This window comes from Helianthus annuus, chromosome 16 (genome assembly GCF_002127325.2).
Source record: "Helianthus annuus cultivar XRQ/B chromosome 16, HanXRQr2.0-SUNRISE, whole genome shotgun sequence".
NCBI lineage: Eukaryota > Viridiplantae > Streptophyta > Magnoliopsida > Asterales > Asteraceae > Helianthus > Helianthus annuus.
In genome coordinates this window covers 76,946,777-77,018,865 of record NC_035448.2, presented here as the reverse complement: position 1 = coordinate 77,018,865, position 72,089 = coordinate 76,946,777, and the positions used below count along the sequence as shown (strand labels likewise).

Sequence of the window (72,089 nt, the reverse complement as noted above, 5' to 3'; positions counted from 1 at the left end):
AAGGATTAAGGATCCTTATTTGTTTAACTTCGAGAACCTGAAAAATGGAACATATCTTGGGACTAAGCCAATGTAAAAGATAAATTAGTAGCTGGGGACATGCCCAAAGGATAACTGAGGATGATCCCGGAGGATCACTGGGGACAAGCCCAAAGGATAACTGGGGACAAGCCCAAAGGATCGTATGTAAACTGGAGTATGGCCCTTACTGGCGACTATCCAAACTTAGTGACATGAAAATGTCAAAACCTTAGCTAACGTGAAAATGTTAGAAACCTTATGAACGGATGTATGGTACGTCTACCATTATACGTAGGATCCTGGGTATAGCCAGTACGATGAGGTTGTCAGCCCCGGAAGTGGGTACTGGTCCCAAAGACGTGAACTATATCAGGATCATCGTGCGCTGCTGGCGGAAACTGGGGATAATCCCAAGGATAACTGGGGTTAGACCCAAGGATCTGCGTTGCTTTTAAAGATCCTTGACGATATGCCGTAGATACCTGAACTATCATAACTCAAATGGTTCGTGAGAAGAGGATGAAGGATACAGGATCCTTATCCTTTGGTAAAAAGTAAGAAAATGTAATAGGTCTAGGATAAGCAGATTACCAGAGTAAGGATCACTGATATCACCGGGATCCTTTAAGGATAATATAAGGATCACATGCTTGAAGGATCATGTTTACATGAAATATTTCTTCAAGTGAACAGCATTCCAGGCTCTTGGTAACAAATTTCCTTCCATGGTTAGCAACCTGTATGCCCCCTTTCCTGCTTCAGCTTCAATTAAGTAAGGGCCTTCCCATTTTGGTGCTAACTTCCCGTCAGCAGGATTAATAGTGTTTTGGAATGTTTTTCTCAACACCATATCTCCGACTTGGAACTTCCTTATCCTAACGTTTTTGTTGTAAGCACCAGCCATTCTTTGTTGGTAGCTTGCCATCCTTATCCTAGCCAGATCCCTGATTTCCTCAACAGTATCCAAGTCCTGAGCCAGGATTGTAGCATTTTCTTCATGATCACGTGCACTTGTTCTAGCAGTTGGGATCACCATTTCTGTTGGGATCACTGCTTATGCCCCAAATACTAAAGAGAAAGGTGTTTGACCAGTGGCATTCTTGGGAGTTGTCCTATCAGCCCATAGCACATAAGGTAACTCTTCTGCCCATTTTCCCTTCTTGGATCCTAGCTTCTTCTTAAGATTGTTGATGATGATCTTGTTGGATGATTCTGCTTGGCCATTGGCCTGTGGGTGAACTGGTGTTGATGTTATCATCTTGATTCCCCAACTGTCACAAAAGTTAGTAGTTCTGCTTCCAATGAATTGGGAACCATTATCACATACAATTTCAGAGGGAATGCCAAATCTAGTTATAATGTTTCTTTTGATAAAGGATATAACTTCTTTTTCTCTGACTTGAGCAAAAGCTTCAGCTTCTATCCATTTAGAGAAGTAGTCAGTCATAGCAAGCATAAATACTTTTCCACCAGGTGCTTTAGGGAGCTTGCCAACTATATCCATCCCCCATCTCATGAATGGCCAAGAGGATGGTATAGGGTGTAGCAGTTTAGCTGGTTGATGAAGGATATTGCTGTGTCTTTGACAAGGATCACATTTCCTAGCATATTCTACAGCATCCCTTTTCATGGTTGGCCAGTAGTATCCTGTTCTAAGGATCCTTGAGAATAATGCCCTGCCCCAGTGTGGTTTCCACAATCTCCTTCATGGAAGTCTCTCAACACTTCTTCAATTTCAGGATCCCCAATACATCTTAAGTATGGTCCTGCAAGGGATCGTTTATATAGCACATTATTTAAGATTGTAAATTGAGATACCTTGATCCGGAAAGCTCTAGGATTTTCTCCCATTGGAATCTCTCCGTTTTGCAAGTATTTTATGATTGGTGAGACCCATGATCCTGAATAAGATTGAGCTTCTTCACTAGGGATTATTGCAGTATCCTCTTCTATTTCCATGGCCACTTGATTTTCAATAGCAGGAGTCAGGATATGGATGATAGGGATACTTATGTCTTCTGGAATTTTTAAGGATGATCCTAAGTTGGCCAATGCATCAGCTTCCGTGTTATCCTCCCTTGGTACCTGTGTTAAGCTGAAAGAAACAAAAGAGAGTGCCAATTCTTTGACTATCTCTAAATATTTGGTTAGTTTTTCACCTTTAACAGCATAGGATCCATTAAAGTGATTGGTGATCAATAATGAGTCTACATATACTTTAAGATATTTTACCCCCATATCCTTAGCAATTTGCAAGCCAGCAATTAAGGCTTCATACTCAGCCTCATTGTTAGTTGCTTGGAACTCACAGGCTATGGAGTGGGGTATTATGTCCCCCTGTGGGGATTTTAGTAGTATCCCGAGCCCTGTGCCCTTGACATTTGAGGATCCATCAGTGTGTAGTATCCAAGGATCCTTGGTCTCATCCAGCTGTTGGACCTCCAATTTTGCTTCTCTTTGTAGATCACTACTGAAATCAGCCACAAAGTCAGCTAGTGCTTGGGATTTAATGGCTGTTCTTGGTTCATATCTTATATCATGGGCACTAAGCTTTACTGCCCACTTAGCCATTCTTCCTGACATCTCTGGTTTCCTGAGGACATTCTTAATTGGAAAGTTAGTTCTAACAACAATAGTATGGGTTTCAAAATAATGCCTTAACTTAGTTGATGCCATGATTAATGCAAGAATAAGTTTTTCGAGGTGTGAGTACCTAGATTCGGCATCAAGTAAACTCTTACTTACATAGTAGATAGGATATTGTGTACCTTCATGATCCTTCACAAGGACAGCACTTACAGCGGTTGAGGATACCGCCAAATATAAGGATAACACATCTCCTTTTTCGGGCTTTGACAATGCTGGTGCTGAGGACATATATTCTTTAAGGGCTTGTAAAGCATTCTCATGTTTCTCAGTCCATTCAAATTTCTTGTTCTTCCTTAGGATATCGTAAAATTCTTTGCATTTTTCCGAGGATTTTGATATGAACCTGTTCAGAGCTGCTATCCTGCCTGTTAGCCTTTGCACATCCTTAGCATTGGCAGGGGACTTGATGTTTACTAATGCTTTAATTTGCTCCGGACTTGCCTCAATGCCCCTCTGAGTCACCATATATCCTAGGAATTTTCCTGCCTTAACACCAAAGTGGCACTTTGAAGGATTAAGCTTCATGTTATAATTATCAAGGATATCAAATGCTTCCTCCAAATCCCTTAGGTGATCCTCAGCTTTCTTCGATTTGACTACCATATCATCTATGTATACTTCCATAGTTTGTCCAATTTGATCTTTGAACATCATATTCACCAGCCTTTGATATGTTGCACCTGCATTTCTTAATCCAAAAGGCATGGCAATATAACAATACAAACCTGTTGGGGTCATGAAGGCTGTATCCTCTTGGTCAGATGGTTCCATCTGAATTTGTTGGAATCCAGATGATGCATCCATGAAGGTTAACAGTTCATGCCCCGCTGTTGCATCCACCATGGAGTCAATGTGGGGTAATGGGAAAGGATCCTTGGGACATGCCTTATTTAAATCAGTGAAATCGACACATACCCTCCACTTTCCGTTTTTCTTTTGGACAACAACCACATTGGCTAACCATTTTGGATACTTTACCTCTCTGATCATACCTGCTCGAAGTAGTCTCTCTACTTCTTCTTGGATAATGGCATTCCTTTCTGGTGCAAACTTCCTCCTTTTTTGATGGATTGGTTTGATAGACCTGTCAATGCCAAGTTTGTGAGTAATAATATCCTTAGATATACCTGTCATATCTTCATGTTTCCAAGCAAAGGTAGATTTTCTTCTTTTGAGGAAGGATATTAAGTCTTCTTTCATCTTGCCAAGGATCCCTGATCCGATATAGATTTTTGATTTAGGATCATTAGGATCCAAGAGGATTTCGTCCACATCTTGTTCCCTTGCCTCCAAGACATTCCTCGGAGGATACTGTAATCGCTATTGCTCCCTTGGCTTCGAAGTTGGCTTCATGGATGAGGTATAACAATCCTTAGCCTCCTGCTGATCACTGTCGATCTTGATTATTCCCCATGGGCTAGGGAGCTTCACACATTGATGGTAGGTGGATGGGACTGCTTTCATATCGTGTATCCAAGGTCTGCCAAGGATAACATTGCAACAAGATAAACAGTCAATAACACAAAATTTCTGATAATTATGTAATCCTTCCACGTAGATTGGGAGTTTGATGTCCCCCAGAGTTTTCTTCGTTTCCCCACTGAATCCTACAAGCACGGAGGATCTTGGTGTGATGTCTGATTCTGGGATTCCCATCTTCTTCAGAACATCAAGCTGGATAATGTTCACTGAGCTTCCTCCATCAATAAGGATCCTGCGGACAAAATGGTTAGAGATAAAGAGAGTGATAACTAAACTATCATGGTGAGGATCCTGAATGTTAATACGATCATCCTCATCAAACGTTATCATCTTCCCTTCTGAGACACTTGATGTTCTAATAGGCCTTTCTCCATTATCCATCTTCGACTCCTTCGCATGTCTTTTGGCCGCCGAGAAGGATGTACCACAGATATCTGATCCTCCGGAAATAAAGTTGATCACTTGTGCATTTGCCGGAGGTGCTGGAGCCTTTTCAGGGATCCTTTCAGGATCCTGAATCCTTTGCTTTTTTCTTCCCAACAGCTCTTTTAGGTGCCCCTTGCTTAGCAGATATCCAATCTCTTTTCTTAAAGCTATGCATTCTTCAGTTAGATGCCCGAAATCCTCATGGTATGCACACCATTTTGACTTGTCTTTAGTCCCGGATGGTTTATCGTTCTTCCTGGGCCATCTAGCCTTTTCACCTAGATTCTGCATTGCAAGGATCAGTTCATGATTATCAACGGAAAAATAGTATTCTGAGATTGGAGGATAATCTTCATCATCCTCTTCTTGGTCAACAGCATGCACATTCTGATTATCGTTTCTATGGTAGGATTTGAACTTATTGCTCTTGAAGGAGGATCCATGCTTCTCCTGTTTTGAGGATCCTACTTGTCTCTCCTGGATCCTCTTGTCATCCTCTAGCCGGATGAACCTGAGTGCTCGAGTTCTTACTTCATCTAGATTCCTGCATGGTGTCATAACAAGATCATCATAGAATAATGAATCCTTAAGCAGTCCCATTTTGAAGGCTTCAACAGCCGTAGCCATATCCAAGTTGGGGATGTCCAAGGATTCCTTACTAAATTTAGTTATATAATCCCTTAATGATTCATTATGATTTTGAGTTATCCTGTACAAATCACTAGTTAATCTTTCAAATTTTCTACTACAAGAGAATTGATTATTGAATAAATTAACTAAATTAGCAAATGAAGTAATAGAGTAAGGGGGAAGACTTAGCAGCCACTTAAGAGCTGATCCAGTAAGAGTGGATCCAAATCCTTTACATAGGCATGCTTCCTTCAACTTTTCTGGGATAGGATTGATCTCCATCCTTTCCCTGTATTGTGCTATGTGTTCCTCTGGATCCGTTGTACCATCATACAGCTTCATAGTAGGGATATGGAACCTTTTGGGTACCTCTGCATCACAAATTGGTGGTGCAAAGCGAGATACCTTGTGGCTTCCATCTGCAATCTCTGGGATAGGCTTGACTATCCCTGGAACACTTGAGATCATCTCTTTTAGCTTCTGCAACTCCCTGGCCATAGCATGATTGGTACCTGTATCCTGCATGGATCCATGGTTAGTGGTAGGATAATTATTTAAAATGTTACCTCCCATTGGGTTCAAGTTAGGGAATCCATGTTGCTGGGATTCTGGAACGACGGAGGGACCAGTGGAAGCAATGGTCTGCATTGGAATGAAGTCCCCTTGATGGACATCTAGACTTCCTGTTTGCAAACTGTTTAGGGATCCTGGCATCTGGAAGGATCCTGGTGTCTGGGACGATCCTAGAACGAAGGAGGATCCTTGAACCTGGGACGATCCTGGAACAAAGGAGGATCCTTGGCCCGGGAATGATCCTGGAACAAAGTAGGATCCTTGAAACTGCTGTGCCCCCAGATAGGCTCCCGGATTCATGAAGGATCCCAAATGCTGGGGGTAGGATCCTGCCGGCTGGAAGTGTGAGCCTAATGCCTGAGTCATTGCTGTCGATCCGTGGTGCAATCCTCTTGATTCTCCCATGATTTGCACGTCTGGCATTCCTGATGGCTGAGAAGTAATCATTGGAGTATCAAAGCTCAAGGATTTGGGCATCAATGGAGAATGATCCTCTGCCGTTTTCTTCTGTCTTTTGAGATCTCCAATTTCCCTGAGGATCCTTTCATTAGTTTCATCCTGCCGCTGCATACGATCCTTCATCTGCAAAATCAAAGTAAATACATCACTAGTACTGGGAACATAAGAATTCATAGCAGAAGAAGATGGAGGTTTAGAGTTAGTAGGAGTTTGTCTCTTCTCAGCATTCTTCTGGGATCCTGCCGGTGGAGGAGGTAGAGTGCTTTGAGACGAGGTGACTGCAGACATCGCCGTGGACATGTTTTTCAATGATGAAGCCATGTAATGATTTCGAACAGAAAGTTTTCTTATGAATGAAGCACCAATTGCCCCACGGTGGGCGCCAAACTGTTTTGGTCAAAAATCACACAAGGATAGTGTAACCAAACTTTATGTAAACGGGGTATGATGCTTGGTTAATTATAAAAGTAAAGGATCACTTTCGTGATAGAGATGCAAAGACACAATGATTTATACGAGGAAAAAGCCCTTGATCAATATATGATCTCCGGCATAAAAAACCTCGGGTGATGGCAACTACCGATCACCAAACTTCAATATAAGAACAAAATGGTTACAACTTCGGATGATAATGAGCTGAGTACAAGGATCACTATTGTTTCGAGTGTCTAAGTGTGTGAGAGTTGTGTTGTATGTCGTATATGTTCTCCCAAATAAGGAAGAGTGGTATTTATACAAGTGTAGGTGACCTATTTTAGGTAAAAAGACTAATAATCAGCTCATTACCCCTTTAGAAATAAAAGACAATCTAGCCTAAATTGCCGCCCTTAAATCAAGCTAAGTTTCCATATCCTTTGCAACGTCTATCTTTGATTAAGCTCGTGCTATAATTGTGAAGACGCGTCCCTTGATTATGATGCTAAGAGCGTATCCTGCTAGATATTCCTGCAAAATAATGTTGTATTACACGAAGATAACTATTAGCATGAGGATCCTTCCAATGGTCCATGATCCTGATCCTGAAGTCCTGCTGAGGATCACTGTCTGCCAAAGAAACAAGGATCACTGGTTAGGATCACGTGTAAGGATCACATATGATAAAAATCCAGCCCTAACATATATGTTTATTATCTTGAACCCAATACTGACTTAGGCATCGGAGGGGTGTTAGCTAAGCTAACACCCACCTTAGTTTACGATTGTTTTGCAGCATATGCTCCAGGATATGGCTCCAGGATGTGTACTCAGGATAACTCAGAAGATTAGAGGATTGGCCCCCTCTCTCACGTTTAAGGGATACTAATCCCTTCACAGGTTTAAAGGTATTCACCTTTCTCCACAATTGGGTTTAAACACCCCGCCTGGAGCGCAAGTTATTCAGGGATAGTTCAAGGTGGCGGGACCAGTCCATGTAAAAGTGGCTGACAATTTCGTTACTGTTGGCTATATCCTGAATTCTAAAGGTATATGAGGATTGATCACCCTCTCTCACGAAAGGGTATTTTCATACTCTCTAAGGTTTAAAGGTTTTCACCTTTCTAAGTCTTGGAGTTTATACACTCCCGCCTGTAGCGCATGAAACTCAGGGTTTATCCCCAGTATACTAAGGGTTCGTTTCAAGATATCAAGGGTTTTGCCCTGGGGTATATGGAATTCATTCGAGTCAAAAACATGAATACAGTTGTGTTTCTATGTTAAGTACAGGGGACATACATCATACTATTCTGAGGATGGATTCGAGTTTATAAGTATGCACTGGGGACAAGCTTATAATGAAGAATTGAAATTGATTCACTAAGAATCTCTGGTATGATCTTTCCTTTTTATTTAGACAACTAATAGGTTGTATTTTAATCAGAATATTTTTCAGGATATTTACCGGGATACATTTATAATATGTTCTGAAAAACGTTCAAACAAAACAATTTTCACAAGTGAAATTTATATCAACAACAACAATGGTAAAACCAAAAAAGGGTTATATTATTAACATAGCAAAAGATTGTGCTCTTGGCTTCGTCTCAAACCGAGACCCATCCACCAAAAGCATAATTAGTTTCCTAACATATTTACTTAACAAATGAAGGCTTCGTCTTGGAACCCAAGATACCTCCACCTTCACTTGTTAAAAAGCGTTCAAAATAAACCATACTAACTGATGACCAAGGGCTTCGTCCTAAAACTCAGGATCCCTCCACCTTTGGCCATCATATTGTCTACATGCAGGAAATTAAAATTGTTTAACAGACAAGAAAAGTAAATTGTTCAAGACATCAACCATTAAACCTAAAAAAGTGGGCTCCGGCCTAGGCATCAATATCCATCATCGCCCACTCAGCTGCCCTCACACAGCGGCATCCTCTCCTGCTTTCCCCGGCTTCTCAGCACCAGCGTCCTCACCAGCATCCTGTCCAGCATCCTCACCAGCATCCGCTCCGGCATCCTTCTTGTCTCCAGCCTGATCTGCCACCTCCGCTGACTTGGAAGATTCACCGGCTTCAGATGGGAGTGGCACAGCTTTGCCTCCAAGCTCCTTCAACTTGGCCACCCAGGATTCAATTGGCCAGGATGGACAAACAAGACCTGTCTCCTTGGCCTCATAAGCCATCTTGATGCGTGCTTGTAACAGGGAGACAATAGCAGAAGTCTTGATTCCTTCCCGGAAATTGATCATGGCCTGATCATGATCCATTTGCATGGTGGCCAATTTGAGCTCGGCATCCTGAGTGACCTTTTTCAGCTTATCCTCATAGTGCCGACTCTTCGCTTCAGCAATGGCACCTTGGTCGGCAACAGTAGTTTCAAGCTGCTTGATCCTGGCTTCATGAAGTGCGACGGTACCACATGCATCATTGTACAAGTGGAGCAAATGCTGGAGGCCCTGTGCACCAATAACAGGTACGAGTTAGAATATGTCACACCCCGGCCGCGTATAACATGCAACCGCGGCGGAAACGCCGGGGAGTGTTGTGGACAGAATTAATTGTTATACAACCATGGAAATTAAAGTTACATTTTATTTATTGACAAGAGTGTTCCATTGTTTCAAAACAGGAAAATACAAAGTTTATAGCATGATTAAACTAGTCTAGCTTCGTTTTTAGTCTCTAAGGCACAGGTCCGCCCTAGTGTCGTGTTCATCGTCCTATGGAACAGCTCCTGAAAACACATGTGAAAGTAGGTACGTCAGCATAAAAATGCCTGTGAGATACATAGGTTTTGTGAAAATGGGATTCATGACTTGTGTTTAAAGAAATGTTTAATAACAGTCAGTCATGAACCTTGTAATTTGTTTTGCTTTGTAAACCATTTGAAAAACGATAACATCAAACGATATGTATAGATAAGTGCAAGGTTAAACGAATAACCAAGTAAAATGAGTTGAATAAGATAAGTTGTTTGTGAAAATAATGTCTTGTGAAGAATATGTTATTTATGTAAAATGTAATGTGTCTAAACTGAAATGACTTAGATAACGCCACGATATGTAACATTATACAAACATTTATATATAGGAAGTACCAGCGGCGTATCCACCATGTTTGTATCATATTACATACGCCACGTTACTTAAATCATTTACCCAAACCAATCCACCATGTAAATTGTTCATGTGTAAACCAAATGTCAAGTGTTATTGTAAGCCATGTCAAATGTTTATGTTCAAATGTAAACCACCAAATGTGTATGTCAATGTCGACGTGTTTATGTTCAATGTAAATCATGTAATGTGCGTCCCAAAATGTATCATGTATGGTAAGCGAAATGTATCAACTTAAACCATATGCACAAAACAAGTCGTTGAAGTAAAACGTGGTTTAAATCAACGTTATGTTCTGCGGAAAATGCATGCTCTATTGATATTAACATTTATGCGGTATTGTAAACTATGCATACATCCAAGCCTTGAGACTGCGGCGATAAACCCTTAAACAAATTAAAGGTTTATCTAAGTTATGTATATCGAATTCGGTCATTCCTTCCAGTCCTATCAAACCCAGGACTTCAGAAACGGGAGTTGTCAATTCCTATGGTACCACTACCTACTAACGAACGGCGTAGCTAATGTTAATGAATGTATTGTCCCATGTTAAACAAACCAAATGTCATAACAAAATGAAGGCATGTGCCCATATGCTGAGTAAACATATGCAGCAGAAATGTTCATGTAAATCAATGTGTCCATATGCTGAGTAAACATATGCAACAGAAATGTTTATGTAAATCAATGTGTCCATATGCTGAGTAAACATATGCAACAGAAATGTTTATGTAAATCAATGTGTCCATATGCTGAGTAAACATATGCAACAGAAATGTTTATGTAAATCAATGTACTAAGTACGCACACAATGGGCATACATAGCATAAAATGTAATGAAATCGTGTACTATAATGTACTAACAACATAGCAGGCATATGATGTGAAAACATGGAAAGCATGAATGTAACAGGTAGGCACATGTGTTTCACCCCAAAACAGTTGGAAAACAGTAAACGAGGGGTTCTATGTACTCACCTGAGATTGCTTTGAGTTCCTTGTATAATAACCAGATAATGCTAAAGATCACGGAATATCAACGGCACCTAATAGGTAGCTTATGTTAATATACCGGACCAAATCGGAAGGATCGGACAGTACGCGGGTTCGAAAACCAAACGAGTATGGAGACTCGTGTAATATGGTTTAACAAAGGCTACATACTAAAATGAAACTTAACCTAAGTGCTTACGGTCCATCACGACCCGTTTAGGTAGCTTATGCCACCTTACGCGTCTTTCGCGTAGAACGCGTCTGGAACGCCTAACATCGTGACCACAAGGTATAACCTCGGAAGGTTATAGCTATGGTCACCTAATGTGTTTGGTCAGGTCCTAATGACCGACCAAATGGGTCGGGTTCGAAAGTATAAGCGATGGTTTAGATCGCTTACCTTACGACCCTATATAAGCACTAAACTAAAAGTGAGGAGCTAAGCATGTTAGAACATGCTTAACTAAGTTTGAAAACAGGTTTGGCATCAAAACAAACGGCTTTGATGCCCACGAGTAGTTTGGTTACAAAACATGCAAGAATGCACATTTTGGCCGAAACTACGACTCGTCACTGAGCCTAGATAACGTGGTGATCAGTAGGTATGGTCACTATGGACCATAACCATCGTGATCACGCTCACGTTATGAAGTTCCATGAACTTCGCATCGACCATAAGCTGGTCAATGCAGAAAGTCAACAAAACGTTGACTTTCGGACTCGAAAAGCGAATAAAAGAGCGAAAGAAGACTTACGGAGGGTCCCCGAGTGCTAATCAAGATCCAATAGCTCAGGTATGAAGCAAAGGCATCAACTTAGAGCATTTAGATCTGATTTGTGGGTTTTTACACAAAAGGGGGGGGTATTTATAGGAAAAGTGGAACCGTTAGGATCGTTTTATCGAATATCGTGCCTTGATCTCGTGCGTACATGTGTCCAGGGGTTAGATTCAGTGAACTTGACCCTTGGCCCTTCATTTGGGTGAAAAGGCATCGCCCTTTGATCGAACGAAAGGCCAGATTCTGCATTAAATGCAAAATCTTCTGTCAGACATGTTCACGCGGCCCGCCTCATGTTTTGGGCAATCTTCACGCGGGCCGCCTGGCCCCTCTGATCTGCACCACTTGCAGAATTTACATATTCAGCCCCTGTTGCGTTTTTAAGCTATTTCCAGCCCCTTTAAGACCTGTAAAGTCATCTTTAAGGCCCTAAAATGATGCCTAAACATTGTGGACATGAAACATGCCCAAAAATATGTCGGATGTCGGTTCGTTTGGCCGTACGATCGCGATGTTCGCTTAATTACGACGGAATGCGCATAAGCGTGAAAGACGATCCAAATGACGCGACGAATGGATTTTTCTCATGCCAAACACTAAGGCATAATATAAGGATGCTTACATAAATTTTTGGATGTCCGGATGTATTCAGAACATAAGTTATGTGCGAAAGTGCAAACTTATGCACTTTTTGACACTTTTAGTCCCTGAATGATCCAAAAGTTTGTTTTAGCATACCAAACCTCTCAAAGCCTATTTCTAAGCTATGTAAAGGATATTTATGGTATGTTTAACTTATGGACATGTTCCGGAATGTTCGTTACAGTTCAAATTGGCATACTTTCGCAGTTTGTCAAGTTTAGTCCCTGTAAGCGAATTAACTTGTTTTTGCTATACCAAAGCCTTCAAAACTTATTTCTAAGTTATGTAAAGGTTATTTAAGGTATGTTGAGTATATGTTGATGTTCCGGAGTATTTGTCGCATTAAAATGAGTACGTTTACGCACCAGTTTGCGTATAATGCTCCAGAAAGCGATGTAGAGTTTGAAATTGAACGAAAGTCAAAACATGAAAAATGTAAAACATAATCAAACAATCATTGGGATAAAATAACATTGTTTTATTGATAATTGAACTGTTCACAATGATTACAAGCACAAATGTTACAGTCTCCCCTAATTGTGGAAATTTCGTCCCGAAATTTATTTAGAGGAAACTGATTGAAAAAGATGCGGATATTTTGCCTTCATTTGATCTTCACGTTCCCAAGTAAACTCGGGTCCACGCTTAGATTCCCAACGAACCTTGACCAAAGGAATGCGCTTGCGTTTAAGCCACTTGACTTCACGTTCCATGATTTCTACCGGTTTCTCAACAAACTTCAGTGTTTTATTAACACGAATTTCGTCAAGCGGTATGTGGAGGTTTTCATCAGCTAAACACCTCTTGAGATTGGACACGTGAAAGGTTGGATGAACATTTCCAAGTTCAGGAGGTAACTCAAGTCTGTAGGCTACCTTACCGATTCTTTCGACGATCTTGAATGGTCCAACATATCTAGGTGCAAGTTTTCCTTTCTTTCCGAATCTGATCACACCTTTCCAAGGTGAGACCTTAAGTAATACACGATCACCGACTTGAAAATCCAAGGGCTTGCGTTTTAAGTCCGCGTAGTTCTTCTGACGGCTTCTAGCTGTCTGAAGGTTATCACGAACTTTCTTTACCTTATCTGTAGTCTCTAAAATGAGGGCAGGTCCAGTAAGCTGAGCCTCGCCAATCTCATTCCAGCAGACTGGTGAACGACATTTCCGACCATAGAGAGCCTCGAAAGGAGCCATGTTGATGCTGGAGTGATAACTGTTGTTGTAGGAGAATTCAATCAATGGAAGATGTGAATCCCAACTACCACCAAAATCGATCACACAAGCTCTAAGCATATCCTCCAGTGTCTGGATTGTTCTTTCAGATTGACCATCCGTTTGCGGATGATAAGCTGTGCTCAAATTGAGTTGAGACCCCATAGCAGATTGCATGGTTCTCCAAAAATGAGAAGTGAAACGAGCATCTCTGTCAGAAATGATGTTCAAAGGAACACCATGTCGAGCTACGATTTCATCCACGTAGATTTGAGCAAGTCTGTCAGCTGAATAATCCTCACGGATTGGCAAGAAATGTGCTGACTTGGTAAGACGATCCACGACTACCCAGATGGCATCGTGACCTTTCTTTGTGCGCGGAAGTTTAGTAATGAGATCCATAGTAATGTTTTCCCATTTCCAAACTGGGATCTCCGGTTGCTCTAATAATCCGGAAGGACGCTGATGTTCAGCCTTAACCTTAAGACAAGTAAGGCATTTGGATACGTATAAGGCAATGTCTTTCTTCATACCAGGCCACCAATACTGAATACGAAGATCCTTATACATCTTATCCGAGCCAGGATGAATGGAATAACGAGACTTATGGGCTTCATCCATAAGCAAGGTACGAAGATCATCTTGGCTTGGGACCCACAAACGGTCCATGAAATAGTACGATCCATTGTCTTTCAGTTCAAGAGCAGGTGTTATGTGATAAGGAAATTCCTTATCCATCAAGCCTTGTGAAACACAAGCTTGTTGAGCCTGAGAAATACGGGCTTGGATATCGGTTTGGATAACAGATTGGACACGTACACAATGAAGCTTAGTACGTTCCTTGCGACTCAATGCATCGGCTACGACATTCGCCTTACCAGGATGGTAGCGAATCTCGCAGTCGTAGTCGTTTAGAAGTTCAACCCAACGTCGTTGTCTCATGTTGAGCTCTTTTTGATTGAAGATATGTTGAAGACTTTTGTGGTCAGTGAAAACCACACACTTTGTACCGTACAAATAGTGTCTCCAAATTTTGAGAGCGAAGACAACTGCACCCAACTCAAGATCATGAGTGGTGTAGTTTTTCTCATGTATCTTCAATTGCCTTGATGCGTATGCTATGACTTTGTTTCTTTGCATCAGGACGCAGCCAAGTCCTAATTTAGATGCGTCGCAATAAACGACGAAATCATCGTTGCCCTCAGGCAATGTTAGGACAGGCGCGTCGCAAAGCTTTTGTTTCAAAGTCTGAAACGCTTCCTCTTGTTTGACTCCCCAATCAAATGGCTTGTTCTTCTGAGTTAGAGCAGTCAGAGGAACTGCAATCTTCGAGAAATTTTCTATGAAGCGGCGGTAATAACCCGCTAGACCAAGAAAAGAACGAACTTCAGTAGGGGTAGTAGGTGTATCCCAATCCTTGATCGCACTGATCTTGGAGGGATCTACATGAATACCTTGTTCGTTGACAATATGTCCTAAGAATTGAACCTCTTTAAGCCAGAATTCACACTTGGAGAATTTGGCGAAAAGTTGTTCTTTCTTTAGGAGTTCCAAAGTAAGACGGAGATGTTGCTCATGATCAGCTCGCGTCTTAGAATATATCAAAATGTCGTCAATGAAAACAATGATGAACTTATCCAAGTAAGGTTTGCAGACCCTATTCATTAAGTCCATGAAAACAGCAGGAGCATTAGTCAAACCGAATGGCATGACTGTGAACTCATAATGTCCATAACGAGTACGGAACGAGCGTTCTTGGGAATGTCTTCTTCATGTACACGAAGCTGATGATATCCAGATCGTAGATCAATCTTTGAAAAGTAAGATGCGCCTTGTAATTGATCGAAGAGATCATCAATGCGAGGTAGGGGATATCGATTTTTGATGGTAAGCTTGTTAAGCTCACGATAATCGATACACATCCTAAAAGATCCATCCTTCTTCTTTACAAAGAGAACGGGAGCACCCCAAGGTGAAAAGCTAGGACGGATAAAACCTTTGTCGGAGAGTTCCTGCAGCTGTTTAGATAACTCTTGCATCTCGGACGGTGCAAGACGATATGGAGCTCTGGCAACGGGATTTGCACCAGGTACGAGATCAATACGGAACTCGACTTGGCGTGCTGGAGGTAGACCAGGTAAGTCTTCAGGGAATACTTCGGAATAATTCCGAACGACAGGAATATCTGAAATAGACTTACCCTTGCCTTTATCTGCTGTAACATGTGCTAAGAAAGCCACATAGTGCTTTCGCAGATACTTCCGTGCTTTAAAACAAGACATGAGTTTGAGACCACCGGCAGGCTTCTCACCATGGACCTGTAGGATCTCACCTGTCGATAGCGGTACACGAACAATCTTCTCAGAACAAACTATCTCTGCGCGATGCTTGGATAATCAATCCATTCCCACAATAACGTCGAAGCTTCCAAGTTGCATTGGCGTGAGGTCAATAGGAAAAATATGGTCATTAAGATTCAACTGGCAGTTGCGTAGAACAGAATTAAGAACAATGGGTTCACCACTGGCAACCTCTACTGTCAAAGGTTTACCTAGTTTTGTTCTAGACACGCGAAGCATTGTCTCAAAAGACAATGACACAAAGCTCTTGTCGGCACCCGAATCAAAAAGAACAGATGCTGGCTGATTATTAATAAAGAACGTACCGTTCACCACCTCGTTGTCTGCTTGTGCTTCTTGTGCATTCATGTTAAAGACTCGACCTCGAGCCGGTGCCGGATTCTGGTTTGCATTCTGGTTCTGGTTGACTAGTCTTGGACACTGATTTCTGTAGTGGGTCAGATCCCCACAATTATAACATGCACCTGGTGGGTAGTTTGGTCGTGCAGCCTGACCCTGTTGTTGAGCAACTTGTGGAGCAGGGTTCTGGACTGCGTGATTCTGAGCAAACCGACAAACATTGGCAAGGTGACCTGACTTCCCACAGTTAGTATAGAAACGGCACTGATATTGTGGCTGGTGGTGACTGTTGCATCGATTGCACAAAGGTGCACTTCCTGAGTAGGGTTTCTTTGCTGGAGGCTGGTTGGGAGCTGCCTGGTTTGCTTGGGCAGTGACAGCAAAATTTTGGGAAGCCTTACGCTTCCTTGACCCCCTTGAGGAACCAGAGTCCTTTCCTTTCTTGTTCTGACCTTTCTTACTATCCTCCTTGTCAGCCGACTGCTTCTTGCCCTTGTCACCCTTCCTGTGTAGTTTATTCTTTCGGATCTGCGACTCAGTCAGTGTCGCTGATAACTCGATTGCCTGACGGAGTGTGGTAGGGTTGCTACCAGTGAGAATGTCTTGTACTGAGTCAGGTAGGCCGTCGATGTACCTTTCGATGGCCTTATCGAGTGGGGTAACCATAGTTGGGCAAAGAAGACTCAGCTCCTCAAATCTATCTGTATAAGCCCTGTGCTCGCCACTATCTTGCTTCAACACATCAAATTCTTTCTCCAACGCTCGTTGCTCATGACGAGGACAAAACTCCCTCATCATAAGAGCTCTCAGTTCAGCCCATGTTTGGGCTAGAGCAACTTCTGCACCTTGATCTCTCATAACCCCATTCCACCATGTAAGAGCCCTCTTCTGAAACACGCTTGAAGAAAACTCGACTTTGCGATTGTCAGGACACTGCACATGACGGAAAGTGTTCTCGATGCTCTCGAACCACTGAAGAAGCCCAGTTGCTCCCTCAGAACCACTAAACTTGAGTGGCTTAGCTGAGCTAAAATCCTTGTATTTGCATGTACCATTGTTGTTGTTGGCCTGGTTCCATTGAGCAAAGAGATTCGGAAATTGAGCAGCCATCTGCTGCGCAATAATCTCCGCCAGCTCGGCAGTAGCTATCTCGTTGTCGCGTCGAGGAGGCATTCTAGAAGAGAAAAACATGAAATGAAACGAGTGAGATGATTGGATGAAGAGAATGAGATGAAGCAAAAGCAATCAAAAGCAAAGATGGCGGTTATGCATCGCAAAGCAAATAAGCGACGTGAAATGTCTAGTCAAAGTAAATGGGTTAGAATTAGTGTATCGCGAAGACATGCTCGCCTATAAGTGAACACTCACCCCAAGAGTTCCCAGGTAAGAGTGACTGGTCCGATTATGTGGATTTGTACGAACACTCTAGCCTTAGACAGAAAACTCAGGGTACAGGCATTCACCCTTCCAGTTCGCACGTGTTCACACTATTAACCCAACACTTTGACGGGATTTTTGAAAATCCAAAGGGGTTCAAAACCTTATAACAAAGGGTTCAAAACCTAGTAATCAATCATCCTAGAACAGATGATTAATTTTCAAAGCGGATTCGGAACCGAAGTTCCGTTGTGGTTATCACCTAAGGATAGGTGATGTGCATGTTTTAAACTCTAAACACAAGATAACTTGTGTTAGGGTCCTAGAAAGTTATAGTCTAGGTCAAAGTATTACTAATAACCTAATTCCCTATAACCAATGGCTCTGATACCAACTCTTCTGTCACACCCCGGCCGCGTATAACATGCAACCGCGGCGGAAACGCCGGGGAGTGTTGTGGACAGAATTAATTGTTATACAACCATGGAAATTAAAGTTACATTTTATTTATTGACAAGAGTGTTCCATTGTTTCAAAACAGGAAAATACAAAGTTTATAGCATGATTAAACTAGTCTAGCTTCGTTTTTAGTCTCTAAGGCACAGGTCCGCCCTAGTGTCGTGTTCATCGTCCTATGGAACAGCTCCTGAAAACACATGTGAAAGTAGGTACGTCAGCATAAAAATGCCTGTGAGATACATAGGTTTTGTGAAAATGGGATTCATGACTTGTGTTTAAAGAAATGTTTAATAACAGTCAGTCATGAACCTTGTAATTTGTTTTGCTTTGTAAACCATTTGAAAAACGATAACATCAAACGATATGTATAGATAAGTGCAAGGTTAAACGAATAACCAAGTAAAATGAGTTGAATAAGATAAGTTGTTTGTGAAAATAATGTCTTGTGAAGAATATGTTATTTATGTAAAATGTAATGTGTCTAAACTGAAATGACTTAGATAACGCCACGATATGTAACATTATACAAACATTTATATATAGGAAGTACCAGCGGCGTAACCACCATGTTTGTATCATATTACATACGCCACGTTACTTAAATCATTTACCCAAACCAATCCACCATGTAAATTGTTCATGTGTAAACCAAATGTCAAGTGTTATTGTAAGCCATGTCAAATGTTTATGTTCAAATGTAAACCACCAAATGTGTATGTCAATGTCGACGTGTTTATGTTCAATGTAAATCATGTAATGTGCGTCCCAAAATGTATCATGTATGGTAAGCGAAATGTATCAACTTAAACCATATGCACAAAACAAGTCGTTGAAGTAAAACGTGGTTTAAATCAACGTTATGTTCTGCGGAAAATGCATGCTCTATTGAGATTAACATTTATGCGGTATTGTAAACTATGCATACATCCAAGCCTTGAGACTGCGGCGATAAACCCTTAAACAAATTAAAGGTTTATCTAAGTTATGTATATCGAATTCGGTCATTCCTTCCAGTCCTATCAAACCCAGGACTTCAGAAACGGGAGTTGTCAATTCCTATGGTACCACTACCTACTAACGAACGGCGTAGCTAATGTTAATGAATGTATTGTCCCATGTTAAACAAACCAAATGTCATAACAAAATGAAGGCATGTGCCCATATGCTGAGTAAACATATGCAGCAGAAATGTTCATGTAAATCAATGTGTCCATATGCTGAGTAAACATATGCAACAGAAATGTTTATGTAAATCAATGTGTCCATATGCTGAGTAAACATATGCAACAGAAATGTTTATGTAAATCAATGTGTCCATATGCTGAGTAAACATATGCAACAGAAATGTTTATGTAAATCAATGTACTAAGTACGCACACAATGGGCATACATAGCATAAAATGTAATGAAATCGTGTACTATAATGTACTAACAACATAGCAGGCATATGATGTGAAAACATGGAAAGCATGAATGTAACAGGTAGGCACATGTGTTTCACCCCAAAACAGTTGGAAAACAGTAAACGAGGGGTTCTATGTACTCACCTGAGATTGCTTTGAGTTCCTTGTATAATAACCAGATAATGCTAAAGATCACGGAATATCAACGACACCTAATAGGTAGCTTATGTTAATATACCGGACCAAATCGGAAGGATCGGACAGTACGCGGGTTCGAAAACCAAACGAGTATGGAGACTCGTGTAATATGGTTTAACAAAGCCTACATACTAAAATGAAACTTAACCTAAGTGCTTACGGTCCATCACGACCCGTTTAGGTAGCTTATGCCACCTTACGCGTCTTTCGCGTAGAACGCGTCTGGAACGCCTAACATCGTGACCACAAGGTATAACCTCGGAAGGTTATAGCTATGGTCACCTAATGTGTTTGGTCAGGTCCTAATGACCGACCAAATGGGTCGGGTTCGAAAGTATAAGCGATGGTTTAGATCGCTTACCTTACGACCCTATATAAGCACTAAACTAAAAGTGACGAGCTAAGCATGTTAGAACATGCTTAACTAAGTTTGAAAACAGGTTTGGCATCAAAACAAACGGCTTTGATGCCCACGAGTAGTTTGGTTACAAAACATGCAAGAATGCACATTTTGGCCGAAACTACGACTCGTCACTGAGCCTAGATAACATGGTGATCAGTAGGTATGGTCACTATGGACCATAACCATCGTGATCACGCTCACGTTATGAAGTTCCATGAACTTCGCATCGACCATAAGCTGGTCAATGCAGAAAGTCAACAAAACGTTGACTTTCGGACTCGAAAAGCGAATAAAAGAGCGAAAGAAGACTTACGGAGGGTCCCCGAGTGCTAATCAAGATCCAATAGCTCAGGTATGAAGCAAAGGCATCAACTTAGAGCATTTAGATCTGATTTGTGGGTTTTTACACAAAAGGGGGGGGGGTATTTATAGGAAAAGTGGAACCGTTAGGATCGTTTTATCGAATATCGTGCCTTGATCTCGTGCGTACATGTGTCCAGGGGTTAGATTCAGTGAACTTGACCCTTGGCCCTTCATTTGGGTGAAAAGGCATCGCCCTTTGATCGAACGAAAGGCCAGATTCTGCATTAAATGCAAAATCTTCTGTCAGACATGTTCACGCGGCCCGCCTCATGTTTTGGGCAATCTTCACGCGGGCCGCCTGGCCCCTCTGATCTGCACCACTTGCAGAATTTACATATTCAGCCCCTGTTGCGTTTTTAAGCTATTTCCAGCCCCTTTAAGACCTGTAAAGTCATCTTTAAGGCCCTAAAATGATGCCTAAACATTGTGGACATGAAACATGCCCAAAAATATGTCGGATGTCAGTTCGTTTGGCCGTACGATCGCGATGTTCGCTTAATTACGACGGAATGCGCATAAGCGTGAAAGACGATCCAAATGACGCGACGAATGGATTTTTCTCATGCCAAACACTAAGGCATAATATAAGGATGCTTACATAAATTTTTGGATGTCCGGATGTATTCAGAACATAAGTTATGTGCGAAAGTGCAAACTTATGCACTTTTTGACACTTTTAGTCCCTGAATGATCCAAAAGTTTGTTTTAGCATACCAAACCTCTCAAAGCCTATTTCTAAGCTATGTAAAGGATATTTATGGTATGTTTAACTTATGGACATGTTCCGGAATGTTCGTTACAGTTCAAATTGGCATACTTTCGCAGTTTGTCAAGTTTAGTCCCTGTAAGCGAATTAACTTGTTTTTGCTATACCAAAGCCTTCAAAACTTATTTCTAAGTTATGTAAAGGTTATTTAAGGTATGTTGAGTATATGTTGATGTTCCGGAGTATTTGTCGCATTAAACTGAGTACGTTTACGCACCAGTTTGCGTATAATGCTCCAGAAAGCGATGTAGAGTTTGAAATTGAACGAAAGTCAAAACATGAAAAATGTAAAACATAATCAAACAATCATTGGGATAAAATAACATTGTTTTATTGATAATTGAACTGTTCACAATGATTACAAGCACAAATGTTACAGAATATATATATATAATGACCAAGATATCCTATCAGGATATCCTGTTAGGATATCCGTGCAGGATATATGTGCAGGATATATATGCAGAGTATGCGTCAGGATATTACCTTGTTAAGGAAGGATGTCATTGGCTCTAAGGAATCGGTAAAGCTGAGATCGTCATAGGAGAACCCTCCTGAGCTTGGAGCACTGACCTCAAGGCCCTTCCTCTTTTTCGCTGTGGAAGCACGAGTCCTTGGGTTGGCCTTGGGAGCTGGGAGTGGCTTGGAGCTGGTGGCAGCAGGAGCCTCCTTCTTGACTATGGTTGGAGTTGGATAGCTGTCGAGTTCGTCGAGGTCTAGATAGACTGGAACTTTGCTGGAATCTGCACACAGGGAGTAAAATTCTAAACCTCTCCTAATAATATCAAATAAAAACATGTATGTACAGGATATTTTGCAGGATCCTTACCAGACATGTTTGCGCTTGAAAGAGGGCTTGGAGTTGGTGGAGATGGGTTGAAACTTCTCTCTGCCTCTGGAAGGAGTCTAATGGCGTCTATTCTTCTTTGAGAATCAGCGAGGGGAGGTGCAACTTTCCTGAAATCAGCTGCATACACAACAGAGAAAGTTGGTCAGTTCAGGATATAAAGCAGGATAAGAGGCAGGATTATCTTTAAACCCTAAATCCTACCCTTCTTCAACCATCTCATCGGATAATCCGTTCCCCCAGGGATTGAATCCCTTTTTACAAAGAAATATTTGGATTGCCAACCATCCTCGTTCCTGGTGGCACGAAGTATCAGTGGGTCACCAGAAGTAGAGTAAAACAAGAATCGACAAGAGCCGTGGCATCTAAGTCGGTATGCTAGGGGGAGGTCATGGACAGAAAGATCAGGAATGTGGTTTCTCTTGATTTGGTCAAGAACGGATAAAACACGCCAGAGCATTGGCATGGTTTGGCTGAAAGAGATTTTTGTGATATTGAAGAACTCGGTGATGAAATCTGGAAAGGGGAATTGTAGCCCTAGGGTAAAGGGGAAAGCACTAAAGCATATCCACTCGTTGGAGACCATGTCCGACCGGATTTCCCGGTCAAACGGTCTAAATACGGTCCCTTCCAGGAAGATGCCGGAGGATTTCAAGGCCGACAGATGGGCACTATCGAAGGTACATGCTTCCTTCTCCGGCTCTTGGAGAAGGTTCTGTTGGATGAATGTGGGAGCCGAGTCGCCTGAACTGGACCTCGTTTGCCTAGGCATTTGGTCGCCTGAATTCTTGCCGGAGTAAGATAAAAGATGAATACGAAGATGAGGGAGAGAATATTACCTTTTTCCTTGTCGATTGTGGTTAAAAGAGAGATAAGGACGAGAAGATATAGGGCATGATGAGTAAATATAGGCCGGGTGGTTGAAAGCTGTCACATCAATGGTATTATCTTTTAATTACCTCGGCCACCGTGAAAAATGTAACCGTTAGTGCAGGATGTCAAACGGTAACATTTTTGGGGACAATTGTTATGGGTGAAATTCTGAGCCCATATCCTGGAAAATATCTTGATATATATCTTGTTTATATTGTATCTGTTTACATCCGGGATGCTGACTCAGGATATTGGTAACATCCTGAATGGTATCCTCAGGATCACTAACGGATTGAATGCAGGTACGTGGGTTAGAAGCTAGCAACGTTCATGAAGACCTTTTCTACTGAAGACTCGGTCCAAGTCGTTCACAAGAAGCCGTTGAAGCCGCATTACTCGGTCTACAACGTTCACATTGGAATGTTCGGAGCATCCCATGTTTATAGGAATTTTAGTTTGTAATTCGTTACTATAAATAGTGGGTATATCAGATCAACTAGGACATCACAATCACACTCTCTACACTCTTAACACTTGCTCTCTCGCAACTTTCACAAAATTCATTGTAACACTTAGCGATCTGATCTATATCCTGCACTGTATCCTGAAGTTTAAAGCAATAAGAAGAACTAGGCAGCTGCGATTGTCAGCTCCCGAGGTTTTATGCCGGCGATCTAGATTGATCAAGGGCTTTCCTCGTACATCTCGTGTCATTTACTTTACCTTTTTGCTCATTGTTTGATCGTAGATACAGCTCAATATCCTGAGCCGTATCCTGAACACTGTTTTTCCAAAGAACATAACCAGCATATTTTCAACACACTTTTTAGCACACTACCTCACTTAACTAATTTGATCACTTAATTGTTTCGGTAATTTTTGACCAAAACACCTATATATACGGATTTAGTTATTTATTGACTTGCTTTAAATCCGTTCCGTTCAACACGATTAAAACGATCTCAACATAGTTGCGTGTCAAAACAATGGTACATAGATTCATTTCATATCATAATGTACCTCGAACGATTCTTTCGTTATAAATTGAACCCCCTGCGGTATTTATTGTTTTCCCACCTTCAATCAAAAACAGTGGCTCTTTGATGTTCCATATCCAACTGAAAACACTATGACATTGTGTAAAATCAAAACTTCAGGCTTGCTCGGTGCACTTTTATTTGATTTCCAACACGGTGAATTTGTTCGGTCACCGCTATACTTGGATTATGTCATTACGACACCTCGTGGTGTCATTACAAACTTGTAGCTTGTGCTAATCATGGTCAACCGTTTCACGCAAAACTACGTTACTTTCGTTTGACTTATCATCTAAACATTTCTGATGCAACTACGAATCACGACAATAATACACCAGATTCGCTTGTATTTCATTTGGTGTACCTTCGAAATTTAAGAATGTCAACACACTAAACCTTACCATTCATTTCTTCGGAAGTTGACAGATCCTTTTTCACGTTGCTATCACATTTGGGTTGTTGACTTTGAATCCATATAGCGGATGCTATGTTTTGTGAAAACTCGTTGCATATTACGATTGATCATTTGAGAATCTTACTAGTCAAAACTCCTCCTTTGTGGAACCCCTGTTAGCTGGATTACACTAGACGATACGACAAATACGTCTTGCACTGTTGACATCAGATGCCAAAAGCACACACCTTTTAACCTTAGGATTCGGGTTGCTATATATTCTTGGACTTACCTGTTGTGAGTAAGGTTTGATTTGATTTAGTGATTATTTACCTCGGTATTATTCATATACATACACGTGTGACGTAACCATAAAGAGTTAAGGTAGTACAAATTTCGAGGACGAAATTTTCTTAACAGGGGGAGAATGTGACAACCCTCACATTTACAGGTACCTGTACAATTAATTAATATTTAATTGGTGCTTAATGACTGTGCTTAATTTCAACTGTGATTAAACTGCTTTCTGTTTTCTGTTACACACATACATATGCATCACATTTCATACTGTCACTACATTCATTACATACAAAATTTAGTGACATATTTGATGCACAAAGCACAATTAGCACAGTGAGCGGATAACCCAGAGACATGCTGACAATGCCAGCACATAGACATACAATATTTTGAGGCCAGTATGAGTCAGAAATAAAGTATCACACTAGGGTAGTGTGTAGGGAAGTGAGGACCATAAAACTGCGTCGCTAGGTGATAGTTAAAGTGCCGGGAAGTGCCTAAAACACACTTTAAATGCAGAATTCTGCACTTAATACCCAAAATTCAACATTTAATAATGCTAGTAAAGTGCAAAAAAACTTGACAAAATAGTCCTAGATATTTTCCAAAGTGTTGGGAATTAAATGTGTCACTAAAAGTAATATAAAAGACACTTTATGGATTAATTTAGCACTTTAACGGAACAACACCAAACCGAACAACCGGACTTTACCCGGAACATAAAAATATTGTTAAACACATTGTTTTTACTTTTCTGAGCTAGTTAGGGTCCCCGAACACCCTAACACACCTTATATTATATAACACACACTAATACACTAACTTAACACTTCAAACTTAACTAGATTAGTTACATTATCATTACAACCCAACCCTCTTACCCCCCCCCCCTTTTTGACGGTCACAAGAGGGTGGGACACCCCCCACATTCTTTTTATTATTTTATTTAAGTTGTTGTTGGATCGTGAAACATATTACATGTTGGATTAATGGTGGACTTGGTTCTTATAAGTAACCTCTAGATCTCTACCTTCTCACTTCACAAATTCAACATCAACACAAACTTCTCTTCCTCTCTTCCCTTGTTTCGGCCGCAACCTATCACCACTATACCACCACCACCAAGCCTTCTTTCAAGCAATTTCCATACACTCAAAGGTGCAAGAGGTCCAACAAGTAAGCTTGGTGCACTCGGAAGCTCAAGAACCGCTCTTGTTTTCTTTTATCCACCACTTTTACGCTTTGAAACTCCCCTAGCCTTGTGCTAGTAGTAAGTGCTTTAAATCTTCATCTTGTTCTTATTTTTGGTGGTTAATAGTTGAATGAATGATAAAATGTTAAGAAACTCTAAAGAACTTAAACTAGTCTTGAACATAAAGGATGAAGAATGGATAAAGAGATGAAGTAGTGTTAAATGATGTTGAAATCATGTTGATCTTGTGTTGTTATGCTTAATACATGTTGTTTGTTAGTAGAAGTAAGATGGTTCATCACCTAGACTTGCTAGATCATGTTAAAGAATATGAACTAGCATGATGTAAAGGTTAAAGATATAAAGGATGATGAAACCATCCACACATGAGCTTTGAACTTGAATAAATATAAGTTTTCTTGAAAAATAAAGTTATAAACTTGTAGATCTAAAGATCTATGAGTGGTTTTTCGAAAGAAGCAAGTGAAAGGAACGAGTTTTGTTAAAACTTGGATATTACATGAAATAAACATATTTTTAGTGGGTAAACAAGTGTAGGAACACTTGTGTAGAAAGAAAATTTAACAAAGAAATATTTTTAGAAAATATGACTAGAAGTTGTAAAAATACACATTCTTTAAAAATAATGTTTTTAAGAAACTAATCATATTTTTAAAGATAACAAGACCTACTAAGCATGTTAGTAATTTACTACATGTGTTTACAAACTTTCAAGTTCACAAGTTTATGGTTTATGTTTATTTTTGTCAAGGTTGGTGATCAAAAAATTGTATATTGTTGATTGATGATTGTTTGAATGATTTTACAAAAGAAAATGATATGCTAAAAATCATGGACACCTCCATTTACAAAAGAAACTCTGGCGAAATTTTTCTAGAATTTCAACACTTAGAAAATATTTTTCTAGTAAATGTTTACAACTATATTTCTAACCTTGTTTTCAAAAATAAACTTCGCCATGATTTTATTTCAAAAATTTCCAAGTATCGGAGGTTGATTTTCGTAAATAAAATTTGTTAAATATATATTTAGAACATATATTTTATACTAAAACGCTTGTGTGATTATTTGATTATTTTGTGAACTAGGTATATATTATTTTTAGGGCAAAAATAATATAACTTACAAAATACCATGGAAATTACAACTCAAAAATAATACCAAAAATTACAAGGAATAAAATATTTAAGTTACACACGTAATATTGAGAAGCCGAACAAGAAAACTTAACTTATGAAAAATTCCGGGATATACCATTACAATATATTTTTGATAAATATTATTTTGGAAATGAAAGCAGTGAAAATAAGATTTCGTAAATATTACTAAGTATATTATATTTTTGACAACGAGAAAATATATTATTTTTGGGAGATAAATATATATTTTCCTAGTATATTTAGAAGATATATAATTTTTGAGAAAAATATATATTTTCTGGGACAATACATGCTTAAACAAAATAAGGTTTATTTATACATTTTTAAGTAAGACTTGAAATATATGGTTTTGAAAATATATATTGGGAATATATTAACATATTTTCATTTAGAACAATACACCGAAATATGGCGCCATTACTTGGCGAGTTATACAAATACAAAAAACGAAAATACATGTATAAGATACCCCCATCCTTGGGAAGGAAATACGAAGTTAAAATACTTAAGAAGTATTAATACAGAGATACTGCATAAACAAATATTCCAAACTAAATATAATTATTATAACTTGGAATAATAACAGAAACGTAACCCAAAGACACAAATACTAAGACAAGGCACGACCCGTTCGTCTAATAGACGTTAGTACACTGTAGGTAGTCGTGTTGGCTGAAGGGACAATACATGCTTAAACAAAATAAGGTTTATTTATACATTTTTAAGTGAGACTTGAAATATATGGTTTTGAAAATATATATTGGGAATATATTAACATATTTTCATTTAGAACAATACACCGAAATATGACGCCATTACTTGGCGAGTTATACAAATACAAAAAAACGAAAATACATGTATAAGATACCCTCATCCTTGGGAAGGAAATACGAAGTTAAAATACTTAAGAAGTATTAATACAGAGATACTGCATAAACAATTATTCCAAACTAAATATAATTATTATAACTTGGAATAATAACAGAAACGTAACCCAAAGACACAAATACTAAGACAAGGCACGACCCGTTCGTCTAATAGACATTAGTACACTGTAGGTAGTCGTGTTGGCTGAAGGGACTTGGGTTACACATACTGAAGACGCAATACTGTGAGTTCATGTCCCCCTTTTCTCTTTACTGTTTTCAGTTTTCTACTTCGGGGGTGAAATACATGTTACAATTATTACAGACATTACTTACATGGTATGATTAGCTTAAGGAGGGTTTATACTACTTAGATCATGTGAGTGGGTAGGTAGAACTTAAGGCCATTAATCCTCGTTGTAGGACCGAGGGACATGAGTGACAGATCTATTCGGGTGTAGCGAGCCCCACTCCTGAGTCCGCCGAGTGGACCATGTGGTGACTATGTGCCCGACGCACAAATCTGCTAGGTTTGAGTCTTCCTGCATCACTTCACACATATCATTGACTTTGCAACCCAATGGTGATCTCTTTTTCCTTAATTGCTACATACCAGGGATTTTTCATACATACAAACACATTATAAAGGTTTATACATACTCACTTACACATGAACTCGCTCAACTTTTGTTGATTTTTCAACTTACATATATTTTAGGAAAACTAAGGGATCTGGCAAGTGTCTGCATTTGTGTCAAGCTGTGTACTAAATAAAGACGTCATCCAGGGTAGTAGGTTCAGGAGGTGTAACCCTTACCTGGACGGGTTACATGTCATTACACCATGTTTTTATTCAAGTCTTTTAATGTGTCATATGAACACGTTTTAAATTATGTTATGGTTGTATCTTGTTTTATGAGTCGACATTTTAAAAATGATGTTGTATTGTTATTTCTAAACCTTATTAATGGATGAACATCTCTTGTTTTTATCATATAGCATTGTTATGATTGATTGCTATGTATTAAGAAGTCACACCAAATAAACCCACGCTTCCGCAAAAGTCAGGGTGTGATAATAAATCTGGTAACAAGAATAAATCCCAAGAAATATTTAAAAGATCACCTACAGGTTTCTCTATGTATAAAACTCTTTTCGAAAAACTGTTTTCCAAAGAGTAGTTAATTGTGTTTACCAGCTTTGGCTAACGTATTTTCAAAAGATTGAACCACAGGTACCAAACCTTATTATAGGCTGGGAATACGGGTCAGTTATAAGGAATTTGCAACTCCCGATGCTTAAGGCCTATGATGTCTAAAGCTCTGTTTATTAGATCCTGCCTATGGGCTTGTATCGAATGCTTGTAATACATTTATATATTCAAGCTTTATTTAATAATTTTACTCCAATACTTCCGCTGCATATTATTATATTGTGATAACTGTTATCCAACCGTCACGATTATACCCATTCGGGCCCACCGGGAATCGGGGTGTGACATATTGGTTTGGCATATGACCGTTGCGCTATCCGTTGGCCAACGACTATTTAAAAAAATTCTTTTATTTATAATCTATATGTATCAAATAGTACTTACCATTTTTACTATCAAAAAATTCAAAAACCACTATCAACCTCCAATGGATTCTTCAAGTTCAAGCGATTCGTATGATAGATTTGTTTTGTCATCCTCATCCGACGACGGAGCGGAAATATTATTATCAACAGTGGCGACGGTCGTGAAAGCTATTGTTGAAGATTCAGATGAGGGGACTTCCCAACCCCAACCCAAACCCAAACGGAGGAAGTACATAGTTCGTGAACGCGAAACCACAAACGATTTGCTGGTAAGAGATTATTTCTCACCCGAACCAACGTATGATGAAAACATGTTTAAGCGTCGTTTTCGTATGAGTAAAAATTTATTTTTAAGAATATCAAAGGATTTAGAGGATAATTATCCTTATTTCCAACAAAGACCCGATGCGCATGGTAAGATTGGATTTACCACGTGGCAAAAGGTCACAGCCGCCCTAAGACAATTGGCTTACGACAATAGTTCTGACATAATGGACGACTATGTAAAAATGTCGGCACGAGTGGCTAGGGAAAGTCTTCACAATTTTTGTGCGTATATCATTGAACTATATATGAAAAGATACTTGAGAAAACCGACGTTTAGTGATATGCAACAACTTTTGGAACATCACGCTGAATATCATGGTCTCCCCGGGATGATAGGTAATTTAGATTGTATGAAATGGAAGTGGGAACTTTGTTCGACTACATGGCAGGCTCTCTCACAAGCGGATATCATGGAATGCCGACTATGATGCTTGAAGCTGTTGCATCACAAGATCTTTGGATCTGGCATTCATTCTTTGGTATGCCAAGTTTACATAACTATATAAACATTATACATCACTCGCCCCTTTTCAATGATCTAGTAAATGGTGTTGGACCAAAAGGAACATTTATTGTAAATGGTGAATACAAGTATGGGTACTATCTTGTTGATAGAATTTACCCTGAGTGGGCTGTTTTTGTGAAATCATTTTCAAGAGAGGGAACCCTAGATCCTAAAAGAATAAAGTTTAACAAAGTTCAGATGGCGGCACACAAAAACGTTGAGCGAGCATTTGGTGTTTTGCAGAAAAAGTGGCGCATTTTGAGCATGCCTTGTAGATTGTATGAAAAAGATCAAATAAGAAACGTGATGTACGCGTGCATCATTCTACACAACATGATTTTAGAGGATGAAGGGCGTGCAATAGTTGAATATTATGGCGAGGAGACCGCATCAAATAACGAAGACATTAGTAACGAATAGAGAACGCAAAACCAAAATCTAATCGAGTCAAGACAAATAAGTTCAAACCTTCGAGCTGATTTGGTACAACATGTTTTGATACTTCCTAGATTCGACTCAATGGAAGATGAAGATGATTGATTGATTTTTTTTTTTTTGTTGTAATGTATTATTTTATTGTAGTTTTTTAAAATTACTTTATTTAAATTTTATGATTAACATAAAAAAAAAATTAAAACTCTATCCACATGGCACCCTACGCCCCTTCCACACCCAACTTTTTGGGTGTGAAATGGTGAAGCCCACAAATACCATGTGTCATACAAAGCCTCCAACTCACATAAGAGTGTGCCATGTCAAAGTGGTAATCTATGCTCAAAAGTAAAAAATCAACCAATGAGAGTGTGCCATGTCAAAGTGGTAAACTATGCTCAAAAGTATTGACAATGGTTAAACACTTGGTGAAGTGGTAAACTATTTAAAAAAATGTGTGATTGGTTGAGATTGGAATGACCCCACCCACACTACCTTCTCTCTCTCACACTACCCCCTCTCTCTCATGATTCCCGCACGGCAAACGGTCACCGCATGACTAACCAAACCGACCCGGCAAAGGGGTTGGCGGCGGTGTTGCCGCGCGGCAAACCAGTTTGCCACTTCCCTTTGCCGGTCCACACAGTATACCCTAATGTCCAATAATGTATTCTTATCGGGTTAAATAAGAATCGCATATAAATAAATAGAAAGTAGTAATAAAAGTTTATCTTGAACCCTTGGAGTTGAATTTACGTGCAGATTAAGCAAACTTTGTGCATCTTCGTCTTGTGTATATATTTAGCTTAAAGCCTGTATGTATATGTATGTATGTATCAGCAGTATCACAGATTATAAGTAACACGTACATACATACATACATACTCCCCAATTTCCTAATTTGAGGGTCAGTTTCATCAGTGAAAGTGAGTAATGGGGTTTATAGTTTTGGTTTGGTTTATTATGTTCATCATGTGTGGGCCGTGTTTGGGTAGATTTGTGGTGGAAAAGAACAGCTTGAGGGTGTCATCACCTGATAATTTGAAAGGAACATATGAATGTGCAATTGGGAATTTTGGTGTCCCTCAATATGGTGGAACATTATCTGGTTATGTTGGGTACCCAAAATCCAACCAGAAGGCGTGTGAAACCTTTGATTCATCTTTGAAATCGGAGCCTGCTGGTGGTCTTCCCCTTTTTCTTCTACTTGATCGTGGCGGTAATGCTTCTTTTTTCTTCAATCAAATGGCTTTTCATTATTATTGTAATTTGCTAGTTTCAGTTTGTAGTTATTGGGGTTTCCTTCTGTTTGGCTATTATAAGGTTTCTTGTATGCAGGGATACCTTTTTTTTTAGAACAATCTAAAGATGATGGTTAAAGACTTCAAAAAGTGAACTGAAATTGCCCTACTTGTGTGTTAGGGGGTGTTTGGATGTGCCTATAAACTGGCTATTTTGGGTAACCCAAAAAAATTGTGGTTTTAGAAAGCTCGGATGCGTTTTGATCCCAAAAGCCCATATGTGATGCACATCCAACATGTATGTGAAGTGTTTGTTATTAAAAAAAAAAAATTAACTTTTGTAAACAATATTCTAAATTGTTAACTTTTAAACAGTATAATATAAGATATTCTCATTATCTGTGTTCCATCAAGGGTCTAATTTGTTCAAATACTCAAAACTCACTGCTCAATTGTTGCTCAAATTTGTTCAGAAAGTTCTGAAAATCTCAGGCCCATTGTAACCGATGGTCTACCACATCACATGTGCATCATGAAAAACTTATATATGCACATCCAAAGTTCCAAACAACTTTTGTTTTGAAAACTTTTGTTGTACTTTACTTGGGATCAGTTGAGCATGTTCATAAAGAGCCTTGACTTTTCGTTCATAGTCAAGTTTGTTCCTTTGATTCAATTAAGTGCTTTCTCTGGTAAATATAGCATACCCGTCTCGTATGTTAAATTGTGTAGCTAAAGTAGTCGGTTTTCTTAAGGGAATGTAAATATAACTATAGTTACTTTGATGTGGCAGATTGTTTCTTTACATTAAAGGCATGGAATGCACAAAAAGGTGGTGCTGCAGCCGTTCTTGTTGTAGACAACAGACCCGAGCCATTGATCACCATGGATATGCCTGAAGAAGAAAACGTGCATGCAGATTACGTACAGAACATAACAATCCCATCTGCTCTCATTAGCATGTCACTCGGAAATTCAATAAAGAAAGCTTTAAACAAGGGCGATATGGTAAATATAAAACTCGATTGGACAGAAGCTCTCCCTCACCCTGATGAGCGCGTAGAGTATGAGTTTTGGACAAATAGTAATGACGAGTGTGGGACCAAGTGTGACAGCCAAATAAATTTTGTGAAAAATTTTAAAGGGGCGGCTCAAATACTTGAGAAAAAAGGGTACACTCAGTTTACACCGTATTATATCACTTGGTATTGCCCTGAGGTGTTCACGTTTAGCAAACAGTGCAAATCTCAATGTATTAATCATGGAAGATATTGTGCTCCGGATCCCGAGCAAGATTTTAGTAAAGGGTACGATGGGAAAGATGTGGTGGTTCAAAATTTAAGGCAGGCCTGCTTTTACAAGGTGGCGAATGAAACCGGGAAGCCTTGGCTTTGGTGGGATTATGTGACTGATTTTTCTATCAGGTGCCCCATGAAAGATAAAAAGTACACTAAAGAGTGTGCAGATGAAGTTATTAAGTCACTTGGTGAGTTCATTTAGTTTTAAGCACTTGGTGTATGCTGATTGATTGATAGATAATGTGTTGTCAATCTCAGGTGTTGATTTGAAGAAGATTGATGAGTGTGTTGGTGACACAGAAGCAGACGTCGATAACCCTGTACTCAAGGCTGAGCAACAAGCACAGGTATCATCTATTGACAGTTAGTTGACTGTAACAAAGTTTTGTTGCAATTTGCACACACTAAATGCAAATATAATGTGCTAATTCTGCAGATAGGCAAGGGTTCACGTGGGGATGTAACAATACTCCCAACTCTCGTCATCAATAACAGACAATATAGGGGTATGTCATGAACCAAAAGTATCCGATTGTTTGTATACTTACAAACTTCTTGTGATTGTTTCAGGTAAGCTTGCAAAACAAGCTGTCCTAAAGGCTATTTGCTCAGGATTTGAAGAGACCACTGAGCCAGCCATATGTTTGAGTGATGGTTAGTGTAACTTATATCTGTGCATATAATGTATATATGTGTGGGCGCTCGGGGGGCAAAAGTGAAAGTGCACTAATTTTAACGTTATTTTACGAATTTCGTGAAAATAACGTTAAAAGAGGGGGATGGTTAATCATGCATCATGTGGTGGCGTTGATAGCCGAAAGACAAGGGAGTACATGCACTAATCGGCCTTTGTCTTAATTGCTGCTGAGTGTTATGTGCCTTATGTCCAAGGCTTGATGCAAAACTACTATCGAGCCGGGGGTCTCACTGGAAGCAGCCTCTCTATTTCTAATGGGTAGAGGTAAGGCTGTCTACATTATACCCTCCTCAGACCCTACCTTAGCTTTTCTATTGGTGGGATTTACGCATGATGATGATCTTGATAATGATATCTGTGCATAAACTACATATCTAGGGAAATTTGCATGTAAAGAAACATACTTGTAACATCAAATAAGGGACCACTGGTATAGTGGTATCATTGTGTATGTTGTTTAATATAGTTTGTTGTATGTTGTTTACAGAAATAGAAACAAATGAGTGTCTAGACAACAATGGTGGGTGCTGGATGGACAAAGCTGCCAATATTACAGCATGCCGGGTACTTTAGATGCTCGTTTTTATTTCATTATTTAATTATAAGTTTTTTTTGAACGGCGTACGATTAGGATATCGCTAAACGGGTTCGTAGTTAGTATCACCAAGTTAGTATTAAAACCCCCTTGCCTGGAGTTGAACCCAGGACCTCCAAGAGAAGCAAAGCTTCCCACCGCCCCCTTAACCACTAGGCCAAGAGATCATTGGTTATAAGTTGTTTTATTTGATGGGCATCTGTATAGGATACATTTCGAGGGAGAGTTTGTGAATGCCCGATTGTGCAAGGTGTAAAGTTTGTTGGTGATGGCTATAAACACTGTGAAGGTATTCTGAATGTAATTATTTGATCATCATAACCTGATTATGAGTAAACGGATATTAACTAGAGGAAAAACCATTTATTTATTTTTTTCATTTTACAGCTTCGGGAGCACTACGCTGTGAAGTTAATAATGGAGGTTGTTGGAAAGGCACACAGCAGGGCAGGACCTACTCTGCTTGCATTGTTAGCGTTCTCTTTCTCTATCTTTATACTTGATATACATGCACGCTCATTTCAGAACCATGATTATGTTGACAACTACAGGAACCACATAATGCACTTGTACAAGTGCAGTTTGGTTCTGGCAGTTCTCAGCATATTATTGCTTCTTATATGAATGTCCCTCCACATACACATATTTATGTAAGGCTAAATTGCAATTTTCGTCCTTTATGTTTCAATGTTTCATCAGGCGGTGTCCTTCAACTATAAAAATTATACTCTCTGTCTTTTACGTTTAAACATATCAACAGGCGGTATCCTTTCCTCTAAACCCAGTTAACTTTTCTAGTTAAATCCCCTCACGTGCATATCACGTGTGGATAGTATTGCCTTTTAACCAAATAATTCTGCAATAAATTCTCCCCCTTTTCAATTGTTCTACACTCACAAGCGACCAGCCACAACATCACCTCCTACAACTAGGGTTTATAGGCTGCCCTAACTCCTTTTTCCCCACCCCCTTCGACAAACTAGAGCTTTGTAACACTTAAATTAATCAAATTCAACACATAAAGTGATATACTCCACATGAGTTGATCGTACATTGCCTTATGTTGCCACAAAACTGCATGTGAATGTTACCTCGAAACGATATTGACAAAAACCGAATTATAAAAATGATGAATGGTATGAAGGGTTTAGACCGACAGTTATCCGACAACCTAGATCTGACCGGAAATTGACAACCAAAGTGACCAAAATACCACCATCACCACCTCATGTTGGTCTGTTTTGAGTGAAAGTCGTTGGAATCTCTTTGTTACCGAATAATCAACTTGTAGTCGCTGATCCAGAGCCATACACGGTCGTTGTCACGATTAGGATTTAGATCCAACGGAATCGAGTACATAAAACCCCGGTTGGAGTTCCATCGCCATCCGTTAAATGTTTTGTCATCAGACCGGAGCACCGTGGTTGCTGCCGCCCAAAGATGCCGACGATGTTGATGACGACGAAGATGTTGGGTGTGTGGGTTGTTTCGAACAAGAAACGAAGGTGTGGGCTGATGGTGTGGCTGGCTGGAGGGGGGTATGGTGTGGCCGGCCGGAGAAAGATGGATCGTCGGAAGGGGTGTATGGTGTGGTCGGCCTGAGAAGATGAGTGTTCAGATCAGGGGTATCTGATTGGCATGGAGATGAGATCTTTATATATTTTTAATATCTAATTTCTAATTTTATTTTTGCATGCTTTAGTCTTTTTAAAATAAAATTAAAAGGGGGAATATAAATGACCATTATGCCCTCATGTTAGTGGCACATGACCTGATTTAACGTTAAAAATTAACACGATTAGGGCAAAAGGATACCGCTTGATGGATGATAGATACTTAAAGGACATCTAGTGTAATTTTCGTAGTTAAAGGACAGCGCCTGTAACTTCATTGAAACATAAAGGACGTAAAGTGCAAATTATCCATTTATGTATTATGCATATCAATACGATTCACCAAGGCTTATGTGTATATGCATGGGCATGGGCATGGGCATGGGCATGACGGGTATTAGATCAAATACTTCTCTTATTAATCGTCTTTTGGTAATAAAACTTTATGTTGTGTTGCAGGACGACCATACGAAAGGCTGCAAGTGTCCACCGGGGTTCAAGGGAGACGGAGTTAACAGTTGTGAAGGTCTTCTTTCACCCTGAGCAAAACAATTCTTTGATGCAATTAAGGTTGTTGTCTGAGTTCAAGTGTTCTTTTTGTTGTTATTATGTTCAGATGTTGATGAATGCAAAGAGAAGACGGCGTGTCAGTGTCCGGAGTGCAAATGCAAGAATACATGGGGTAGTTATGACTGTAGCTGCAGTGGTAGTTTGCTCTACATGAGAGAACATGACACTTGTATTAGTGAGTCCTCGTACTCTCTCTCTCTCTGTGTCTATATATATATATATATATATATATATATATATGTATATGTGTGTGTGTGTGTGGAACGCAGAACATAATTAATAGTTCATTTTTTCATTACTAAAAAACTTTAACTAGAGGAAAATGACAGAGATTCAATGTTAATTCGTCTGTCATGAAATTCGAAAATAAATATGAACAAATTTTGTTTACGACACATGCGTGGGTAAACGGTTAAAATTAAAAAAAAAGCATTTGAAAAAATTAAGCTTGATGTTCTTTTATGCACGTAAACATACGCATCTGTAAGTAAAAAGAAAACAATTTAAAAAGATATTAACAGTTGATCATAAATTACATAACAATACATACACGTGGCATGATGATGTAGGTAAAGATGGTAAATCAGAAGTGAGTTGGGGATTCGTGTGGGTGATGATCCTGGGTCTGGCAGTTGCTGGAGCAGCAGGATATGCATTCTACAAGTACAGGGTCCGGGTAAGCAACCATTCCTCCTACAATCCTCGAAAGTATAGCTAACAACCCATATGGATGGCTTTTTTAATGTAATGGTTCATGATGTGCAGACATACATGGATTCCGAGATCCGGGCTATCATGGCACAGTATATGCCCTTGGACAACCAAGCGGAGATTGAAGTTCATGGGCCGACTCGGGGTAACGTGTAAAAGAGGGCAACAAAGATAGAGAAGGGTTTATTTAACGGTTTTTGTTAGTGTTGTCTATATGTTTTCATGAAGTTCTCATCTGTTTATACTACATTTTCTTTTGTTTTTTTTTTTTAAGTTATAAAACAAGTAGTTTACGTAGTTGGTTGGGTGAAAATATTTAAAATAAAATGGTTTCTTCAACATTGCTCCTTTCCCATTCAGATTTTTTATATTTGCTTTGGTTTCGTCAAGATAGAATTTTAATTTATTACAGAATCCATTTTCCCATTTGAACTTCATCACATATATATTTTAACTCTAAATCATCATAATATAGAGTAAAACAACTTGAAAAAATCAATAACAAAAGTACTTATAGGATGATAGTTGCTATAAATAAAAAGTTGGGGGGTTTTACCTGCGTTACATGGTCGGAATTTGGTTGATATTGATGTCGGTTCGTTATGATACCGACACTCGTTATAACGCCCGAAAAAGAAAAATACAAAATAAAGTCTTTATATGCTCAAAAGGATAATGTCACGTGTTTTACATCGATAAAGAAACCCATAAAAACACATACCGGCACAAGCTCTGATAATTTTGATACTAGTGTTGAAGTTGTTCGGTTGGAATCATTTTAGTTCGTCGCAGTACCGCTACAACACCAACACTCATTACAACTTATGATATTGAAAAGATACTTTGTCGGTTTTGAGCAAAATTTAAACTTATATGTAAATAAAATAAGAATTTCGCAACAACTAAGGGTGTTCAAAAAAATCCGAATCCGAAACCGAATCCGAAACCGAATCCGAAATACCCGAAAATCCGAATTATCCGAAATTTCGGATTCGGATTCGGATAGTGATATTGAAAATTTTCGGATATTTCGGATATCCGATATCCGAAATATTAAATACTATTATTTTTTTATTTTTAAATATATATATCAAATATTGGTTGAAACTTGAAAGCCCTTATTCTTTACACGATGTTACGTGTCTTACCTTGGTCCAACCCCACTTCTCAATGCGCCCACGTTTGCAATTCAACCATGCATGTTATTTGATATTATTGTAGTTTTCTTTTAGTTGTTTACTAAGTTCGTTTATCTTAGGTTAGTGGGTGGTTGTTTACATCATGACCACGATCTTTATGTTATCTTTATTTTCTGTTTGTAAGCCTTTATAAATGGCAGGAGTTTTAGGAGTAAGGGATATGAATGAAAAATATTGAAAAGAGAGTTATCTCAAAGTCTTGCTTCTTTGCTATTTTCTTTTGAGCTTAATTCACTCAACGGATTATTTATCCCTAATCCGATTGGTACATATCACACGATCTTTCTTGTTCCGCCTCCACCCACTCCCTCTAGCCCCTCTAAATCTCTGATGTGGTATCATCAGTGCCGACTGTTCTGATAATCATTGATTGTTTCGGTATGTTCGATCTTCGATCTACAAGTGTTTGTTTTACAAGTGCTTGATCTTCAACTTGGAAGTGCATGATTGTTTCTTGCAAAACGCGATTATAACAACCAAATTAGAGTGAAAAGATTGCTTAAAGTTTGATAATCTCCGTCGCTTTCGTTTTTCTCGTGACCGTAGATGAATTTTGGTTCGTTTTGTTTAAAAGTTGCCTAAAATTGGGGACGAAAAGATGGAACAGCAGTTATTTAGTATTGCATGTGAAAAAGCTTTATAAATTATTCATTGTTTATTGGATGTGAGAAGCATTAGAGTTTTGATTTGTTCGTATCGTGCATTTTTTAATTGTTCTGGACAAGTCATTAGCTCGTATTTCTTTGATTTGTAAAAAGGTATGATGAAAATTGGGATTTTTAAACATTTTTGGTACTGTGCTGCTAATGGTAGCTGATGAATATCATGATTTTGTTCATTTTTTTTTATTTTGAGCAAATTTTCTTCTAAAATTTTGGATATCCGTTGTAGTATCCGAACCTGTATCCGAAAATTCGGATATCCGAATTTCGGATATCCGAATTTTCGGATACGGACAGTAAAATTAACTATCCGAAATTTTCAGATATCCGAATTTCCGGATATCCGGTTTTGAACACCCCCAGCAACAACATACTTTGAATTAAAAAACCTTCTTATCTTAAAAATTATAAGCGAAAAACAAAATACGTTAAAAACTGAGTTAATTACATAGTTAGTCCCCGTGGTTTACATAAACTAACAATCTAAGGTACTAATAGTTTAAAATCACTTCTTAGGGTACTAACTTTCTATTTTTTAACTGTGGGGGTATTAACGTTAATTCCCTGGTTAACTATTAGTACCTTAGAATGTTAGTTTGTGTAAACCACATGGACTAACTATGTAATCAACTATGTAACTAATACCCCCACATGTTAAAATATGGAAGAGTTAATTGTCAAAATCGTCCCCGAGGTTTGGGCATGTTTGCGGTTTTCGTCCAAAATTACTTTTTTGTATCATATTGCCCTCTACGTTTGTAACTTTTTGCCATTTTCATCCAAATGCCTAACCAGGTTACCTTATGCCACCTGTTGGGGTGTTTTTTGAAATTTATAAATTATAAGAGGGTATTGTTAAAATGTTGTTTAATCACAATACCATATCTCTATGTAGAACCACACAAAAACCACCATTACACCATCATACTACACCACCACACCACTGCCACCACCAGACCATGCAACCCCCACCACCAAACCACACCCGTTACCATCCACCTCCGCCACACACAACCACCGCCACACACAATCACCGCCACACACCTCCGCTATACACCACCATCATCCCCGTCAAACAACCACCACACCCACCCCCACCCTTACCCTTTTCCCTTTTTCTGTGAACAACGACCAACCACCACCCAACACCATTCAACGTTCAATTGCCACCATTATCAAAACAACGTTCAGCCTGTAATCGCCGGCCAATCACAAACATGCAAATATCTCCGGTAAAATTTTGCAAGTTGTCGGCAACCTGCAAATATCTCCGGCCACAGTTACAAGTGGAGATTAGATGCAACAAACTGCTTGATGAAGGAGTTACGAAGCACGTTTCTCACCGAATAACGAAGAGTACGAGTGGAGATTAGAAGGTTAGATTGCTAGTACAGAGATGGAGATTAGATGCGTAGATCTGTTAGGGTTTGTAGGTTTCTTTCTCAATCTATATGTTCTCAAGTTGAAAGGTTCCATTTTCTTGCAAGGTCTTAGAAATGGTGATGTAGATCCCTTGTCATCGAAACCCCACTGGTCATCACCGACACCCTTGCTTTTGATTTATTAAGTCTCGTAAATTTATTCTAACCGTAGAAGGTGACCGAAAAAACTTGGGGTCGCCGGAGAAGATGACCAGAAAACATGGGGACGCTGGAGAAGAAGACCGAAAAAAATGGGGTGGTGGAAAGAAGTTTTGCAATTTTGTGAAGTGGGACCCACCTTTAATGGGTTTTGGTTCATTGGAGGTTCAGCTCTGATGATACCTGCATTATTCATGTTTAGAAGAGATAACTACAAATTACCTCCCTTATAATTTATAAATTTTAAAAAAATACCCCAACAGATGGCATAAAGTAACTTGGTTAGGTATTTGGATGTAAGTGGCAAAAAGTTACAAACGTGGGGGGTAATATGGTACAAAAAGTCATTTTGGACAAAAATGGCAAACATGACCAAACCTCAAGGACGATTTTCGCAATTAACTCAAAATGGAAAGTTAGTATCTTAGGAAGTGATTTTAAACTATTAGTACCTTAGATTGTTAGTTTGTGTAAACCAGTGGGATTAACTATGTAATTAATCTTAAAAACTATTATAATAATTTTATACATATGAATTTAAATTGGTGATGAATAGTGATTCATATTTTTTAATTATTTGTTTTTATTTTTTGGTAGTATCTTATTTATTATTTCTTTTGTTTTAAGTAATAAATGGCAATTGACTAGTGGTAATTGATAATTCTTATGTATTTATTTATTTTTATTAGTAATATTTTATTTATCACTTAATTTGATTTTTTAGTAATAATTTGCTTTCGTTAACTTAAAAAAAATCTGTATATATGTTTTGTTAGGATTTGAGTTTACTTGATTGTGTTGTTTTAAAAGAAGTGTAAGATGAAGAAGATAAACAAATGAACAATTGCGGCGGAATGAAGTAAAACTTTATAACACAATCAAGGAGAGAACAGTTTTCATCATATATGCTTTTATAATCAAAAGATTGAATACACAATGTTTAGACTATGCATGCATGAACACTATCTTCCCCTCAGCCTGAGATCACAATGTTAGTTCGTACAAGATGCAAGTCACACCCCAACCGATGGCGGAAACATCAGGGCGTGGCACTGAGCGAAACAGATTGTCCAAGAGAATCCATAACAACTATTAATGACAATATATTCAAAGTTAAAGTCCCATACCAATAACATATAAAGTAAAAACAGTTATTACAGGCAGTGTTTCTCAAAAACAAGTAAACTGTTCTGACAACTCAGATTTCTTATTTGGTGGGTTTCTAGACCTCCTACTCGATTCATCACAGCAAACATAGCATCCTATCAACCTGTCACATACGTTAAAATAAAGTCAATACATAAAATGTAAAGGTGAGTACACAAGTTTGAGTAGCATATAGTATAGCGAAAGCGTTTACGCATAACCAGCATGTAACACGTAGAAATGTGAATCAAGTAAGCTATCAACAATGACGTATGCAACCGACATGACTGCGAGTGTAGAATGCGCAACACATTATCAGCACTGTGACCATGTGAAGTAATACCCTTAACAACCCCTGTCCACGACAGGTGCTGAGTCCATACTATAGTATTATCGTTTCTAAGGTGTCAGGTAACAATCACTGTGTAAACATAACATACAAGCATTCATCAAGTCACGTATAACATGCGAGAGCGGTTAGCGTTTAAAAGTGTTTGCGTTGTGTGTTGATGTGTTTTGATAGAGAACGTATGTAACACCCAAAAGTGCGTTAAGCCAAAAAAAAGGTTCGAGTATACTCACAGTATGTGTTTAATAAATAAACACAACCTTGAAATGGATTGAAGGGGGCGCGTTGGAGTTAGCCTGAGCATAGAACATTAGCATGAGCGTTGAACGGTGCGTAACAACGTGTCGGATGAGTTAGGTGTCGATTGGTGAGTCGAACGGGTGAATACCCATTCGATCGGATGGTCATCCGAGCGGAAGACCATTCGAACGGATGGCCATTCGAATGAGATGTGAGTGTTTGTAAATTGTTTCAAAACTTTGAAGTTTTCATTGTTACATTTTGGAAAATGTGAAGTATCTCTAGATGCCAAGTTATCCGGTCGGATGGTCATCCAGACGGATGGCCATTCAATCGGATGGCTATTCGATTGAGGTGTTGGTAGTTTGATGTTTGGTCAAATTGTTTAAGTGTTGAAAGTTATAAAAGGGCAGGCCACCTGGTCGGATGATCATTCGGTCGGATGGTCAGCCAATCGGATGATCATTCGACTGAGTGATCTGTTTTTTTGGAAACTCCAAAATTTTTCTAAGTTCAGGGTTTTTTTTTGAGTTTTACGGAGACGGCGTGACGACGTGTCAAACAACGGGAACCACACCAAGTCCAGCTCAGTCGATCGGATGGGAATCACCCCATTCGATCAGCTTAAATGTTCCTGATGGAGTTTCATGTTCAACCTGTGAATCGGTCGTCTCTCCGGTGGAAATCCGTTTTCAGACCGGTTCTCAGCTAGAGAATGAGTAGAGAGCCTGAATGAGTCTAGATTCCATCGGTTTCGAGTGAAAAGTGAAGAAAAGTTGAAGAAAAAGCATGAAAACTGTTGGATAATGTTGAATCTTGTTGGGATTTGTGTTAAATAATGTAGAAATCCTTTAGATCCGAACCATTCTTGATGATATGACGTGACACAGCTGACTACATAAGCAACCGAGATGATGTCACCTTCAAGGGGTCCAAATCAGGTGATTTCATGGGGGAAAATCAGTGATTTTGATGGAGAAGATGATGTAGAAGTGTGCAGTGATGATGGAAGTACAAGATTTAGGGTGAAATACTTACGGATTAGCCTTGATTTGAGAGAAAAGTGCTTGAAAATGAGCTGGGGCGAGTTGGTCGGATAGAGTTGTCACATCAGTGAACAGTGATGTGACAGGCGGGTATTTATAGTGGGAGAGAGGAGTTAAGGCGGTGCAAGTGAGGTGTCGGATGGCCAGTCGATCGGATGGTCATCCGGACGGATGTCCATTCGATCGAGTGGTCATTCGATCGAGTGGTCATTCGATCGGCTGAGTTGTGCGAGTTAGCTTTCCGACTTTCGTTTTGTGCGTTAAGCGTTGAGTTGCGTTTAAGCGAGTTACGAGTAAGCGTTGCGATGAGATAACCACATAATATTAAACAAGTAACCACACAAATAATACACATAACACATAAATGCATAAAGTAAATCTGCATTTCGAGTTGCATTGAGATTGCGATGCGATTGCGATGTGATAGCGTTTAGTATAATCATGCGATGTGATATGTGATAAAATGCGTTTAAATAGTATGCGTTGTAATAGCGTTAAATGCGATAACTGCGTTTGAATAGGCGTTGTGAATGCGTTGTAAAACATAGTTTAAAATGTAGCGAAAACCCTTCGCGATAATCGGAATCTCGAGAGTACAAGATAATTAAGCAATAAATGACAGATCTAAGTAATGACCTGGAAAGTCGGGTTGTTACAATGCAAGTGTGTGCAAAAAAGCTAATAGAACAATAGATGCACTGTCTATTTATAGTACAATCCTAAACACTATGGCATCTCTGTTGACGTCACCTAGACATTGACATCTAACAATCTTAACAACCTCTAAACACTGATGAATTACAGACACTGTTATGTTAAGATAATGATTAACTAAACTCTGATGAGGCTATCTGCTGATGATGCTCAACCACTGATGAGGCTGAGCAGTGCTTTCCATTAAGGTTGATCAGGCCTTTAACTTCAGTAGTACTTTGACTTCAGTAGATGATTGGTCTTCAACAGTCTTTATAAAGCAATCAGACTTTAGAGATCATCAACTGTTGAGTGCCACTACCATTGGAGGGAAATAAAGTTCAAGCACTGTTATTTGTATCAGTTGTTGTAGAACCAGTTTTGGCTTTATATCATCTGTTCTTCAAGGAAGGATTACATGAGCCAACAATCCCCCCTAGAACAGATGATGCCAAAACTCTTCATTATTTTGACCTTTATTCTCTCATCAACAGCTCCTGGATTTGCCCTTTGAATTAGAGCTCAAAATCCAAGGAATCTGTGTCATCTTCATCCCTTTGCAGTTGAAGGTTCATTAAATCTTGAAGGTCATCTGCATTCAGACCATATGCAGCCTTCCTTGACAGCTTTTCAACTCTACCATCAGACCTGAGCAGAGTCAATACGTGGGTATCTTTGTCAGACTTCCACTTTAGTATTTTTGGGTCTGATGGGTTTCTTAGGAGAAGTTTTATTTGTGTGAGTTTGGAGATTGAGGTCTGCTTGCCAACTTTTTAAGTGTTTCAGCAAATTGAGCTTGAAGTTGTAGAGAAGCATCATCCAATCCAAATTGTAGTTGATTTCTGATAGCCTCTTTTCTGTATTCAGCATCCTTCTTTTCATCTTCCTCATCAATCTGCTTCTGCCTTTTTAGTTGATTCAAGGCCATGATGGGTGGAGCAGATGATGAGAACAACTTTTTAAGAGAGTGGGCTACTGAGGCCTATCAATAGTGGTTTCATCATCATACACTGGCTTCTGAGGAAGGGTTGGATCTTTCTTTCTGAGCTCTTCTAACTTTTTATAAGTTAGATCAACATTCTGTCTAGACCATCTTACAATGGATACATCAGTCCCATAATTAGCTGCTACAAGCTCTTCTCTCTTTCTCTTGTACCTCAATGCATCATCCACATTACCCTTTTTGAATTCATTCCCAGTTGGGTGCAGATTTCTTCATTTAAGGATCTTTATTCATCGTTTCAATCCTGTTGATTTCATCTTTGAGAGCTTCAAGAGGCCAATCCTTGAATTGATACTTGTTGGCTTTGTAGGGCTTGGTATCAATGAGGATTTTTAAATAATCAACCCTTAGTTCCTTTTGAAGACCAGTAGCTGGTGGTAACTCAGACATGGATTTACTCAAGTCTCTAGCAAAGTCTTCCAGTTTTCTGACTTTACTTAGCCCATGTTGATAGAGACTTTGGTATCTCCTGTCACCTTGCCCTTTACTCTCTTCTTTTGCAATGCTATGAGCTTGGTTGGATTTCAACTTTAGGTATTCATCCATGTTTTGAGGAGTTCTAAAGCTATACAGAGATAGGAAGGTTCTTTGGGATGGATCCTCTATTTGTAGAAATGTTCCATTTCAGATTGGACTGCAATCAGCTCAAGAGGAAATTGAGTTTCCAGGGGAATGTTTCGTCAGATGTAGCCAGTGGATGGTTATTTGATTGGGTTGGCTTTTGGTGATGAAGGTGGAATGAATGATGAGGCAGGAATAGATGATAAAGGAATTGGTGAAGGTATTTCTTTTTCATCATCAAGCACAGCATAAGCAAACTCTGGAGGAGGAGGAGTTTTTGAAGGAGATGGTAGTTTGGGTGAAAAGGTTGATTGAGAGGGGGATCTTTGAGGTGTTGGTGGTTTTGTTGATGGTGGAGGATCAAAGTGAGTGGTATCAGTGGATTGACTAACAACTGTTGAAACCACTGGTGTCTCAACAGCTGTTGTATTAACATTTGATGATGTTTTTGATGCATCAACATCTGTTGCTATGGAAGATGGTGGTGGTGATGATGAAGCTGTTTTCTGCTTCTTGTGAGGTGGTTTTTGTGGTGATGGTTTTCGGGGTGAAGGTTTAGGTTTGGATGCAGTAGTGTTTGGCTTTTTAGAACCAACAGTGGTTTTAGGGTAAGTGGCAATTGGAGGTCTGTTGTTTCTGAATGATTTTCTTCTATTTGAAGTGCCGATGTTTTGAATTTTGTTTTCTCTTTTCCTCTTATCCTCCAGTTCCTTCTTTAAAACATTTGCTTTGCTTTCTTTTGTGTCTTTCCTCTTCTGCTTTTCAGTAATCTCTTCATCTGTTTGGATGTTTAGGGTTTCATCGACTCCCTTTTTCTTTCCAACTTCAGATTGTTCAGAAGATTTAGCAGAAGTGTCTTTGGCAGATTCTGGCTTCTGTTTTGGCTTAGTCTTTGGTGTTGGTTTGCCAAAGTTTTTCATAGAATCCTTCTCCCCCTTTTTGGCATCATCTTCATCATCTTTTTCAAAGATAGGTACAGGGGAGGTGCCAGTTAACTTTGCAAGGGCTTCTTTGATACCCTTGATAACTGCCTGTGTGTCTTTGTATCTTGCTTTAACCATAACTCTGATCAATTCCATGTGTGAGTTATGTTGAAGTTCAGCCAGTTCCCTTTGAGCTGCAAGAATGGGTTGTACTGAGTTCCAAAGCTCTTGGGATAACTGCTGATGAGAAGGTTGGCTTTTGGAAGCATCCACCAACTACTTCATTAGATCTTTCATTTTGCCAACAGTTGTTTCAATATTGGACATCCTCTCCGTCAAATCTTTGTATTTTAATTCATCACCTAACTTAATAGGATCACCTGAATTCCCACTAGAGGTGGTTGTATCTGCTTTTGAGATAGGAGGAGTCTCCAAATTTTCATTAGCAGATGCCCCTTGTTCTTGGTTCTGGGGACTTCCCTGTGCATCAGTGGTTACCTTAGTAAACACACCAGTGGTTACCTTGGTAGACGCAGCAGTGGTTGCCTTCAAGGGAGTCTGACTGATGAAACTACTGTCCAAATGTAGATCAGTGGATCCAACATTTGTCGTAGCTGCTCTACTTGAACTACCAACAAGAATTTCATGAAATTCAAGCGGTGTATCCTCCTCAACTCTTTGTGGTTTAGCCAATTGAATAGGTTCAGACACAACCATTGTTGAAGTGATACTCTTAGTAATGTGTTGGTGAGAGGGGTTGTTTTGTGTCTGAATTTCAATGGCCTCAAACAGTGGTATGATGGTAGGTGGAATAGGAGATGCAGGGAGTGGTGTTGAAAGAAACATTGCCCCAGGAGAAGGGCTTTTAAACATATTCTCAAGTGAGGGTAATGTTTCATATTGTGGTGTCCCTGTGCTTACAACATGTTCCTTTTGTAAGGAATCATGAGGAGTTAAGGTTTCAGGTTGAGATCTTTCCATCTGTTGTGAGGAAGTAGCAACAGTGGTTTCTCGTGATATTTGTGTTGTCACAGGGCTAACTGTGACAACCCTCACAAATCCAGGTATCCGTACGAATTAATTAATATTTAATTAGTGCTTAATTACCGTGCTTGATTTCAATTGTGATTAAACTGCTTTCTATTTTCTGATACATACATACTCATGCATCACATTTCATACTGTCACTCTATTATTTACACACGAACGTTAGTGACAAACTTGATGCACAAAGCACAGTTAGCACAGTGAGCGGATAACCAAGTAAACATGCTGACAGTGCCAGCACTAAACAGACATTGTTGTTGAGGCCAGTGTGAGCCGGGAATAGAATACTACACTAGTAAGGAGTGTAGGGAGGTGAGGACCATAAAACTGTGTCACTAGGTGATAGTTATAGTGACCGGAAGTGCCTAAAACATACTTAAAATGCAGAATTCTACACTAAATACCAAAAATTCAGCATTTAACAATGCTAGTAAAGTGCAAAAACTTGGCAAAATAGTTCTAAACACTTTCCAAAGTGTTGGAAATTTAATGTGTCACTAAAAACAATATAAAAGACACTTTAAAACTTTATTTAGCACTTTAACGGATCAACATCCAACCGAACAACCGGACTTTACCCGGAACATAAAAATATTGCCAAACACATTGTTTTTACTTTTCTGAGCTAGTTAGGGTCCCCGAACATCCTAACACACTTTATATTAGATAACACACTAATATCCTAACTAAGTTCCTAACTAATTAGTAACCAAGAATTACAACCAAACCCCCTACCCCCCCCCCCCACATCGACAGCCACCACAAGGGTAACCCACCCTTGCCTTTCTTTGATTATTTTAAGGGTACATGTTGGGAGATTAGAGACACTTTACATGGTGGTTAATGAGGGAATATGGTTTATAAATTTATATATGAGTTAGACATCTCATTTCATCACAAACACCCAACATCAAAGCTTTCCCTTTCCTCTCCTCCTTGAAGCTTCGGCCGAACATAGCCCTATCACCACCACCATTTTTGTTTCAAGTTCAATCATTTTACATACACACAAAGGTGCAAGGAGTCCTACAACTAAGCTTGGTGCACTCAGAAGCTCCAGGACCACTCTTGTTTTCTTTTATCCACCACTTTTACCCTTTGTTTCTCCCCTAGCCTTGTGCTAGTAGTAAGTGCTCTAAAACATCATCTTGTTCTTGTATTTAGTGGTTAATAGATGATAGAATGATTAAATGTTAAGAACACTAATGAACATAAACTAAGTCTTGAACATAAAGTGATAAAGGGTGGATAAAGAAGAGATGTATGGTTAAATCATGTAGATCTTGTGTAGTTATGATATTTGGATGTTGTTTGTCAGTAGAAGTAGGATGGATCATCATCTAGACATACTAGATCATGTTCAAGAACATGAACTAGTAAGATGTAAATGTTAGAGATATGAAGGATGACGAAACCATCCATACATGAACCTTGAACTTGAATAAATATGAGATTTCTTGAAAAATAAAGATGTAAACTGGTAGATCTAAAGAACTACAAGTGGTTTTTCGGAAGAACCAAGTGAAAAATACTAGTTTTGTTAAAACCCGGATCTTGTATGAACTAAAAGCATTTTTAGTAAGTAAACAAGTGTGTGAACACTTGTGTAACAAGGAAATATAACAACAAAATATTTTTGTAAATCATGACTAGAAGTTGTTCAACTTCAAATTCTTTAAAAATGAAGTTTTTGAGAAACTAACCTTATTTTTAAAGATAACAAGACCTACTAAGCATGTTAGTAATGTACTACATAATTTTACAAACTTTCAAGTTCATGAGTTTATGATTTAGTCTTATTTTTGTCAAGATTAGTGATTAAATATTATATGTTGTTGATTGTTAAATTGTTTGATTGATTTTACAAAAGAAAATGATATGCTAAAAGCATGGACACCTCCATTTACAGAGGAAACTCTGGCGAATTTTTTCTAGAATTATAACACTTAGAAATATTTTTATAACAAGCGTTTACATATATAATTTTAACTTGGTTTTCAAAATAAACTTCGCCATGAATTTTATCACAAAAATACCAAGTACCGGAGGTGGATTTTCGTAAATAAAATTTGTTAAATATATATTTAGAATATATATTTTAATAAAACGCTTGTGTGATTGTTTGTTATTATGTGAACTAGATATATAATTTTTAGGTTAAAAATAATATAACTTGGAAATATAAAAAATTATGACTCCAAAATAAGACCAAGGCTCTCACAAAATAAATATTTAAGTTACACAAGTATTGTTGCTTTACGACACGCTAAAACGTAACTTATGTAGTATTTCTGAAAAATACTCTTATGCGTATATTTTTGGTAGGATATTATTTTGGAAAAACTTATGAAATAAAATATAATATTTTTGGGAAAAATATGTTTATTTTGGAAATTAAAACATTTTAGACAAGTGGTTAAAATATATTTTTCAAGTGAGACTTCAAAATATATTTTCGGAATTATAAAGCATACATGTATTATTACCCCCATCCTTTGGAAGGAATATACTTATAAATTACTTAAGAAGTGTGAATACGAAGTAATTGCCTAACTATTTCCCAAAAACGTTAAACCTTAAGCCAAGGCACGGCCGTCCGTCTAATAGGAATTAGTACGTGTAGGTCGTCACGCAGCAGATTGAGTTGAAGTTTGGCGTTTCTGGATACGCACTTCTGTGAGTACATGTCCCCCTTTTCTCTTTACTGTTTTTCAGTTTTATACTTCAGGGGTGGAATACATGCGACAATTATTACAAACTTTTATTACATGGTATGGTTAACGTAGGGAGGGTTTATACTACTAGATCATGTGAGGGGTGGGCAATAACACTTGAGGCCATTAATCCTCTTTGTTAGGACCGAGGGACACAAGAGTGATAGATCTATTTAGGTGTAGCGAGCACACACCCGTGAGGCCGGGGCGTCCCATAGTGGTGACTGTGTCTTCCAGCCGAAGCCCGGTAACAAATTTGCTAGGTTTGAGTTTCCCTGCACTTCTCACACATACCAGCGGCTTTGCAACCCATTGGTGATCTCTTTTTCCTTATTGCTACATACTAGGGACTTTTATACATACATTAACGGTTTATACATACTCACCTTTACATGAACTCGCTCAACTTTTTGTTGATTTTTCAAACTGCATGTATTTCAGGAAATTAGGGGATCTGGCAAGGTATGCAATGTTGTCAAGCTGCGTAGGAATAATGATGTCATCCGAGTTTAGGAAATGTGACCTTTGCCTGGACGGGTTACAAGTCTTAAACTGTGTTTTCTTCTTTCATGCCTTTTGGTTATGTCTCGTGAACACATTTTAAATTATGTCATGTTTTAATTTGTTTTAAGCGTCAACTTTTTATAACAATGTTGTCATGTTTACTTTAAAACTTGTTGAATGGATGAACATCATGGTTTTATTTTTATATAGCATTGTTGTGATTATGCTATGGTAATAAGAAGTCACACCAAATAAACCCACGCTTCCGCAAAGCCAGGGTGTGACAGCTTGGTATCAGAGCATTGATCATAGCGAACTAGGATTCTTTCTCGAGTCTAGACTATGATCACTAGGGCTCTCATGAAAATATTTTTACATTGCATACACTAAAACATCCAGATCCAGAGTACAAAACATTTTTACAAATAAAAGGCACAAAAACTCTTTTTCAAAAATTTGTGGTTCGGTCTTCGAGACTGAGGGAGTTCAGCCTTAGAGGCTGGGGAGGCTCAGCCTTAGAGGCTGAAGGAGGTTCGGTCTTAGAGACTGAAGGGTTCAATCTTAGAGATTGGGGAGGTTTAGTCTTAGAGACTGGGAGGTTGGTCTTAGAGGCCAGGGAGTTAGTCTGAGAGGCTAGGAGGTTCAGTCTGAGAGGCTGGAAAGGTAGTCTAGGAGACTAGGAGAATTACTTGTTTGCTTTATGGTGACTTATATGTTTATTTGATTTTATGTTGATATTTGTGCATATGTGTGGTTGTATTACAGACATCATGCCATCATCTTCAGACACAGGAGTATCGGACACCTTGGATCCTATGGCAGTCGTGTCAGACGATGAGATTCCATCAGAGCGAGAGCTCCACACATCAGACACCACCAGCACTGACGATGATGATTTCCAGCCGTTCGCGCTGCCTGACGTCGGAGTTGAGCCTGCTGATGGCCTTCCTGCAGGGGATTTACCACTTGCGGTGATCCCTGCTCCTATACCGCTTGCTGCTTTTCCAGTCGTAGACATGCCACTCGATGTCGTTTCTGACGACGACATTGATCTATTCGAGGCAGATCCACCTGAGGCTGACCATGAGGGCGGAGCCCCTATTGATGCTGACGTTATTCTTCCCATTGCTGAGGCCCCTGTAGAGGAGCTTCCTGTTGGTTCACCTGTCCCAGATTCCTTCGAGTCTGTGGCATCTGCGTCTTTGCACGACCTGGGAGTGCAGCATCACTCTCATGACGCCGACCCAGACATGGCGTTATCAGCTGCACCTGCTCCCGCACACGAGTTCGAGTTTGACCACGAGGTCGATGATGATTTGGATCCAGTCTTTCCCCCTTATTTCGATCCTGACCAGGAGATCGAGTTCATTCACTTGGACCAGCCCTTAGAGGCGCCCGTAGCTCTTATTGATCCTTTGTTTGACATCCCTGCTGATTTTGATATGGATCTTGTTGACCCGGAGCCTGTCGTGGCCCCAGAGCATGTAGCTGCTCCTGATCCTGCACTAGAGCATGACCCTGTTCATGACGATGCACCAGCCATTGCACCTCTTGTTGATGATATACCCATTGCTGACCCACCAGTTGTTGCTCCACCGTTGGTGGATGACCCTGTTGTTGATGCACCAATTCCTGATCTTGTGCCGGTATTGTATGACCGTGCACCTTTTGCTGCTCATATAGATCCACGATATGCCGACACCCACAACGGGTGGATCGATGATGATGACGATTACCCACCATTTGTGTTACCTGTTACACCTCCAGTAGCCCCCGTTTCAGCACCCATTGATATCCCGTTGTTTCCCCCACACACCACAGACGCTCACCGCACTGATCTCCCTATTACGTTCCTTCAGGACATACCACCACCGCGTCCTGGAGAGGGGTCATCTAGGCAGCCGCCTATTTCTGCTCTACCCATGCTGTCATCACGTTTTCCATTCACATCACAGTTTCCCCATGTTGCACCACCTACTGCACCGTCTTTCACTCCATCGAGCGAGCCATTTTTATGGACTACGCCCCCTATCATGCCATTGTCTGATCCGTACCACCCATACCATGTTGGGTATTCTACGGAGGACATACTTACATCTTTGATGATACAGCAGGAGGCATTGACACGTCGTATCCAGGAGTTGGAGAGAGCTCCACGATGCCATTGTCAGACCCCATTTGCAGCACAACACTCAAGCTGGAAACGGATGTGGTAATGGTCGAGGACCGGGCTGTTTTAATTGTGGAGAAGTTGGGCACTTTAAGAGGGAATGCCCAAAGCTGAATCAAGCCCGTGGAAGAGTGTTTAACATAGGAGCAAGGGAAGCACGCCAGGATCCCAACGTTGTCACTGGTACGTTCCCTATCAATCAATGCTTTGCATCTGTTCTGTTTGATACGGGTGCCGACTATAGTTTTGTATCGTTAGAATTTAAGAATATGCTTGGGTTGACTGCTAGTATGTTAGATGTTCCTTACTCAATTGAACTGGCTAATGGAAAGCTAGTTGTTAGTGCATTACGTCTATTGACTTCGTCTTGCATCATGTAATAGAATAGGATAGATTAGAATAATCAATGCACGAGGTTCGAGAGTCGAGATTTAGTGGTTAAGCAAGAGGTTTCGCTTATATGGACAATGTCCATAAAAGCGAAACCACAAGCATGAGGTTTCGCTCATATGGACGTCCATATAAGCGAAACTATCTCAACTATATATAGGTGCATTGTTGTTCATTTGGCAACGGATCTGGAACTTGTAACGAAGTGCTGCCAAATTGCTTTCAGGTTGTAAACGTTGTTAAATCAATCAAAGAAGCATTATAATTAGTTTGAGCGTCCGTTTCACTGATTCCGCCTTTGAATCGGATTCACAACTCTTCTGATTGACTCATTCGGGTTCAACAACGATCCTACAAGTGGTATCAGAGCACAGGAGGAAGAGTTTAGCTTAATTGGATCTGTTTTCTGTCTTCTAAACCTTCTTTTTCAATCTGAACAAGTTTCCACGGTTAAAATCGGCAAATTTTTTCACAGAATGTGTATTAGTGGATAATAACAAACCCTTGAAAGTTTCATATCAAAATGTGATCTAAAAATGGACCAAATTACATTCGGATGTGGTTCCGCTTATTCGGACATTGTATGGTTTCGCTTATAGATCCATATAGTTTCGCTCCAGTGAACAAAATTTCAAAGGTTTTCGCTCTTGTGACACTTAGTTCATTGAAGTTTCGCTCAAAATACATAGTTCCACTCAAAGGTTTCGCTCGAACGAACAGTGTAGTTCCGCTTATACGTACACTGTAGTTCTGCTTATACGTACATTGAACAGTTCCGCTTATAAGTCAAATCAGGTTCCGCTTATTTGTCATCAACAATGTTTCGCTTATACAGACCCTAAGGTTTCGCTTATTAGTCCAATAGGGTTTCGCTCTTTCAGACAAAGAGGTTTCGCTTATACTGACATTTGGGTTTCGCTTATACGGACACTAGAGTTTCGCTCATTTGTCCAACTTGGGTTTCGCTCATAAGATCAATCTGATTTCGCCCGTGTGTCATATTTTGTTTGAAAGTGAACTTTATCGTGTCAAGATCATTTCACGACAATCGAGTGTCAGTGTATTTCAGATTACTTGATATTGTTTAAACTAATTGAGTTTGTTTGTTTGCTTTCAGGTTATTGAAGATGTCAAACAACGGTGAAGAGTTCTACAACACATTTTACAACGCGTTCACTTCCGAATCGACATATAGAAGATCTGAGTTGAAAGAATATTCAAGAGAGATTTCGGAGAATTTGAAGTTTGAGAACATGTACGGAAGCCAACAGAAGCCACCAAAGTTAATGAAAGTTGAAGACTATAACTGGTGGAAAAACAGATTTGAGGGTTGGGTAAAAGATTTCGCTCCTGAAAGCTGGTTAAAATTGACAAATGGATACATTGAACCAGTGAAAGAAGGAGGAGAGTTAATCGATCCAAAATATTTCACAGACATAGACATAAAAAACATTGTGGCTGAATATAAAATGATCACATTAATCAAACAGTCAGTGAGAGAGGATATTATTTCGTTACTTGAACAAGAAAAAACTTCAAAGAGTTTGTGGGAAGCGTTAGGGAAAAGTGTATAGGAAGTAATGAAATTGTCAAAAACACAAAGAAATTGTTACGTAAAGAGTTTGATTTATTCTGTTGTATGAAAAATGAATCTGTTTGTAAAATGATCGAGAGATTTGGACATCTGAAAATGGAGCTGGCTAGACATGAAATCAAATATTCTGAAGAAGCGATGGTGGATAAATTGTTTGATTCATTGCCCAATGATCAAGATTGGCAATATTTCGCTCTAATGCTGAAAAATACAATCAAACCTGATGATTTAAAAGTGGATTTGCTGATAGAAAGGCTTGAAAGCCATGAGTTGGAGATAAAAAGATCCAAAGTCAACAGTCCAGTTAATCAGCAGAATGTGGAACTTTACTACAGAGGAAATGCACCACAGGCTGGATCTCCAAGAATAGCGTTTTCTGCAGAAAGTTCAAGCTCAGTGAACAATGAAAGTCTTCACAGTGGTTTTCACAGTGGATCTTGTTCAAACACTTCAGACCAATCTACTTCAAAGAATCTATTTCAGTGTAATATCGCAGTTGATTTGAAGAATGGGCAGAATTTCAGCGAAGAATCGGTGAAACAACAGATGGTTTTCTTGGCATCTGTACTTGAATCGTATGAATGCCTCGTTGTAGGGAAGATTGGCAACACCAACTTGACAGAAGAAGATTATGATCAATTGGACCCCGAGGAGATGGAACTAATGGACATAAGATGGTGCATGGCCAGTGCGGTTCGTCGAGCACAACGGTTCATGGAGATCACGGGGAGGAAGTCAATTGGTGGACCATCTACCAAACTGGGATTTGATAAATCCAAGGTGACATGCTTCAAATGCAAACAAAAAGGTCACTTCAAGCGCGAGTGCAGAAATGCGTATGCAGCTGATGATTCTGAAAACCCGTTCAACGAAGATTATTACAAGAAAGCGATTTACCATCAGAACAAGTCTGAGCCACCTAGATTGAAACAGCCTGAAGAAAAATCAAGGGCTCTTGCAGTTATATATGATGATGAAGGTTACGACTGGAGTCAAGTTTGCCCAGAAAAAGATGCTGTTGGGTATGCATTTGTTGCTAATGCTGATCCTGATAGATGGTGGAAAGCAGATTATGCAAGATGGGAAATTGGAAAATTAAACGAACCTTTCAAAGAAGCCCAGAGAGCCAAACGATGGAATGAAGAGTTGGAATGTTACATGGATCCACGGGGTAATCTAGTTGTTGACCCATCAAAAGTGGATTTCAAAGCTGTAACAAATCTCCTTCCAAGGCAAGCTACTTTCAACACACGAAGGTTATCTGATAAAGAGTATTTGCCTGATTTGGAGAAGAAGATAAGAGAGGTTTGTGAAGCAAGTCTACCGAAGGTGGTAGAGCTGAAAAAGAGGAAAGAAGAAGAATTGAAGAAGATGATTGAAGAAGTAAAAGCTGTTGCGAAGACTGCTGCTGAAGAGGAACAGAAAACTGAAGAGAAACAGAATGCTGAAGAGGAACAGAAAGCTGAAGAAAAACAGAAGATCGAGGAAGAACAGAAAGAAGGAAAAGAAGAGAACAAAGAGGAAGTTCAGAAAGTTGAGACAGAAGAATCGGTGCTGGAAGAGACTGAGGTAAGAAAATCTTCTGATCTATCAAATGTTGATTTAGTTGATGAAAAGGAAAACAAGTGCAGGAATTGCATAGAAATGTGCAAAGCCTGTACTGAAAAAGAAGAAATAATAAAAGCAAAAGAAATTGAAGCAACCAAATTTGAAAATGTTTTCAAAACGAAATGTAAAGAAATGGTTGAAACAGAAGAAATTTTGAAATTAAAAGTCGAAAAGCTAACACTAAAATGTCATGGTCTTGAAGAAGAAAATAAGGTTTTGAAAGAAAAGTGTATAGCAAAATGTGTTGATTGTGTTGAAAAAGAATCTAAATTTCAAGATTTACAAAAACAGTATGATTCTTTAAAGTGGTCGAGTCAGAGAGTACAAGAAGCTTATGATACTTTGAAAAGCCAAGTCAAAAGTTTTGATCAAAGATTGTCTGAGACTTTAATTACTAAAGAAATGTATGAAAGAAAGTTTAAAGAAAAGCAAATTGAATTGAACAAATGTGTTGATGAAATTGCTAATCTTAAACAAGTCTTGGCTGAAAAAGAAAAGGTTGTTACAAAACTTCAAAGTTATCATAACTCTTCGTACATTCTTGAACGCATTTTCAACATCACACCAGATGACAAAGATACTGATAATTGCAAAAAGGGTATTGGTTCAGAATTTCATCAGGTACCACCACCATTGAGAAACAATTATACTTTTTATGATGAAGAAAAGATGGCAAAGGGTTTGAACATAGCTGACCAATTACCTGAAAGTATCGATGTGACTTACACCAAATCTGATGATGCTGATGATTCAGAGGTGGTAAGTAAGGTTGTTGATAGCGTTTTGAAAGATGAGTTTACAAAAGGTAAGTCTGAATGACAGGATGAAGATGAAGGAAATCTTTATGATGGATATCTGAAATACACAAAATCTGAGAAAAATTTGAATGATGATTCAAAGTGATTGGTTTATACCATGATTGGATCGGACAAATTATTCTTAGATGTTGTATTCCCGATTCAAAATGTGATTTCAGAAAAGATTGATAAAGTTTTCAAAATGGTTGAGATTGAAAAGTCTGAGATTCCAAAGTTTGCTGGTAAAGGTCATAAATCTTTTTATAACAAACCTGGTTCTAAGAAGAAGAACATGAAGGCTGGTTTGGGTTATAAAAGGAAACAGAATTGGAATCAAAGTAAAAAACAAACTTTGAAACAAAAGATGAATTTTGTTCAAGGGAAAAGCTTGAAAGAAGAGGAAAAACTCAAATTTGGACAACAGTCTAATGAGGAGTTTGATGCTATGAAAAAGAAACAACAACAGGCCAAGGATGTTTCAAAGAAAGTGTGTTTTAAATGTGATCAAATTGGACATGTTGCACGAAAGTGTCAAAATCCAAAGCCTGTTGATGTTGAAAAACAAAAATCTAAGAGTGTGAAACAAAGGTCAACCAGATTTGATTCGAAACAAACTTGGCGATACAATACGAACAAGTTTGCTTCCAATAAAAAATGGAAATCAAGTTCGAACAAGTTTGATTCAAAACAGACCTGGAATTCTCACACACCTAGATTCAGAACAACACAGAGTTGGAGAACATCTGTTGATATGACAAAACCTCAAGAGTTTTGGAAACGTAAAAATGTTGTTCAAAATCAAAAGGTTCAAAAAGAGACAAACTTTTACAAAAGAGGTACTCCGAAAGGTCAAGTATGGAGTGCTAAGAAACAAGTGAAGTCGGTAAAAGATGTGAAAGTTGAAATCAAAGCTGAAAAAGTTTTAAATGACAAAGAATTTCCAAAATTGAATGAAAATTATTGTGTTGAAATGCCTAAGGTCCAACAAACTTGGGCTAAACTGTTCAAATAATCAAATTGTTGAAATGTGCAGGTGCTCATCGGAACCAAAGACTGTGAGAATCAAAACAGGAGCAGCCTGGTACTTGGAGAGGAGGAAGAGGTTGCAGGACCCTGGTTTGGTTGAACAGGGAGTTTAGTTTGAGTGTTGTCTATACATAAATAAACAATATTTTCAAAACCCTAAAAACTTGAAAAAAAAATTAAAAACCAAAATTATGTTTTTAGTTTGTTTTTAATTGTGTTTGAATAAATGTTGATTGAATATGCCGAAACCCTCACGGCTGAACAAACATGATTACATTCATCAGATTGAAAAACGGTTTTCAAACTATAAAAATCAATGTGTTGTAAATCATGGGGGTAATTACTGTTTTTAGTGTAATTCAGTTCACAAGATGCAGAACATGGATGGCGAGACAAAGCTATCAATATCGTGTTGTCAAATTTTTTAATGATTTTGCATTTTAGGGGGAGAAAAATTGTCATTAGAAAATCCAAAAACATTAGAAAATTTGAAAAATCCAAAAACATGATAAAATTCAAAAATTTGAGTTTTGCGTAAAAAGAGGAAATGATAGTACATCAGTAGACAGTTACAGTATGCTAAAGAATTGTAATGATTAAATAGTGTTAAACAGTCTCACTGATGATATGTCGATAGGTTTTTATACATTTAGTAATTTTTTTCAGGATATAAACCTAAATTCAAACAATTGCTTATTTCGGGGGGAACACTACTTGGATATATAGGTAACCCCTGAAATCTTGTTTGAAAGGTCCCATATTCTGAGATACTAGGTCTTTATACTCAGTGATATCTGGGGTATTATTCCGGGATTTCTGCTGAATGGAAGTTCTGACCTAGTCCCCGAATAATACTTTCTCGCATTGCTTGAAATATAGCAACCACCCTCAGCATAAAAAACGATGAAACATTGCAAAATGCTAATCGTGTGCTGTTGTAATTAAAAGATCCTCTAAAGGGGACACACCGAAAAGTCGAAGCCGTCATCTCTCTGCATATACGGAAGTATCGACCTGAGCTCTCACGGCCCTCGCATTTAACCCTTTACAGATATCATTTGTGGTATACTCACCTGTAAGACTGAATATCTGGGATTCTGGATACGGGAGTATATTCAAGAGGTGGGACACATGAATGAGTTAAGTTCCTAAAACATCTAAATCGTATACTGAATCAGTTGAAATGTGTATGAAAATTTAAGTGGACCAGTATATCGATAATGTAAGTGAATTGTTTAATTCTTAACGTGTAACTAAGCTCAACGCTACTTGTAACTTGTCAAAAACTGATATGATCCTCTGTCGCATACTCAAACAAAAATATTGTCTGTAAATATGTTTGTACATATTCTTTTACTGCTTTATATTTTCAGAAAATACAAAAAGATTTTGATTTCTGCATTATTTTCGACAACCGATGTCTAACATGCTGAGTTTTAAAATCTGAGTAAGCTGATTGTGTTTCTGTAAATAAAACAAGTTCACTAATTTGAAACTTGAATTTCTATAAAAAATCAAAAACAGTTTGTGATATCTCCAAGGTCATTAAGTTGGACTTGGATGATTAACTGTGGGGGATTTGGATACGTATACTGTTAAAACGTTAGTTTTGATCCTGTTTGATGAAATTGCAAAATTATTTGTATCTTGATGATAGGGGGAGTGTTTAAAAGTTTGATTGTCAGATTACGATATCTGAAAGCTTAAAATGTTGTTACTTATCAAGTGTATGAGTGATTGCAGAAAAATCCAGACTACGATCCCGAGAGCAGAATCTTAGGGGGAGTCTGAAGACAAGCTGGAAGTTAGAAAGAGCTTGTAGCTGGAAAGCTAGGTGTCGATCCCTAAAAGCACGGAGGCTTGACGAGAGGGGGAGCCTGCTGATGATGAAGCTGTTGATGATAAAGCCAGTGATGAGATCCTTGTATAACATTCAAAAGAGAGAAGCTGATCAAAGACAAAGATTGAAAGATGCTTACATTGTTACAATCTGAATGTAAAGGCAAAATGATCAAGACTGAAGAGGTGTCATAACAGAGATTAGTCACTGAAGACTTCGTCAATATCTGAGGGGGAGTCTGTTAGTGCATTACGTCTATTGACTTCGTCTTGCATCATGTAATAGAATAGGATAGATTAGAATAATCAGTGCACGAGGTTCGAGAGTCGAGATTTAGTGGTTAAGCAAGAGGTTCCGCTTATATGGACAATGTCCATAAAAGCGAAACCACAAGCATGAGGTTTCGCTCATATGGACGTCCATATAAGCGAAACTATCTCAACTATATATAGGTGCATTGTTGTTCATTTGGCAACGGATCTGGAACTTGTAACGAAGTGCTGCCAAATTGCTTTCAGGTTGTAAACGTTGTTAAATCAATCAAAGAAGCATTATAATTAGTTTGAGCGTCTGTTTCACTGATTCCGCCTTTGAATCGGATTCACAACTCTTCTGATTGACTCATTCGGGTTCAACAACGATCCTACACTAGTTGAAGCGAATGAAGTTGTCAGGGGATGTGTAATTGAGCTGGGAGAACGCGAGTTCACTTTGGATCTACTACTAGTCGAGTTGGGAAGCTTCGACGTGGTAGTAGGGATGGATTGGTTGTCAACCAACAAAGCCGAGATTGTTTGTCACGAAAAGACCATGCGCATCCCAATAGAAGATGGAGAAACGATCGTGGTTCACGGAGAGAAGCGCGATACGCCTCTGAGAATCATTAGCTGTCTAAAAGCTCGAAAGGGTTTACAGAAGGGATGTGTTGCCTTCTTGGCACACATCATGGATAAAGAAGCTGCTGAGCCAAAGATTGATGACATCCCAGTGGTAAAGGAATATCCTGAGGTCTTTCCAGAAGACTTGCCAGGATTACCGCCGCAGAGACAAGTCGAGTTCCGCATTGACTTAGTTCCAGGCGCCGCGCCCGTGGCTAAGGCAACCTATCGACTTGCACCTTCAGAGATGCAGTAGTTGTCAACGCAACTTCAAGAGTTGCTAGACAAGGGATTTATCAGACCAAGCTTCTCTCCTTGGGGAGCTCCAGTTTTGTTTGTCAAGAAGAAGGATGGTAGCTTTCGTATGTGTATCGATTATCGGGAATTGAACAAGTTGACAATCAAGAATAGATATCCTCTACCGAGAATTGATGACCTAGTCGATCAACTTCAAGGTTCAAGTTTCTACTCAAAGATCGATTTGCGATCAGGTTATCATCAACTGAGAATTCAAGAGGAAAGTATTCCCAAGACTGCTTTTAGAACTCGATATGGACATTACGAGTTTCTGGTGATGCCGTTTGGGTTAACAAACACGCCAGCCGTTTTTATGGATTGGATAAACAGAGTTTGTAAACCGTACCTCGACAAGTTCGTGATTGTGTTCATCGATGATATTTTGATATACTCGAAGACGAAGGATGAGCACGAATAGCATTTAAGAGCTATCTTGGAGCTACTTAAAAAGGAAAATTTGTATGCCAAGTTCTCGAAATGTGAGTTTTGGTTACGTGAAGTCCAATTTCTTGGACATGTTGTTAATGGAGATGGAATCCATGTGGATCCAACCAAGATCGAAGCGATAAAGAATTGGGAAACTCCAAAGACGCCAACCGAGATTCGACAATTCTTAGGTTTGGCTGGTTACTATCGAAGGTTCATTGAGGATTTCTCAAAAATCGCTCAACCTTTGACTTCCCTCACCCAGAAAGATAAGAAGTTTGATTGGGGAATCAAACAAGAAGAAGCGTTTCAGTTGTTGAAGGACAAGCTTTGCAATGCACCGATCTTATAGCTACCAGAAGGAACGGATGATTTCGTGGTTTATTGCGACACCTCGCTTCAAGGTTTAGGTTGCGTGCTAATGCAGCGTCAGAAGGTTATTGCATACGCTTCTCGCCAATTGAAGGTTCACGAGAAAAATTATACCACGCACGATTTAGAATTAGGCGCAGTGGTATTTGCGTTGAAAATTTGGCGACATTATTTGTATGGTACGCGATGTACAATCTTCACGGATCATAAGAGTCTGCAGCACATATTCGACCAGAAGGAGCTAAACATTAGACAAAGACGCTGGGTAGAACTGTTGAACGACTACGACTCTGAGATCAAGTATCATCCAGGGAGGGCGAATGTGGTCGCCGATGCCCTAAGTCGAAAAGAAAGGATCAAGCCCATAAGGGTTAGGGCTTTAGAGATGATTATCCAGACAGATCTCTCACTGCGCATTCGTGCCGCGCAAAAAGAAGCTCTTAAAGAAAGGAATATTGAGGACGAGTATCTCTGTGGGATGGAGAAGCAGTTAGTACCAAACGAGGAAGGAACTTTATATTTCATGAAACGAATTTGGGTTCCTCTGTTTGGTGGTTTGAAAAAGGTCATTTTCGATGAAGCTCACAAGTCACGGTACTCAATTCATCCAGGAGTGGATAAAATGTACCAAGATCTTAAGGATTTTTATGGTGGCCAAGGATGAAAGGCGATGTTGCAGTTTATGTTAGTAAATGTTTAACGTGCGCCAAAGTGAAAGCCGAGTACCAGAAGCCTTCAGGTCTACTGCAGCAACCTGAGATACCCAAATGGAAATGGGAACATATTTCGATGGATTTCATAACAAAGTTGCTAAGAACGCCCAAAGGTCACGATACTATTTGGGTAATAGTGGACCGGTTGACGAAATCTGTGCATTTCTTGCCAATCAGAGAGAAAGATAACACGAGCAAATTAGCTTAAATGTACATGAGAGAGATCGTTGCACGTCATGGAATGCCTTTCTCAATCATCTCTGATAGAGACAGAAGGTTTGTGTCAAGGATTTGGCAATCCTTCCAAGAAGCATTCGAATCTCAGTTGAATCTGAGTACAACTTTTCACCCGCAAACGGATAGACAGAGTGAACGAACGATTCAGACTTTAGAAGATATGCTGCGAGCTTGCGTAATGGATTTAGGTGGAAGTTGGGATACTCACCTACCATTGGTCGAATTTTCATACAATAACAGTTATCACGCAAGTATTCAAGCCGCACCGTTCGAAGCTCTTTATGGACGCAAATGTTGATCACCAATCTGTTGGGCTGACGCAGGTGATAGACAATTAGTTGGTCCGGAAGTGGTCTAGGAAACCACAAACAAGATTGCACAGATCTGAGAGCGCATCAAGGCAGCTCGCGATCGAAAAAAGTGTTATGCGGATAGAAGAAGGAAACCTCTGGAGTTTGAGGTAGGAGACATGGTATTATTGAAGGTTTCACCCTGGAAGGGTGTGCACGCTTCGGGAAGCGTGGAAAATTGAATCCGCGTTACATCGGTCCATTCAAGATTTTGAAGAGGGTTGGTTTAGTAGCATACAAGTTGGACTTGCCTGCCGAACTTAATGGTGTTCATGATACATTCCATGTATCAAACCTGAAGAAGAGTCCGACTCAAGAAACTGTTGTCATTCCTGCTGACGAAATTCATATTGACGACACGCTCCACTTTGTTGAAGAACCCGTTGACGTCACAGATTGGAAGATAAACAAAACACGCAGGAGTAGTGTCAAGCTCGTCAAAGTTCGTTGGAATGCAAGACATGGTCCAGAATATGTGACAACTCGTAATTTCAAGTCTCCTCTATGTACTGATTTCTTTTCACATTTCATGTTATGTGTAACTTACAAATACGCTACATGTTTATTTAAAGTGTTTAATTGCCTTTATATTGCGACCTTGTGAAACTCATTTGGCTACACCTGTGCACCTTTAAATGTTTGTGTGTATGTGTTGGCTAGTTATTTTAGATGTGTTAACTGTTAGTGCCTTAGGAGCCCGAGCAAGTATTATATCGAACCATAAATTAAGTGGGCTCGGCCCACTCCATATCGATCATGTACGGAATAAGTCCACGCATCTAAAATATATTAGCACTAGATGGATCAAACCCTAATACCTTCACCTCTTCCCCATTAGCGACGGCAGTAGGATCCCCTCTCTCCATCATCGAAGCATCACCTTATTCGGTCAAGACGTTGGTTAGTGGATTCTCGTTTATGCTATCTTTTAATTAGTGATTGTACTTATGTGAAATCTTGATTAATGAAACTATATTCACGTTTTTTTATATGGTTACATGATACTAAAGTAAACCGTTACTTTGCATGAGGAATCGTAATTTGAATTACTTGCTCCTAGGAATGATAGATAGATCTACCGTTAATCATGTGTAATCATGAACCGGCCGACGAAAGTGAATTTTAAATATAGTGTCTGCCACTAATTTCCTTGTACATGTGTTTGTGAACTTCAAGAAAATTGATCAGCTATATATATATTCTAATATTTGTGAGCTAGTTTTGGTTGTATGTTGTATACAATTGGGGGAAATTGGCGGCTGACTATAGGGGGGGTCCAATCGAAATTAATGGCATAGTGCACACTCAAATATACTAAAGGTCAATTGACAGTGCATGTGATGGGTTAACAAATGTCGGCCAACATGCTTTGAATTACATGGGATAATTGTCAGCTACCATGTGTATTAGTGATCATATAATTATGTGTGCATGTAAATGGCGGCCATGTGTAGTAGGATTGTTGATCTCATCTTACAATGTGCACATCCCAATCATGTTAGCAGACTAGTCAAATGTGCTTGCAGCCTTTATGTTGACACATGCAAAATTAAATGTTAATTGATGATGTTGAAATTCATTTTTATGCCAAAGGGAAATCAGTAGCATATCTACTTGATTGGTAGTGATGGGCGGTCATGCATGTGGGTGTGATTAAGAAAATTCATTTTTGACAAAGGAAATTCCTTGAGCCTATTCCGATTGGTGGGATAGGCGGTTCAATGAAGGGCATTGGTTGTTTGTAACGGCACACTAATACTTGAATGCCAACCGGTTATTTTTATTAAGAGTTAGTATTGTTGTTGTTATGTTTTGACGAAACAAAAATTACACCGGCGAATCACCGGTTGACGAAACAGAATTGGCGAAACAAAGGTATTTCGCCAAGACCCATTGCGACTGAACAACTTTGGCGAAACAGAAGTGTTTCGTCGGAGTGGGTCACGGCGAAACAGGGGGCGTTTCGCCGATTGGTTAATCTGCACTATAACTTGGTTAATTTCTGTTAAAAATTAACTAGAATTATTAACAACAGTTAGCTGATACGTATGACTTATATGATTCAGAATACGTGCTATGTGTTACTTGGTAGTTGTTACGTGTTATTTCATACGATGGTATGTGCATGCATGAACTTCGAGAATATAAACTGATTACTGTATACGTGCGTACTTTAGGGCGTGATTGATTTACTTTGAGCACTTACTTAGCATACCGAGCAAACCAAGGTGAGTTCACACCCTTACTAAGGCATGGGATTCCCAAGGGCTTGGGAATGGGATTGAAGGAATGAGATTGACTAGATTCGTATATACACTGTTACTAGACTACCATACCAGCGTCCTCGGTTGTGCAGGACACATACGTAAACCTACGTATGCTTATACTACTTACTGTCCTCGGTTGTGCAGGACACATACGTAAACCTACGTATGCTTATACTACTTACTGTCCTCGGTTGTGCAGGACACATGCGTAAAGCCCACATATGCATATGCTTCTTACTGTCCTCGGTTGTGCAGGACCCCTACGTAAAATCTACGTATACTTATACTTACTACTATCCTCGGTTGTGAAGGATACTCACGTAAAACCTACGTGTATTTATACTTACTACTATCCTCGGTTGTGAAGGATACATACGTAAACCTACGTAAAGCTTGTACGTACTACTGTTCTCGGTTGTGAAGAACACTTATGGTTACGAATAGTCTAGTGGTTATACAACATGGGAAGCCCCCACCAATAGAACGCGCTATCGGCCCAGTAGAGCCATATGTTACAAACGAACTTACTATTACGCATTTACTTTCTGTGGACTCGCTCAACTAGTTGTTGATCCTCTGTTACATGCCTTGCAGGTCGTTAGATACATGGAGCTTGCACAGGGAGGAGCTGGTCGTTGTGGGCTTGAATCGTGATTGTTTGTTGAACACTTTATGACATTACATACTTATTTATATTGGGTTTTACTTATACGCTTCCGCTAAACAGTGATAACTTACTTATGTTTTGGAAACACCTTTCATATGGATTTGGTTTGGTTTAATTGCCATTACTTTAACTATATACATTGTTCTATATGATTGGTGGCTTGATCCTGGTCAGTCACGCTCCCAAGCGGTGATACTCCGCAGGTGGATTTTGGGGGTGTGACAGATTGGTACCAGAGCCATTGGTTATAGAGAACTTGGTTTTAATACGGGGAAAACGTTTTTATTAAAACCAGACTATAACCAGAACAATGCTCTCAATGATCCACAACGACGCTTCGCTCCACGTGCAAGACTCAACATCCTAGGTAATAAGGTTTATGTTTATTGCCTACATGCTAGAATTGCATAGAACTTTGCTCGTAGTATGCTTAGATTACACTGCTCATTACTTGTTATTGCTTGAGAACACCTATGTGCTTACACTCTTCTGTCATCGCACTACTCGCAAACCCCTCTCACTTACGTTACATTTTCTATGAAGATCATGTCTAGACGTGTTAACATGACTCAAGCCCAGTTGACGGCTCTCATTAACGAACAAGTTGCTGTGGCGCTTGCAGCCGCACAAGCAGGAGGTATAACCTGCTATTCCAAACCTATCCTAGGATGTTAGATCCTACTCTCGTGACCCAACTCTCGCGCTTAACCTTGACCTATCTTTCTCGCGCAACGGGTCAGAACGCACAGCAGCCTGTCTGTACATTCAAGAACTTCATGGACTGTCGTCCAAGCACATTCAGTGGCACAGAAGGAGCAGTGGGACTACTCCATTGGTTCGGGAAGCTCGAGTCAGTATTCGAGATGTGTGAATGCCCTGAGGCTCGCAGGGTCAAGTACGCCACTGGTACTTTGGAAGAAATCGCGCTAACCTGGTGGAACGCGCAAGTACGGATACTAGGGTTGGCAGCTGCTAACGCCACCCCCTGGCAAGAATTCAAAGAACGCATTAAAAGGGAATACTGCACGCGTGATGACATCCACAAGTTAGAAGTGGAGCTTTACCATTTGAAAATGACGGGGTCAGAACTTGAAGCTTATACGAAACGGTCAAACGAACTGGCCATCTTGTGTCCAACCATGGTGGACCCTCCAAGCAAGCGTATCGAATTGTACCTCAAGGGTCTAGCCTCAGAGATTCAGAGCCATGCTACATCGGCTAACCTCGACAATATCCAAGACATTCAGCGTCTTGCTCATCGCCTCCCGGATCAGGCAGTGGAACAGAACAGGCTGCCTAGTTGTATCAGCGCTATTACTACCGCTACCACTTCTGCTACTCCCGCTACTCCTAGTGACAACAAGCGGAAACGGGATGGGTATTCCAGCAAGGGTTCCGCTATCGTTCAGTCTCAAGCACAGCAGCAGCGCAAGAATAGTGATCACCAGAGCCCGAGTCAGCCAACTTCTGGTGGTCAGGGGCAGGGTGGATGTCGGGGAATTCACCCAATGTGTAACAAATGCAACAGACACCACGGTGGTTAGTGCAACGAGGGACGTTGCCAGAGGTGCCTCAAGATGGGCCATGAAGCTAAGGATTCAGGAGCCCACGTCCTGCAAATCAGAATCGCCAGCAGCAACAGCAAGCAGAAATCCTATGCAAAGAAAAGATTGTTCGCATTCCTCGTTCTGGCCAAGAACCTCTCGAAGTTCAAGGCGACAAGAGTGGTGCTGTGGTTGGCATTATCTCTTCCTTGAAGGCTCAGAAATGTTTACGAAAGGGTCATACGGCTATCTTGGCACTTGTTACTGATGCATCGACGAAAGAGAAAAGGATAGAGGATATTCCAGTTGTACGTGATTTTCCTCAAGTGTTTCCTGAAGATCTACCTGGTCTACCGCCTCATCGCCAGGTCGAGTTTCAAGTTGAACTAACTCCAGGAGCAGCACCAATAGCCCGCGCACCGTATCGTTTAGCTCCAACTGAACTGGAAGAACTGTCTAAGCAACTACAAGAGCTCTTGGATAAGGGCTTTATTCGTCCAAGCTCTTCGCCTTGGGGAGCTCCAGTACTATTCGTGAAAAAGAAGGATGGCACTTTCAGGATGTGCATCGATTACCGTGAACTGAACAAGGTCACAGTGAAGAACCTTATCCTCTTCCACGCATTGACGACTTATTCGACCAGTTGCAAGGGTCGAGTTACTACTCCAAGATTGATCTAAGGTCTGGTTATCATCAGCTGAGAGTCCGCGAGGAGGACGTCTCCAAGACAGCATTCAGAACTCGCTACGGTCACTACGAGTTCCTCGTTATGCCATTTGGGCTTACGAACGCGCCTGCAGTTTTCATGGATCTTATTAACAGGGTGTGCAAACCCTATCTTGACAAGTTCGTCATTGTCTTCATTGACGACATTCTGATCTACTCCAAGAGCCAGGAGGAACACGAGCAGCACTTACGTCTTGTCCTGGAACTTCTTCGAAAGGAACAACTATACGCCAAGTTTTCAAAATGCGACTTCTAGCTTCGTGAAGTCCACTTCTTAGGCCATGTGGTGAACAGGGATGGGATTCATGTCGATCCATCCAAGGTAGATTCGATCAGGAACTGGCCTGCACCGCGTACACCAACGGAAATACGCCAATTCTTGGGTTTGGCGGGGTATTACCGACGATTCATCAAAGACTTCTCCAAGATCGCACAGCCGCTTACGCTAATGACACAGAAAGGTGTCACGTACCGTTGGGAGCTGTTGTTTTCGCACTTAAGATATGGCGACACTACCTGTACGGTACCAAGTGCACTATTTACACCGATCACAGGAGCCTCGAGCATATCTTCAAGCAGAAGGAATTGAACATGCGACAACGACGATGGGTCGAGCTACTTAATGACTATGAATGCGCCATCAAGTACCATCCAGGCAAAGCCAATGTTGTGGCTGACGCGCTCAGTCGAAAAGACACCTTACCTAGGCGTGTACGAGCCTTGCAACTTACTATTCAGTCTAATCTTCCTGCACAGATACGTGATGCTCAGGTAGAAGCATTGAAGCCAGAAAACGCCAAGGCTGAAGCCTTATGCGGTTCAAGGGAACGATTCGAACAAAAGGAAGACGATGCATATTATGTAACGGGGCGTATTTAGGTCCCACTGTATGGCGGTTTACGAGAACTTGTGATGGATGAAGCGCACAAGTCTCGCTACTCAGTACATCCAGGTTCGGATAAGATGTACCACGGTCTCAGAACTACATATTGGTGGCCAAGCATGAAAGCTCACATCGCGACTTACGTTAGCAAGTGTTTGACTTGTGCGAGAGTCAAGGTTGAATACCAAAAACCATCAGGCCTACTTCAGCAACCGGAAATACCACAATGGAAATGGGAGCAAATTTCCATGGATTTTGCTACTGGCCTACCTAAGTCCCAGCGCGGGAACGCTACTATTTGGGTGATCGTTGATCGACTCACGAAGTCTGCTCATTTCTTGGCTATCAAAGAGACGGATAAGTTCTCCACTCTAGCAGACATATATCTCAAAGAAGTTGTTTCTAGGCACGGAGTGTCAACCTCTATCATTTCGGATCGGGATGCACGATTCACGTCAGAACTATGGCAAGCGATGCACAAATCTTTTGGCTCACGATTAGACATGAGCACAGCCTATCATCCTCAGACGGATGGGCAGTCTGAGCGCACGATTCAAACCTTAGAAGACATGCTTCGGGCGTGTGTTATCGATTTCGGCAACAGCTGGGAAAAGCACCTCCCGTTAGTGGAGTTTTCATACAATAACAGTTGCCACACCAGCATACAAGCCGCTCCATTCGAGGCATTGTACGGACGTAAATGCCGGTCACCTCTCTGTTGGGCAGAGGTGGGGGATAGTCAGATTACAGGTCCAGAAATGGTAGTTGACGCTACGGAAAAGATTGCACAGATACGGCAACGCATGGTGGCAGCACGCGACCGTCAGAAAGCCTACGCGGACAAGCGTAGGAAGCCTTTGGAATTTCAGGTCGGGGACCGGTTTTTACTAAAAGTCTCACCCTGGAATGGTGTCGTTCGTTTTGGCAAACGGGGCAAACTAAATCCGCGGTATGTCGGACCGTTCGAGATCATAGAGAAAATAGGCAAAGTAGCCTACAAGCTAAACCTACCAGCTAAACTCGGTGCAGTTCATAACGTATTCCATGTGTCGAATCTGAAGAGGTGTCTGTCAGACGAGACCCTCATAATTCCTTTTAAGGAACTCACTATCGACGAGCGGTTGCAGTTCGTCGAGGAACCAGTTGAAATCACGGACCGGGATGTTAAGGTCCTCAAAAGCAAGAGAATCCCTCTTGTTCGAGTTCGTTGGAACTCCCGTCGTGGCCCAGAGTACACCAGGGAACGCGAAGACCAGATGACAGAAAAGTATCCCCAGTTATTCGGAACCAATGCAACCACTACTGAGACTGAAGCTACTACTGCGGAATTTCAGGACGAAATTCCAAATCAACGTGGGGATGATGTGACACCCCAGGAAGACCAGTAAACGATACAACTTACCTAGCTTCCTCAGTAACCGCAGGCTAAATTTCGGGACGAAATTTCTTTCAAGTTGGGGATGATGTGACAACTCGTAATTTCAAGTCTCCTCTATGTACTGATTTCTTTTCACATTTCATGTTATGTGTAACTTACAAATACGCTACATGTTTAGTTAAAGTGTTTAATTGCCTTTATATTGCGACCTTGTGAAACTCATTTGGCTACACCTGTGCACCTTTAAATGTTTGTGTGTATGTGTTGGCTAGTTATTTTAGATGTGTTAACTGTTAGTGCCTTAGGAGCCCGAGCAAGTATTATATCGAACCATAAATTAAGTGGGCTCGGCCCACTCCATATCGATCATGTATGGAATAAGTCCACGCATCTAAAATATATTAGCACTAGATGGATCAAACCCTAATACCTTCACCTCTTCCCCATTAGCGACGGCAGTAGGATCCCCTCTCTCCATCATCGAAGCATCACCTTATTCGGTCAAGACATTGGTTAGTGGATTCTCGTTTATGCTATCTTTTAATTAGTGATTGTACTTATGTGAATTCTTGATTAATGAAACTATATTCACGTTTTTTTTATATGGTTACATGATACTAAAGTAAACCGTTACTTTGCATGAGGAATCGTAATTTGAATTACTTGCTCCTAGGAATGATAGATAGATCTACCGTTAATCATGTGTAATCATGAACCGGCCGACGAAAGTGAATTTTAAATATAGTGTCTGCCACTAATTTCCTTGTACATGTGTTTGTGAACTTCAAGAAAATTGATCAGCTATATATATATTCTAATATTTGTGAGCTAGTTTTGGTTGTATGTTGTATACAATTGGGGGAAATTGGCGGCTGACTATAGGGGGGGGGGGTCCAATCGAAATTAATGGCATAGTGCACACTCA

At 39.7% G+C, this 72,089-nt stretch overlaps 3 protein-coding genes across 4 annotated transcripts; 2 read left to right on the top strand and 1 right to left on the bottom strand.

The window, feature by feature from the left end:
• Positions 1-29,407: 29,407 nt before the first annotated feature.
• On the top strand, positions 29,408-30,597 carry LOC110919354. The gene is made up of 2 exons (XM_022163628.1): positions 29,408-30,008; positions 30,062-30,597. The coding sequence occupies exons 1-2, from the start codon at positions 29,408-29,410 to the stop codon at positions 30,595-30,597; spliced, it is 1,137 nt and encodes a 378-aa protein (XP_022019320.1).
• Positions 30,598-31,338: 741 nt separating this feature from the next.
• LOC110917755 (vacuolar-sorting receptor 1) lies at positions 31,339-37,677 on the top strand. 2 transcript variants are annotated; one of them, XM_035985859.1, is made up of 12 exons: positions 31,339-31,828; positions 32,644-33,336; positions 33,386-33,495; positions 33,585-33,654; positions 33,719-33,802; positions 34,333-34,409; positions 34,648-34,729; positions 34,828-34,910; positions 36,513-36,579; positions 36,670-36,798; positions 37,193-37,299; positions 37,389-37,677. In XM_035985859.1, exons 1-12 carry the CDS (start codon positions 31,543-31,545, stop codon positions 37,488-37,490), a joined length of 1,890 nt encoding a protein of 629 aa, XP_035841752.1. In that variant the 5' UTR covers positions 31,339-31,542; the 3' UTR covers positions 37,491-37,677. The 2 variants fall into 2 exon arrangements, with proteins under 2 accessions (XP_035841752.1, XP_022017906.1); XM_022162214.2 differs by having other exon boundaries at positions 31,340-31,828; positions 33,407-33,495.
• An 8,276-nt stretch (positions 37,678-45,953) lies between these two features.
• LOC110919355 (pollen-specific leucine-rich repeat extensin-like protein 1) lies at positions 45,954-46,892 on the bottom strand. Its single transcript, XM_022163629.1, has one exon. It carries the CDS (start codon positions 46,890-46,892, stop codon positions 45,954-45,956), a length of 939 nt encoding a protein of 312 aa, XP_022019321.1.
• Between the last annotated feature and the right edge of the window lie 25,197 nt (positions 46,893-72,089).

Bases quoted from the DNA above. Each gene is read 5' to 3' on its own strand.
- LOC110919354 (XM_022163628.1), top strand. From the start codon at position 29,408: ATGGATTCTTCAAGTTCAAGCGATTCGTATGATAGATTTGTTTTGTCA. The intron at 30,009-30,061 runs GTAATTTAGATT...ACTACATGGCAG, and splicing joins TGGTCTCCCCGGGATGATAG to GCTCTCTCACAAGCGGATAT.
- LOC110919355 (XM_022163629.1), bottom strand. From the start codon at position 46,892: ATGGAATTGATCAGAGTTATGGTTAAAGCAAGATACAAAGACACACAG.
- LOC110917755 (XM_035985859.1), top strand. From the start codon at position 31,543: ATGGGGTTTATAGTTTTGGTTTGGTTTATTATGTTCATCATGTGTGGG. The intron at 31,829-32,643 runs GTAATGCTTCTT...TTGATGTGGCAG, and splicing joins TCTTCTACTTGATCGTGGCG to ATTGTTTCTTTACATTAAAG. The intron at 33,803-34,332 runs GTTAGTGTAACT...TGTTGTTTACAG, and splicing joins AGCCATATGTTTGAGTGATG to AAATAGAAACAAATGAGTGT.